This window comes from Camellia sinensis, chromosome 11 (genome assembly GCF_055761805.1).
Source record: "Camellia sinensis isolate YWXY chromosome 11, ASM5576180v1, whole genome shotgun sequence".
Taxonomy (NCBI): domain Eukaryota; kingdom Viridiplantae; phylum Streptophyta; class Magnoliopsida; order Ericales; family Theaceae; genus Camellia; species Camellia sinensis.
In genome coordinates, this window is record NC_138971.1 from 20,688,812 (window position 1) to 20,760,900 (window position 72,089).

The following is a 72,089-nucleotide window of genomic DNA, read 5'->3' on the forward strand; positions in this document are numbered from 1 at the left end:
ATATTATTTTAAAGTTTAATAATTTAGTAATAATGGTATATATTAGACTTTTCAATGAAATTGTTTTGTGCTTGTCATTAATGTATTAAAGTTTTATTATTATGAGGGGGCTTTGACCAAATCTCCCAAACAAATATGATTCAATCATTTTGATTTTTTACATAAATATTTTACTTAATGAAGTGTCGAAATGTGAACAGTTAAGATTACTAAAATTAGTCTCAAAATAGGCCTATCAAGCTAAAATGTTCGCCAAACCCTATGTATATTATAACACAACGCTTTTAATTAGCCTTTGTTCATAATATATATGGAAAAATATGTGTGCAGAATAGGAATCTGGAGTTCGTGAAAGTTGTGAAGGCAAACATGGCAGTTTGTGCTGGTTTAGGCATTATATTACCTTTGACGTCAAGATGTCGATGTTGTTGATGGTGGTGCTATGGAATTTCAATTGTGTCTAAGATGGGGTCGGCCATCCTGACGTACTAATTAGTAGGCCAAAATTAGCACCTAGCCAAGGTAAATTATGCTTATTGGTCTGATAGTTTTCTATGCATTCTCTATTGGTATTTATTTTCCATGTTGATATCGTTTTGTTTGGTTTAGTGGCATATTTGTCTTATGCTTATTTGATGATGTTTAGTAAGTATTTATAGAAGCTTTTAATTTATTTTACCGTTATTAATATTAATATTGGTTCTAAACATTTCAGTTACAAAGTTATTATTAAGTTTTATTATTATAAGTATGTAATGATTAAATGTTAGTATTAATTCTTATAAGATTTTCACTTATATTTTTATGTTTTCTAAAGATGAAGGGTACATAAGAGACAGACAAGAGTATACATGAGTATAATATATATTGAGATTTTGTTGAAGAGTATAGTTTGATCTATCTTTTGTATTTTTGGACAACTATGATTTGTGACTCGTTCATATCTTCCTGGTGAACGTGAGCATCGGATAAGGAAGTCTGTGAGCTCTTGGTTTGTATCTTGGAGCTATTGCACTATGGTTGTACCTTTACGTGGGTGTAGCTCGACCTTCCGCGCTCCTTTCGGAAGATGAATAGCCCTATAGTATCGGATTCCCACGATTCTAAATCTGATCTCACAAGTCCAATGTGAAATAGACTGACACCAAAGAGTCCAAATCCGGCAAATCTTTTGAAAAATCGATTTTGAATCAAATTGCCAAAAATGGACTACTTTGCTAGATACAGGGTCGCCACCTAAATATTTTTGAGAAATTTAGGAAACCCATGACTCGTGCCAAAGGCCACGTGTCCGTCATCAGCAAGATTGTCTCGGCTCGGGAACTTAGGTACGAGAGGAGAAAGTTATGAATTGAGCACCCCGCTCACCCGATCAAAGATTGGCTTCTACTAAACTTGAGGTGATTCTTATTTACATTATATGCTCTTGTTCCAATTTATTAGGCTAACTTACTATGTGACGCGTACACAAGTATAGACTAATTTTCAAAAATTGGAATAGTTGATTTCATGTTTGTTTTTTGAAAAGAAATTGTGAATGTACCACTTAAAAAATTGGGCTTAAAATAGACATTAATCGAAATATTCCAATTCAAGCAACTAGCCTTCATCCACAGGCATTCAAACAGTTTATCACTTAAGCCCTTAGCCTTATGGTGAACATGCTAAACATGGCAACAATCGCACGCATACGATATACTAAAGCAAGTAAAGGCTCACCTAGTACTCCAAGCCAAAAGGATAAAGAGTTAGAAAAATGCATGATCCTAACTATGTGATATGACTAATGCAACACATGCGATATGCAATTACTAAGCTCGGCTACTAAGATGGCATATGAATTGATTTGGTAGCATGCGGTCTAAGCACGTATTCAAAGAAGTATTTAAAACTAACAATGCAAGTTAGAATGATGTGCCGAGCTCAATACATGCAAAGCAATGGATACAAACATGAAGTATGCTAAACAAAACATGATGTCCTAAACTAACTATCATAAGCCAGTAAATAAAAGGGAGAGAAGACGTGGGGTTGGAAGACATACACATTATTACAACATTTACACCCTCACGCAGGAGGGTTCGAATAAACTAACTAGCTAAACTAATTAACTACCTGTTACAAAATGAATAAACTAATTATTACAAACCAAATGAAACTAACTATTCTATCTAGTTATTGCAATATCACAACTAATTAACTCTTCTAGCTAATTATTACAAATTGGAATTAATTAATTAATTAGACTAATTAATTAATTACAAAATTCTAATTAGTTAACTAATGAATTACAAGATGCATACAACATGGAATAAAGTAACTAAGCTAACTATTCTGAAGAATGCTCATGTATGCGCGCGGATTTCCATCCAAAAAAGCCACTGTTTCTGCTTCCAGATGTCTCTGTTGCACAGTAGAACACTTGCACTGTTTTCCACCTCAGAACTAACTCAATTCCACCTCAAAAGGGTACTGTTGGATTTTTGCACAGGTGGCCGACAGGCTAGAAATGGTGGCTTGCCGGCCGCTGATGATGGCCTGTCGTCCACAGATGGTGGCCTGCCGGCCATTGCTTCCTGGTTTTTCTTGCTGCAACAAAGAGCAAACAGAGTAAGAGTAGGGTATTTTCAAGGGTATGTTTGCACAACTTACCCCTCTTTATCATCAAACAGCTCAAAGGAGTAGCAAGTTTGATTCACAAACCATCAATCAATGCAATTTCATTGCATGATGACCTATGAACCAAAGTGTGCAAGTTTAATAAATGCAACAACAAGTAAAGACTCTTAAACCTCCTCCCTATCATGAATTGATCAAGGAAAGTGGTTGACATTGACTCTTGAACCGTTTACATCACTACCAAGTATGTAACGACTCAAGACTCAAAGGTTCAATTGGCGTTCGATTGAACCCAAACCAAGTTATTATCTTGCATCTCTTTTAATTCCAATTTTTAATAACTTCATTTTAATTAACCAACCATTCCTTAATCAATTAAGTCCAAAGGTGAAGATTAAGTCCTCTAATGGAAAGAAGCATCAAACCAATAATTGTTTTAGACATGAGAGAAGTTTCATGCCGTTGGTAATGAACCCCAAAGGGATTAAACCATTAAGCACAAGACCTCAATCTCATGCTTTAAACAAGCAACTAGTTTGAACTAACTTTCAAAACAAAGCAAAAGCCAAGAAAGGAGGGAGGTTGCAGAGGTGATTAAGAGTGATCACAAGTATGGAAAAGCCATAAATAAACACTATCAACTTAAATATGATGGTGGTTAAGGCCTAAACCACCAAACCTATGAGGACTATTACACTATAAGCATGCAATACAAAGCTCAAATGTAATAAAAAAGCAAAACAGTCCTAAAACAGGTCTAAAACAGTCTTAAAACATGCTGGAATTAAGCTAACAACAACTAGAAAAATAAGCTAAAACATGGAGCATGTTAAGCTAGTAAACAAAGCATAAGGAGGTGAGGCTACCCCCTCCATTTTTGGACTTCAAAACATGATTTTAGCCACTGAAATATCTTTGAAATTCAGTATTAAAAAGCTCAAAAAGAGTTGACAACAAGGCGGGAAACACAAGGGCAAAGGCCTTAGAAGCAAGGTGTGAAAAAGGGCTATCAACTCCTCTACATTTAATGGTCTTAAATTACAAGTTTTAGCCCAAAAATACAGGTAATAAAGAGTCCAAAAAATAGTAGAAAAGATGGAAAACAAGTGGTGTAGAGATGGTACAAAAGCAAGAGAAGGTATACCTCTTGAAAATAAATGAACCCTTACAAGCCACCAATTTCACACTCTCAAGTGTCTAAAGAGCTAAAATTCAAGTCCAAATTACCTCAGCAAGAAGCTCTCTAGGTTTGGTTTAGAGTGTTTGAGCAAAGGCTATGTAAGTTGCAAGAGAAAGGGAGAATTGTAGAGAGAGAATTTGCTTTTCCAAAATTATTTTCTCACTCCAAAAATTTTCCAACCTTACAACAATGAGGGAAGGTCATCTATATATAGAAACATATATGTCTACTTCGGAAATATCCATACAGAAACAGCTAGAGCAGTGTGGGAACAGATGCCAACAAATATCTGCAAAAATATAATTTTTTGCACTAGTGGCGGCAAAACACTCAAAATGGCCAAATTTTGCACAAGTGGCTAGCCACAAAAATCTGCTTTTAGATCCGATTTCAAATGGGTATATCTCCCTTATTCGGACTCGATTTTAGGTCATTCTTGAGTCTAAATTGAAGCCCCGGAAGTCTACTTTTCAATGGTGGCAACCTCACATCTAAATTCTAAGTGTGCAAAGAGATATGCTTATTTTAGTGAAGGCTACTTAGTTTCGTTCCTAACGGATCGATGCCTAACTTTTCCCCCAACTAGGTTTCTGCCCTTCCCTCTTATTTTCTTCAACTCCAAACCTCCTAATAAGATGTTTTAAAGATTTTTTCAAAGAAGTCACCTCCTTTTCATTTATTTCCACTTTGCCCTTGCTAGGTTTACCGAAAAGTGCAATATTTTAAACAAAATGCGAGCCTCGGAACATCGTAGAAACATTTGGAAAAATATTTTGAAAAAGAGGGTTTTGTGGTTTAAAATAATTTTGGTCAAAAAAGGGGTGTAACATTGGGATTTAGAAGCTTTTCTTGCTGAAGAAATCGAACGTTTGTACAGCATAACTTTCATCATCGAGTGATCAATTAGTGGCGCCCCAGTCTTAAGGGTTGTCAAACATAGAGTGCCTATAGTGGGGAGGAACAACGGCTTTAGGAAAATGACTACACACCTCTCAATCTCACAAGCCAACTCTTTCTTATGCTATGTGAATTTATTTACTTTCATATTTTATCGTAAATCTCTTAATCATTTTATTAATTAAATTATATTAGTGAATAACATTTTTCTAACAATCTAAAGTGGTTATGTTCTAAAAGGAAATTTTGTTTAAGAATTTTCAGTTTAAAAAAAAATGTATGAGTATGGTGAAAGAACTAGCTGAATTTCCACTGCAATTAGGGGTTTAAGGATAAGAAGTTTAAAATTGCTATTGTTATGAATATGTATGACTTGAGCTTAGAAAAGTTGATTCATTATCTATGTTTACCTCTCTTCCTCTCCGGTATATGATGAGATGTTAATGGGTTTACTCTTGTCAAAAACAATATCTGTTAAAAGTACTAGTTTTATAAAATGTGTTGAGCCTATTTTAAAGATTAAAATAAAACTCATTATTTGTCAAATTAAAATTCATATTCTTAATTTGTGCCTTGAAGTTTTTTGTACATGGTATTCTTTAGATTAATGGCTTACATGTGGCTCAATACTGTTTTCTTTTGTCCACTTGTATTTATTTATTTTTTTTAAAAAAAAAAAAACACCGTAATCTTTAGTTTGAATTTTTTTTCCCTATTATCTAACTATATTAAAAACATTATCTAAAGAAAACAGAGTGAATTGCATAATATAATTATTATCCTATAACATTCTAATTTGTTGCTAAGTGGTTCATGGAATTGTTGCATATGTAATTTACCATTACTTTGTGTAATTGATAGCATGTGGATGTTGAAGATTAGTATTTGGATCTTTAATGTTATTTATAAAGATTTATGAAAATAAATTTTCCAAATTAATTGGTTTTGAATTTTATTGACTAAACTTTTGGAATTTGATAATGTTAGTGCTTGTAAATTAATTTGTGTTCTAAATTTTGTTGTGTAACAGTTAAAATTAACGTGTGTCAAGATGATGGAATTTATGGAAAAAAGTGTTACCATTAAATTTTATAGTAATCTAATTTTTTATGATAATGTTTATGTAGATCCGTCATATCTTGTATATTTTAAAGGTCTTAAATTTTGTAAATTTTTACGGCTCGATAGACATCTAATTATGAATACTTACGCTGTGTTTGGTTGGGGGATTTGAGGAGGGAATTGAAAAAGGAAAGGGAAAAGTTAGGTGAAATGTGAATAAAATACACATACATTTCACCTAGTTTCACACACCTTTTCCCTTTCCCTTTCCAAATCCCTCCCCAAATCCCTCAACCAAACACAGCATTAAAGTTAGTTATGAGTATTGTTGTAGAAAGTAAGGAAAAACGTTAAAAATTCAATTATTAAAATAATTAAACCATTCTGTTTAAAAATAAAAATAATAAATAGTCATGTCCTAAAACAGAACATATTTTATGTTTAAAGGAAAATAGCTTTTACCTTAATATTAGTTTATGTTCTATTACTAGTGTTAATATTTGTTATGCTTTGAATTTTGGTATTTAGTATGATATTTATCTCTTGTCATGACAGTTTACAATGCCTATGACATGTCATTTATTTGTAAATTGATTTTTTTTTTTATTTGGAACTAAATTTGTAAATTGATTGGCCTCATATGTTTATATTCATTTCCTACATGGAGAGTTACAATTAATTGGTCATGATATATATCATTTGAATATTGATGGTTATGGGAGTTTTAAAAGTTTGAAAAATGCGGGATAAATTTAATTATGTTATTTGAGCAAGTTACATAATTATAATTGCTGTCAAAGTTCTTTTTCCCTTTAAATTATTAATTTTTTTATTTTTATTTTTTTTTTTTTAAAAAAAGATTGGAATGTGGTGAATGAAATTATTTGTATGTTTACAAATTCTTATTTTGAGATTGGTTTATTCTAAGCACTAGTATAATGTTAATCTTGCATTATTATTTAGTATAATTTATTGATTGATTTTGAAAAGGAAAAAGAGTTGTTGTTATGTAAATTAATAATTTTATTTTAAAACGAGGATTGCAATGTGGGGGGAAAAAATTATTTTGAATAGTTAGTTTGGTGCTTGATCGATGTTTGTATTTTTCACTTTGAATTCATTCTCATTAGTTGTGGTAAACTGAATTCATGAGTTACAAATATTTTAGTGTTTCTATATTTTATAAAATTACATGATTTAATATAATGTGCGATTGTGTATTCATGGGTTTTAATTCATTATAACAGTTAGCCGTTTAATATGCCTATTGCTTGAATTAATTGTCTCAGCCCTTATTGGTGGAAAATATTTTTGGTTGGAATGTAGTGGTAAAAATTATTTTGTTCAATATCCATATGAAACAATTTCTTTTAATTATGTCTTATTGAATTACATGTAACTTTCATAATGTTAAGAAGCCAATTCTGTGTATGGGAAATGGTTTTGAATTATTACACCATTAATCTTGGTTTTATAATTTTTAGTTAGAGTTTATTTAAAATAAAAGTGAGCCCACTTTTGCATGCTCATAAAAGGATTTTCATGATGTGTTTGCAAGAATCTTATATATTAGATTGGATGTTCTTGATCAATATTTTTTTAGATTTTTATTTTATTTATTTGTATTTTATGACTAATCTATGGTTGATTGATGAATTGTTGTTAAACAATTAAATGATGAATTATAAATGTTCCGTAACTTTTGGTCACTGAGTCTAGGCTTGCATCTCATTCGATGTTCACAAATTATTAGTTACAGAAAATGTTCAATATATATATTTCATGCTTACCGTCTAGCCTTGTAGTAAAAATTGTTAAAGTTGAGATGTTAAAATTCTTTTAAGTCTTTGGGAAGATTGCTAATGTGAAGTTAAATCTTTATTTGTATAGTTGATTAGTGCTTACGTTGTGAAAGTTTAACCTTTTCAAATGTTTAAAAATAATTCAAACTAAATGTTGAAAATTGGTACGAAAAATGTGAAAATATGGGGGTTCTATGTAATTATTTTCACACTTTAGTTGTTCTTATTTTATGTTACCGTCTACAAATGTTAAAAGATAAATATATTTGAAAGTCTGGATTAGTTTGAGGTTTTGGAAATTTTTTTGTTGAGGAAATGGTGTGAAGAATTTTAAAGGTAAGAAATATTCTGCAATTATTTTGCTTATATAATTGAAGTTTTTTTTTCAAAATTTATGTTCAAACTCAAAAGGAAAAGGAAAATGAGATGACTATATCCAAAAGGACCATAATACTCTTGTTGTGTGACACAAAAATTTGAAATGTGAAGTGTTTGTGAGATTACACTAATATCTGTGTTATGGAGAATTCTTATATGTGTATCATGTAAAAACTAGGACCTATATTTGAATGTTTATTTTGGTTGAAACAAATTTGATAATTGTGAAAGCCTAATGTTTATTTAGTTTGCTATGTTTTGAAAATGAATTATTTATTATTGTTTGAAGGTCCTTCACTTGAGGAGAAAGTTATAAAACTGGTTAAAGATTTTTATCACAATCAAATGGCATGAAGATTATATATATTGTCAATGTGTTGTATATGAGTATAATTGATATTTAAGAGGCTACACTAACATTGTTTATTGTAGTGTGTGTTTGAAAATTTTATAGCTATATAAAGATAAATAGAGGAATGTTGCAATGGAAAAGGCTTGGTAATTATATACTCCATGAGATGGAAAAATACATTGTTGATCAACAAAGAAAAAAAGAATTTTTGCCTTTGGACTAGCGTTGAGGCTAGATCTGTTATTTGTCGAGGGGGATGAGTGTAAGCCATTAGGATGTCACCTAGGGAGGCAACCCATCTTTTGTGATTGGAGATCCCATGAAAGAAGTTCAATGAGTAAAAGCAATTCATATAGCATGACTTGATTCTAGTATTCATTTTTTAGGAGATCCCATATTAAGGTTGATCTCTTGCTCATCCCTAAGATAGTAGTGTTGAATAAATGACTAGTTAGGAAGGGTTTTACCCTGAATGAATCCAAGGCAGGCAATCTCCTGCAAGGTGCATTCTGCCACTATACCTTTGGAGGGTTCTACTAAGTGGAAGTTGTCGTAAGGCTGTGACTTGGAGACTTGGGCTAGTCTCTAGTAATCCCATGAGAATTAAGATCTACCACATGGCCTTTAAGAGCCCTAACCCGTGAACTGATGTCCAATACCAGTGCCATGTGTGACAAATTGAACTCTGGCTCAAAGGGTCTAGGTCAAGATATATTTCATTATGATCCTTCAGAGAAAAATTGTCAACACTAAAGTGTGGTTCAAGCCTAGAAGGCTCCCACACCTATTACACAATATATAGTTGCCCTTATATATATATATATATATATTGTTTTGAATATAAAGTTTTAAAATTGTAGGGGTATTATATAAACTTTATGGTATTATTAAAAAATTTCTTTTATTTATATTAAAAGTGAGGGAAAGTTGGAATTTTAATAAAAATAAAATTAATTATTTCTATTTAATTTATTTGACTGTTATTAATATTAATATTGATTTTAAACATTTCAGTTACAAAGTTATTATTAAGTTTATTATCATAATTATAATGATTAAATGTTAATTTTAATTATTATAAGATTTTCACTTATATATATTCTAGTGTTTTCTAAAGATGAAGGGTACATAAGAGACACAAGAATATATATGAGTATAATATATATTGAGATTTTGCTAAAGAGTATAACTTGATATATCTTTTATATTTTTGGACAATTATGGTTTGCTATGAGCGCTTGGGTTGTATCTTGGAGCCGTTGCACTTCGGTTGTACCTTCACGTGAGGAGAAACAACGATTTTAGAGTAGGGACTACATTCCTCTCAATCTCATAGGCCAACTCTTTCTTACTCTATACGAATTTACTTATTTTCATGTTTTATTTATCGTAAATCTCTTAATCAATTTATTAATTAAATTATATTAGTGCATAAAATTTTTCTAACAATGAGCCCTACAAGTTCGGACAGTCCTCTCGAGTCCAAATTGAACTGAAGAGAAGCCTTACCTTGAAATAAATATTGCAGAAAACCATGACACAACTCAATTGTAGGGAAGAACGAAATTAAAAATAAAATAAAAAGAAACCAGAAGATCATTCCTACTCTGGTTAACTCAAGACTCAAAAATCAAAAAATGGAAGAAATAAAATCAATACAAGTGATATCTAAAACTGACAGTGGAAATATTAATGTATTGTTTGGTTTCTCTAATCATATTATTGCAAAGAAATTGTTTGTTAATTTTATGTGTATCAATGTGTTAATACATATCAGAAATCAAATATAACAACATGCTCAGAAAAGTACTCACAAAAATCGTAAACAGTAAAAATTAATATTATGGAAATTCAAAATCTAACAGATGGTGATTGAGTTTTGTGTTTCATATAATATGCTTAAGACGGAATTTCCCTCCCACTGCAATCCTCACGAGTTTGAATAGACATCCGTCACCCATGATACAACAATCGAGAATCTTGTAGAAGCAACATTTCAATTTGCAAGTTTGGCGAACCAATGTAGTGTGGCACTCTCTTTAGAAAACAACTTAGTGCAAAAAAGAGAAGCCGAGATGATTTCGATGCCAAATAAATGAAATGAAAGGTTGTATTTATAGACGAATCCATGGTTCTTCGAATGGCCATTGTGATTGTTTGGATGCAAGAGATACTTCTTCCATGGAAAAGCTACATAGAACAGTATCAGACATGATTGTTCTCAAAACAACATGTTCATATCTGGATTGCATCCAATTTGGTTTTGACCCAAGTAAACAAAACAATAACAATAACAAATTTATTTAAAAATATATATATTTTTAATTTAAATAAATTTTGTCTTGCAATCATGTTCAAATAATGTTTTTTAGAATCAATTTCAGATTCACCTATTAATTATTTTGTGCAAGCTAATACAATTAATTAAGGAACAATCATTGTCAAACACAAGAGTATCAACTCAATGTAGCGGGTAGCAACCCACGAGAAGTATATGGTTTAGAAGCTCTCGTCTAACTTCACTGTAACTAATGACCTTTCCCATTACTATGTGCAGATCACCAAAGATGATTCCTCATCATTTTCTACCCAGACAGTAGAATGTATACTGTATGCCTGAGTCTAGATTATGGTTCCTCTTCATTTTCTACCCAGACAGTAGAATGTATACTGTATGCCTGAGTCTAGATTATGATTCTTCTTCATTTTCTACCCCTACAATGGAAAGTATACTATATGCCTGAGTCTCAATTAGTTTTACCCAATGATTGTACCTCATTTGACATAGAAACAACCATCATGTCGAGTATGGGATCGAACAAAATTTATCCAAGTATCTCACTGAAGAGATGGTGACTCATAATTCCCATTTTGTTCACACATTTTAATTGATATAGAATAATTAAGCCTACCATTTTATGTGAAGTCATTACATATTTTGAGTATGAAATCCACATATTTGGGTCACTCATATTTTGTGTATTGTTCACACACTAAAAAAATAAGTGAACAAAGTTATTTTCATAACTTAGAGAGGGTTACATGGTTCGCAAAATCACCTGGTTAGTATGATGGGCCACCAAGACATTGGCTGTGGAATGTGATGATATGCCACAAGGCATGTAAACACAAGCAAATTCTACCCAATGGTTTGCACCATTCCAACAGATTCACTAGATCCCTCTCTTGAGCCTCCAAGTGCTCCAAACACTAAAAACCTATTCATGAGGACATATTGATGGATCAAAAACTAAACTTGGGCCTTCAAGGCGAGCCAAGATGATGGGTATCAAGAACTGTAGTAAACTGCTTGGTGGTAAGAGTGTTCACGAATCAATTTTTGACGGTTCAATTTGCCATTTAAACCCGTTTGCATATCTGCAGTTTAGAAAAAATTAAAACCGCAACCACTCGCAATTCATATTGCAATTTATGCGAATAAGATTTGCAAATATGCATGCAGTTTGCAGATTAAATTTTTCCTTCAAAAATTTATTTTTGAGTTTCTTTTCCACATTTTTAAAATATTCTTTTTGGGCCTTTTCCCTTTATTTTTTAAATATTATTTTGGACCGTAAAATCACATAATTTTTATCAAAAAATCATTATTTTCCAAATGATTTATCCCAAATAAATTACAGTCTATCTATCCAATTTACTTGAAGAAATTAGACCATAAGCACATGCCAGTGTAAGTTAATTGACTCATTCATTTTGCCAAAAGAGGTATAAACTAAACAATATATACAAATGCGGTCGGATGAGTGTGGGTGACGCGGGTAAAACTCACGACCTGTTCGCAACCCGCAAAAACAAAAAATCTTAACTCACATCCTACCCTAACAATTAAGTGAAATCGCCAATTAGGTGTGGGCGTTCCAAGTTGGGCGATTTCACAGGTAAGATAATCCTATGCCCAGTCCTACTTGGTGGTGGTATTGACTATTGAAGACAAGATAGCACTATGCACATATCAGTTACACTACCACCAACTCAGCCTAGGGTCTGATTCTCAATCAATGCACTATATCAACAAAATACACAGGAGGAATTCAGCGATTTTGTTAATGTCATTCAAGCAGAAACCCCACTTTAAATTCATGTGAAAAACAAAACACCAAACAAGTCATAGGCACAGTAAACAGACATCAATCAGTTTGACACCAGCCTTCCATCACATGAAAACATATTCTGTAGACACCTCGCACACTTTCCAATTCAACAACATGCATATCGGGCATCTCCAACGTCTAGGATGCTTTCAGCTTGCGTTCTTTTACATGTTTAAAGTAAAATACAACTTAGACATGCAATCTGCTTTAGTTGTTATGTCATACATTTCAATAATAGAACAAATCAAACGATGACATTGTTCTATAAATATTAGTTTAGATATCAGTTTAGAATATTAGTCTAGACATATACTAAATCAAGTAACATAATTGTCAATATCCACATGTACAAAGATTCTAAAATTAGATTCATTTTGTTCACAATAACCCACTTCCAGCGGCCCACTGGGACTCCATGTGCATATTACCTTCGTGAAATCTTCAACCACACCTATGAGTAACCAAAATATACGATCAGTACTCAAATAGAAGCATCTAAAGCAACCACTTGTTCACCAATGTTGATTAAAGAAAACACTTTTATGGCTGTTCAGTTTTCTATGTGATCAAAACAAACATGCCAGTACTTGCAATCTCAACTCTTATGTTGTGTTTGGATCATGGATTTGCGTAAGAATTTGGAAAGGGGAACAAAATTGTGAGGGAAATGTGAATAAAATATAAGCTAAATTTTTTATCCATTGCCCTCGTATTTTCTTTTCTTTCCAAATCCCAACCTAAATCGATGATCCAAACGCAGTGTTAGTGTTCAGTTATTGCTTCAACCTACTCTAAAGTTGCAAGTTATTAGTCTAGATTTTATTCAACATATGGTACAACATAGTGCAGTCGTTTGTTTAGACTATGGCCCTATAGGTAACCCATTATACAATTCAGACAATTTTCACATTTAGCATACAAATTGGTGTTGTCTCTCTCAGAATTTAATCATATGAAGCTGTATCAACTTTTACTCACCCATCTCAACATTTTCAGCTCTGAAACCATGTCAGAGGATGGGTGGCCAAGATAAATCTAGAATATTTTGCATCCAAGAAGGATGAGGAAAATAAGGTTACTCCACCGTCATGTGTCTAGGTAGATGGATGGAATGATTGCCTGGTGGGTTACCTTATTAATTGGAAGTTATGCTTTTGTTGTTAACTCTATTGCCAAAAACTATGGGGGAAGAGTGGACTGATTCATGTTATGTCTAATGAAAAGGGTTTCTTCTTCTTTCGATTCAGTTTTGGAAGGGAAGCCATAGCATTTTGGAGGGAAAGGAAGCTAATGGTCCTAAAGTGGGACTACAGACTTAACTTGTTGAAGGAAAGTCTAATAAAATTTCCTCGCTGGGCAAAATTCTTCAACGTCCCCTTCTAATATTGGAATGAGCAAGGGTTAAGCCACATTGCAAGCATTATGCAAATTCCAGCTGAATCACAAAAGATATTTACTTTTGCCAAAATCTGTGTTGAGATTGAAGTGGGTAGCAAACTGGTGGAAAAGTTTCACCTGGACAACAGGAATGGGAATTTTGAAGGGGTCAAAGTGTACCAATGGGTGCTCAACCAGTCTTTGGTTTATGCTGTACTCAGGAATGACTGGGGAAAGAAACCAAGAGTAGAATGGAGGCACGTACAGAAGCCACAGGGGAGGCCACAGCCAATGATGATCATAATGCCCAAAATGTGGGCAAAGATGACCTAATTCCAAGAATAAAGAGCAACCATTGGAGCAACGTCAAAACTCAACCTAGGATGTGGCCAATTCGTTAAATGAGGAACATTATCATGAGGTAGGTTTTGATCAAGACCAAGGTATCTATACCATACATGTGATACCAGGCGATTCAAACAACTGTGAAGTCTAGCAAATACTTTTGACAACCTGGAGATGTAGGAAGCTAATAACAAGACCCCAGGCCCATCTGTTCCAAATAAAAAGAAGTGGGGAAGGCTTTATCTTCAACTTATAACAATAAGAGTAAGAATGGGAAGGAAAGCTGACAGTAGCATAGCATTAGTGGATACATACACCACAAATAAACTTGAATTCCTGGTTGGTATAAATGGAACACTAACTAGAGATATTTATTAGTGAGTAATACAAACAAATGATTTTTAAGAACCAAGTAAACATTACATTATTAAAACAAGTTACACTTGAGAAATTGTGTAAATGTTCTGCGTTGAAGTTATAGTATACAATAGTTCTTCACCACAATATATATACACACATACATACATACAAGCATGCAAGAAAGAATGAAAATGAAAATTAACATACTCATAATGAACTCTTTCTAATTGCGCTTAAAGCTACACAGATCTAAAGTTTTATCTTCTGATTACATAATGACTCAGCTTATTTATTTTTGTTTTTAATACTTTCTTCCTTTGATTTCCTATTATCAGTTCAGGATATTGCTCAAGATGCAGTCCGTTTGGTAACACTTATGTTTTTAGTTTTCTGTTTATATTTACAAAAATTTAAAAAAACTCAAATAAAAACTTGTTTGGTAAATTTTTGATTTATAAATCAGTGATCTCAGTTTATAAATTTGGCCAAAAAATATAAACTCAAAAAATGTGTTTCCGTTTTAAGTTTTGAGTTTTTGAGATTTTTTTTTTTTTTTTATCACTAGCCACCACCACCCACCACCACCTGCGACCACCACTCACCACCCACCTTCCACCACCACCCACCTGCCACCCATTCGCCACCACCACCCACCCCTCCCCGCCGCCACCACCACCACCACCCACCACCCACCACCCATCCACCTGCCGCCACCACCCACCATCCGCCACTACCATCCACCGCCCGCCACATACCCGCCACCACCACTCACCACCCACCTACCACCACCATCCACGACCACCAGCCACCCACCAGCCACCACTCACCCGTCACCTACCTGCCACCACCACCCACCACCCACTCGCTACACCCATCACCCGCCACCATCACCCACCCACCCACCATCACTACCCACCGCCTACCCACCATCCGCCACCCACCCGCCACCATCACCCACTCGCTACCACCCACCACCCGCCGCCGTCACCCACCCACCTGCCACCACCACCCGCCACCACCACCCACTCGCTGCCACTGTCACCCACCCACCCACCCACCACCCCCCGCTACCCACCAGCCACCGTCACCGCTTTCCACCACCGTCTTCCGCCGTCACTTGTCATTTCTCACTTTTTTTTTATATTTTAAATTTTTTTTAAACATTTTGTCAATTACAAAACGCGTTTGTAGTTTATGTTTTTCTAAAAATAAACAAAAAATAAACAAAAACCAGTTTATAAAATTTTTCTAAATATAAACTGAAAACATAAACGTTACCAAATAGACAATGACTCAGCTTATTTATTTTTGTTTTTAATACTTTCTTCCTTTGGTTTCCTAATATCAGTTCAGGATATTGTTCAAGATGCAACGGTCATCTACTTTTCTTCTTTCTATGTGGGACGCACGATCAAGAGCAATAAAACTTCAAATACTACTCTTTCAACACTAGTAGAAATATAAAACATCCCTATTTGCTTGATCAACTATGGATAGATAAAATAAAAATAATTGTCCCGTGAGGCTGGGACTCATAAAATTTGTTCACTTAACATCTCAAAAAAACTGTTGATGTAATCATCTAAGAAGCACGGACACTTCTAAGAAGGTGACGTATCCGTGTCGGGTACGTGTCGGACACCGACACTCTTTGGACACTCTCAGGACACGTGTCCGACACTCTTCAAAACGTGTCCTATTGTTTAAAGACTTGGACACTCTTTGGACACTTGAAGGACACACGTGTCAATCGTTTAAACACACGTGTCTAACGATTAGACATACGTAAAACTAATTTTATGTTTGAACAAAATAACTTAAGATACAATAATAAAATAAAAACCATATAAATTTATAAGAATTAGTGTCATATTGCATTTTTTATTATCTTTGAATGATATATTCATATATATATAACATATAATAAATATATAAAATTATATATTTCATGCGTGTCCTCCTCGTGTCGTGTCCTGCATTTTTTGAAAATTAACGTGTTGGCGTGTCCGTGTCGTACTCGTGTCGTGTCACGTGTCCGTGTCCATGCTTCTTAGGTAATCATTTACAATTTTGCGATTCGGAAGCATATCCAAGGAGGTATAGAATTAATGATAATCTGTGTATCATGCCAAAAATAAAATTAAAAGAAAAATATTAGAAGCTTCAACTAAACTCAGCATACCGACGAAAAGAAGGAAGACAAAAAACAATTTGAAGTTGCATTGTGTAATTAAAATGCATACATGTTAAGAATCTGAAGCATAAGATCAAAAAGGCAATGCAGGGCATTGCATTAACATGAAACAATGATCCAGTTGAAACCATTTATCCCCAAAAAAAATATGATCCATTTGAAACCATAAATGATATGATGTGCCGAAGAAAAAAGACAAAAAACGTATCATTAGTGCTAGAAAACTATAAATTAATTGTCAACAAAAAATCAACATGCTCATTGTAGCACATGAATTAACCATTCACACACTTAGCTCATTCTCTCTCAAAGATGGGAAAGCTCCTGGCCTCAATGGCTATAATTCCATGTTCTTCAAGAAAGCTTTGCCTATCATTTATAAGGATGTGATTTCTTCTATTACATCTTTCTTTTCTTTTTCTCAGTTCTGGTGCTATCTTCAAAGACACGAACTCCACTCTCATCACTTGGTTCCTAAGGTCCCCAATCATACCCTCTATAAGTGTATCTTCCCTAATAGATTGGCGTCCCTCCTCCTCCCTTCTGTTATTGATCTAGCCCAATCAGACATTGTTTCTGGAAAAAGAATTGCAGCCAATATTTGAACTCGATTCATATTCTACACACATATTTCTGTCACAGAATGTACTGATATTGAATCGATCAATTACCACACTAGTCCATTAGCACCACAACCACTAGGCATAATCAGTGGCCAGCACTTTGCCATGAACCGGAAGAGATTACCCGAATATGCTGTATGCAATCATTCAATAAAATGGCCACAGTGGGTCGAAACAGCCGAAAAATCCAGTAATGTACCGCTGTTTGTGTTAGCGTTAGCCATTGTCTTTCTCTTCCAAAGCTGAAGAAGTGAAGCTTCTACAAACTCTCACTAAGTTCTCTATGCTGTGAATATTTTAGTATGTATATATACATGAACTACCTTTCTATGGTAAAGTGGTTCTCTGCATATCTCAAGAAAAGGAATGTTTTGAATTTAATAATGGAGGTAAATTCACAAAATTTTCTAAAAAATTGGTAATAACATCAATTTGGACCAGGACAACGGAAAGGGATAAAATAAAAGTGTACCAATGGGTGCCCAAAGCCAATGATGATCCTAATGCCCAAAATGTGGGCAAAGATGACCTAATTACCAGAATAAAGAGCAACCGTCGGAGCAAGGACAAAAATTACCCAGGATATGGGCAATTCGTTAAATGGGGAACATTATCATGAGGTAGGCTTTGATCAAGACCAACCTATCTGTACCATACAGGTGATACCATCCTTTATGGGGGGGCAACTCAAACAGCTGTGGAGTTCATCAAATACTTTTGACAACCTGGAGATAGAGGAAGCTAATAACAGGACCCCAAGCCCATCTAATCCAGATACAAAAATAAAAAGTGGGGAAGGATTAAAATGAAAGGGGGCTTCCTCAATTTCCCTATGCATTAGAAGGAAATCAAGGATCATATTATTCAAGGGAATAAAATGTATCTTTATTTCGGGCTCTTGGGAAATAAAGTCAGGAGTGTTAATAAGGATATGGTCTTTGAATCTAAGAATGGAAGCTGGGGAATGTTGTCCAATTACAATTGTCCACTTTGTAAAGTATATGGATCCTATGGAATCAAGATATGCTGAATGTCATGTGCATTAGTACAAATGACCAGGCTATTCATTGTCATATTAGTGCCAAAAGAAAATGGACTGCTAAGTTTCTGCCATGTATGGTGATAACACTCCCCAAAACAGACTGAACATTGAAGCTATGGCTGGTCTGTGGGGCTCTGTTAAATGGACCAGGTACATGCACGACTGCAATGACTGACAAATGGTCAGGTGCTTCGAGAGATTGATAAACCTCTCATCAATGAGGCTTGGACCATGAAATGAGGCAGAATTCCTAACTGCAGGAATATCTGACCATAGCCCTATCTTGGTTAAAGTGCTGTCTGCCCCTATTAAGCAAAAGAAACCCTTCAAATTTTTTTATTGTTGGGCTGACCACCTTGAATTCTTGAATCTTGTTGCCAGGGTTTGGAGAAATCATGTTCAGGGCACTCCCATGTTCTGTCTATGCCAGAAGTTGAAAATGCAAAGTTGAGTTGAAGAAGCTGTGCCAATCTAACTATAGTGACATCACAAAAAAGGTGGACTGGAGGAAGTAAGATCTCAATTGGAAGCAGTCAAGAAAAGTCTTGATAGTAACCCTGAAGTCTTGGGTGTCTATTACTGATGCCAAGGAAATGCTAAAATCATTACTTATTTTCAGAACTTGGTAGGCCATAAGGGAGGTGGTACTATGGTATGCATAGAAGACATGAACTTGTACTATAGTGATCAATTAAATGATGCTCAGAAACGAAACAAGGACGTTACTGTTGAAGGGATTAGAGAAACCTTGTTCTCTCAAAGATGGGAAATCTCCTGGCCCCGACGACCATAAAATGCCATGTTCTTCAAGAAAGCTTGGCCTGTCAATTTAAGGAAGTGCTTTCCTCTATTACATCTTTCTTTTCTTTTTCTTAATTCTGGTGCTATCTTGAAAGAAATGAGCTCTACTCTCACCGCTTGGTTCCTGAGGTACCTACTCTATGAAGCATGGATACTTCAACGAACATGTCGTACTGGTAATGGGTACTGATACTTTGCATGGTACTTCTGCAAACGCACAAGGTACATAAAACACGTATGCAAATTTTTTTCTTCTTAATTTTTGACTTACCCTAGACACCAAGGATATTCCCAAGCCATAAGCTGGAATAGTATTTTCTTCTACACAAAGGTAAAGTTAGGGGGTGTTTGGTGGGGCTTTTTTGGGCCAACTTATGGCTTTTGGCTTTTAAAAAATTATTTTGGGCTGTTTGGTTAAACTTATTTTAAACAACTTCTGATTCTAACAACTTATTATAAGTCAAAAAAGCTAATTCTGAGAAGCTACTCACCCCTTACTTCTGATTATCAACTTCTGCTGTGGACATGTTAATTCACGGTTATACTTTTAGATTTTTTTTTTTTTAATTTTTTTAAAAATAGAAAAAGACACAAATAGACTATAAATATTATTATTATTTTTTATGAGAAATGTAGACAAATAGTGAATAATAAAAAATAAAAGTTAATTGAAAAAGCTACTTCACAGCTTATTTAACAAGCACTACTCAGCAACTTAAATCTATAATCCAACAGTTATACCAAACAGATTAACAGCTTCTGATTAAAGTTATACTCTATAATCTGTTTTAACAGTTACACTAAACAGGACCTTAGTCTCATTGGACTTACTTTTTTATGCTAGCATGATTTTAAATTAAGCATTAGCTTATAAATTATTTAATAAATACAGTAACACTTAGTTTTGGTTTATACTTCACTTTTGGCATTAAAGATGAATTGCAGGTTGGATCTTAACAAACTACACCATTTAACTAATTGGCAGTGATCCAAACCCCCACATGGGGGTGACCCCCAACACCCCCACATACACGTGGGGGGCAGTGAGAGGAGGACCAGAAATAAATAAATAAATAAATAAATAAATAATACTAATAGACCAATCATCATTCAGTGGGGGTGGTGGGGGTCACCCCCACTGGGGGTCTCACTCTTTTCCCTAATATTTGCATTACTTCAAATTAAAAATAACTATTTTTTTTTTCGAACATACCCAAACGTACCCATACCTTACTTTTTTAAAATTTTATCATATCAACATACCCATATTATACATATACCCGTACACATGCTTCATAGTCCCTAATCCTACCCTCTGGAAGTGTATCTTCAAGATCTTCGCTAACAGATTGAAGTCCCATCTCCCTTTAGTTATTGATCCAACCCAGTCAGCCTTTGTTTTTGGAATTAGAATTGTGGACAATATTCGAGCTCAATTCATATTCTACACACATATTTTCCGTCACAGAAATGTAATGAATTGATCAATTACGACATAGTTCCATTAGCACCACAACCAATTGGCATAATCGGTGAACCCCAAGTGATTGGTCTGGTGGCAAGGCCTTGAGTCTTTGAGGTGTAGTCCCTTCAAGGTTCAGGGGTCGAAACCCTTTCGGTGCTAACCGAATATGTTGTATGCAATCATTCAATGAAATAGCAACAATGAGTCAAAAAAGCTGAATCCAGCAATGTACTACCGTTTGTGTTAGCGTTATGCGTTACCATTGTCTCTCTCTTCGAAAGCTAAAGAAGTGAAGCTTCTAAAAACTCTCTCACTCTAATATATGTTTTCTATGTTGTGAATATTTTTGTATGTATATAAAGAAACTACCTTTCTATGGTAAGGTGCCTCTCTACATACTCGAAGAAGAAGAGGAAGTTTTAAATTTAATGGAGGCAAATTCACAAAATTTTCCAAAAAATAGCAATAACATCAATTGAGGCCAAGGCTATGAATCTTGTAGACTGTAGTACTGTTTTTACTATTGGTACCATGCATGTCGCTACCATTATGTTTTCTTGATTACCATTTTTGGATTTATCACTATAACTTTTGAAATTTATTATGTAAAAACCGTATTTATTTATTTATAAATGTGGCATTTTTTCCAATGCAATTTGTATGCTGAAGAACATGTAACATTTTTACCATCTGATCATTCTTATTCTAATCATTATTTTAGAAATTCTCATAATTTTTTTTAATCTTTTGTATTGTTGAGCATGCGTACACCTGCAAGAGATGATCATGCAACAAAATTAAACCTTTTGTTTAACACATTTTAATCGGTACAACACACTTAAATAAAACAGGTCTTGATACTTCCCACTAGTTTTCCTGGTCCTAAAGTTCTTCCTAAGATGTTAAAGCAACTTCAAACCTAAATGACATTCCTTCTCTATCTATCTACATGTGTCTAAAGTATATTGAGAAGACAAACATAAAAAAACCAATTTAAGCTTTGACGACAATGGTGGGGCATGTTACAGCTTGACCTTACAATACAACTTCGCAGTCGTTGGTGATTGATAGCTACTGGCATCACCAACACTTCTCAATTCTTAGGGCTTCTTTGTAAGAACTATGAATATAACATGTATGCACCAGAAGGAACTGGTACAAAATGGCACAGCTGGATGGACTATGCTAAAAATTGCCAAGATAGCTAAAAACAATCCAATAACTTAACCGGCACTGGATCGAAGGTCTTCTATACCATTTTTTCTAGTGTAACAATACATTTCGAACAGTATAGGTTGGCACAGTACAAGATTCACAACCTTGGTTAAGGGTGATAAATCGCTAACTATAAGGGGGAGTTTTAATAATTGCTTCATAGTTTAAACTTTTAAGTAGTTGTGTGATAAAAATGGAATTGTTTAACATATTGATTTTTTTGGATAATTTGGGGAAAACAAAATTCTACACAACTTCAAATTGAGGGAAACACCAAATATTGTTCTCCCTTCAAATATTAGTATAAATAAATTAACAATGCTTATGATACAAAAGTAAAGCCATTGTCTTTATCAATAAAATTCAAAAAAAAAAAAAAATAACACCATATTTAAAATTAACATACCCTTTATGATCCTAAAGTCATATTATATCATCCTATAGTCAAATAATGCTTAGTCCAAACCCATACATATAGAAAACTAATTCTGGTGGCAAATAGATCATTTGATAATGTTGTCAATTTTCTATTTCCTATTAACATAAAATAGGAACCATTTTTTTCTTTGGTAAAAAACATAGAAAGGTGTACACAAATACTTTGAAAACAAAAGCAAAGACACATGCTTGATGAGTTATTGAAGGTGAAGGCCGCTAGTGGAGGGTGGCCAAAGGTGGTTGCAAAAGTGCCGTTGCAGATCACGGGGGGTTGTCGAAGTGGTGGATAAGAGGAGGAGGAGGAGGAGGAGGAGGAGGAGGAGGAGGGAGTGGGGGGGAGGGGAGAGAGGCTAGGAGGCACGGATACGGATACATGATAAGGCAATATGGATACGGTGATACGCCAAAATCTAAAAAAGTAGGATACAGATACAGCGGAGATATGTTCGTAAAAAAAAAAAAAAAATTCATTTTTTTATAATTTTAATAATGTAATATGCATGAAACTAAAACCTAAAGCAAATTAATAAATAGAGGGATTCATATTAAGCTAAAAGTCTTCAAACAATCACAAAACATCCAAAACTAAAAACAAAAGCAAATGCAAATTAAACATCATCTTTACATGCCAACACTAAAAAAAGAACGAGAGCAAAGAGAAGAAATATGATAGAATAAGAGAGAAGTGAGAGAGACAATAAGGATACATCAATTTGACAAATTCTATTACTTTAACTCTCACTATATTCCTCTTATCAAATAACTAAACAAAGCATTAGAAGTAATACGTGACTTCGAGTATCAGATACTTCAAAATTAAGTATCCAATACTCTCCAAAATTAATAAAAAAAATTAATTAAGAAGTATCCAATATATATCCGCAAGTATCCAAGGAGTATTGGTATTTGATAAGTATCCGATATGGATACGTCTCTCTTTTTGAAGTATCCATAGGACAGAGGAGAGAATGAAAACTCATTTTCAAGACAAATGAAAACACCCTTTTTTTCATTACAATTTTTGAAATTTTGAAATCAATTCAATTTTTTTGGAAACGAATACAGTATACCAAATAAGCATACACTATGCAGTTAATTTACCAATAAGCATCAATACTTAGGTACTAAGCATACACTATGCAGTTAATACTTAGGTACTAAGCATACACTGTGCAGTTAATTTACCTTGACTAAGTGCTAATTTTCAGCCTACTAATTAGTACGTCAGTATGGCCGATCCCATCCCAAACACAAGCTTCAAATTCCATAGTACCACCATCAACAGCATCAGCATCCTTAACATCAAAGGTAATATAATACTTAAACCCAGCACATAAACCCCTGTTTGCCTTCACAACCTTCACAAACTCCAGATTCTTAAACTGCACACATATTTTCTGACATATATTATGAATAACAAAGGCTAATTCTCAAACCAAACAAACAAACAAAAAGATGAAAAAAAAGCTTTAATTGAATAAAGAAATACACCTCTTTGTCATTGTATTGCTTAAGCGCTAATTCCGCAAAAGTTTTGAGATCGTCGGCAATCTCATCCAGGTTAAAAACCGGCGATGTTCCACCAAACCCAAACGAGCGTGGGAAGTACATGACATCAAAGCCCTGTATATGTATATATGTATTGTAAGCCCACAAATTCTAATATAAAACACACACACACATATATATATAAATAGGATTTTGAAGAAAATAGAGACAAATGAAAGAGGGTAGTATTAAGAGAAGCTAGATAAGATATACATACATCACTTTGGGTTAACTGTCTATCATACTCTTGGAATTCCTTATCAGTAAACTCATGCATTCCATCACTATCATCTTCCACATCTGAATCATCATCGTAGTTATAGAATACGATTTTAGATCTAGGGTCTTCTTTTTCTTCTTCTGCTGATGAACAAAGCGCTGATGGTGATGGTGGAGGTGGTGGGGAAGCGTAACCCTCGCACCTTTGCTTCTTCGCCGGTGAATCTCTAATCTCCCATTTGGAATCGTTCCTTTCGATGCACAGATCGGAAGCCATACCTTCCCGCAAAGACAGACAATACAACAATGAAAACCTATTTTGCAGGTCGGTAAAATGCTGTTTTTTTTTTTTAATTATTATTATTATTATTATTAGGCTAGGTTTGGCGTTCTTTAAAAAAAAATCAAAAAATACTATCTTATTTAAGTCATATTATCTTATTTAAGTCACGTTATTTCTTTACCACATCATTTCAAATCCAATTCATATTTTATAAAAAGTCAAAAAGTACTATCATCTCAAACCCCTTATTATTATTATTATTATTATTATTATTATTATTATTATAAAAGTGTGAAGAATCTACCATGTTTTTTATTTTTTTTTTAAATCTCAATTTTATTCTCTTAAATCTATTATATTTTCTCAAAATCATGAAAAGTCCTGTATAAACCAACTATCTTTTTATTTTTGGAGTTAAACACTCAAAAATGATATATCTATTTCCAAGAGTCCTATATAAATTTCTACTTTTTTTAAATCTCAATTTTACCCTCTTAAATCTATTATATTTTCTAAAAGTCATGAAAAGTCCTATATAAACCAACTATCTTTTTATTTTTAGAGTTGAACACTCAAAAATTATTATAAAAGCGTGAAGAACCTATCATGTTTTCGACTTTTTTTAAATTTCAATTTTACTCTTTTAAATCTATTATATTTTCTAAAAGTCATGAAAAGTCCTATATAAACCAACTATCTTTTTATTTATGGAGTTGAACACTCAAAAATGATATATCTGTTTCCAAAAGTCCTATATAAATTTCTACTTTTTTAAATCTCAATTTTACCCTCTTAAATCTATTAGTATATTTTTTAAAAGTCATGAAAAGTCCTATATAAACCAACTTTTTTTTTATTTTTTGAGTTGAATACTCAAAAATGATATATCTATTTCTTAGAATCCTATATAAATATAAACAAGCAATCTCCCTTTTTATCAAAAAATATAAAAAATAAAAAATTATCTCTTTATTTTTTACATTGATGATGATTGAATAACAAAAAATAATTACTCTTTCTTATTTCTTGTGTCTGTTTCTATATTAATATACATAATATTTATAATTCTCCATCAGATATACATAATATTTATAATTCTCCATCATGGATCAAATCACTGTAAATAATTTTGATTGAATCTTAAAGTTATATGCATTCATTTGAATTTAAACAGAGAAAAACGCATGCATTTTTAAAATAGAGATTTGTGTTGTATCTCAAAAATTCACACGTTATCTTTATATATTTTGTTCTTATTTAAATTATATTTTATAAACTATAATATTTTACATTGTACCTTAATAACCAATGTATGATTTCAAAATTCTAATGTTTAAATTATATTTTCTGAATTATAATATTTTACATGGTACTTTAATAGCCAAGGTATGATATCAAAATTATAAACAATAACTACTTTTGTTGGTTTTATTTTTTAAATCTATTTTTGAATTTTTTATTTTTCATATTTTCTCAATTTTGATAATTAAATATATTGAAATTTCTTCATATTTTATATTTAAATTATAGAAAGCAAAATATTAGTAAAAAAATTTATTAATTCCAACATGTACTTTTTATTATTATTATATATATATTATGTTATTATTATTATTATTCATAATTCTTTTTCCAAAAAAATACACAACTAATTATTTTCTAAGTATATTTAAATTAAGTGAATCTAAATCTAAAAGTAAAATAAAAAAATAAAAAAAATAAATTAAGTAAATCTAAAATGAAAATAAAAGGATTGTTAAAAATAAAAATAAAAAAATGTCAAAGACAAAAAATATGAAAATTCAAAAATTCAAAATAAAAGTTTGAAAAAAAAAAAACTAAACCAAACACTATAAACTTCCCTTTTTAAAATCTTTCTTTACTAATCTCTAATTTTACATAAATTATTCACAAATTCCTTTCGACTTTTACGTACATTTAATAATCTAATTAAAAAAATTGTGCATACACACAAAAATGTAACACTAAACATCTACATTGTTTACGACCAACTATTTAATTATATTTTGCAAAACACATGCATCACGACAACAATTGTATTTTTTTTCCCATCACAAAAAAAAAAAAAAATCACATTATTGAGGAAAAATGAAATTTGAAATTCATAACAATATGATATCGCCTCAAACTCTTACTCATAAAAATATTTTTATTACAATGAGCTATAATGGCGAGTAAGAAGAAAAATAAGATGGTAAAATAAAAATTACAGAAGATCTATTGCAACATGCTGTCCAAGCAAAGTTGGACGAGTTGAAGCAGGAATTGTCCTATTTATTGTCAAATTCAAGAAAAACAATGTACCTCATGCATATATTTTATGTTTATAAAATTTCTCATTTATCATTTAAATTCTTCAACCGAGTATTTATTCATTCATTTCTTACTTAGTTATATTTTGGATAAGATCAATTTATTCATACAAGTCTTTATATTTTGTATACATATTACATACTAATTTAAGAGACACGTATAATTACAGTATTAATAATTTATAAAAATCACGTGCCACGTGCAATGCACGTGCTCAACCACTAGTTACTATTATAAAAGTGTGAAGGATTTGTCATATTTTCTATTTCTTTTAAATCTCAATTTTATACTCTCAAATTTATTATATTTTTAAAAGTTATAAAGAGTCTATATAAACTATCTTTCTCTTTATTTTCAGAGTTAAACACTTAAAAACGATATATCTCATTCTGAGAGTCCTATATAAATATAAACCGCCTCCCTTCTTATCAAAAAAAATAAATAAATCGGTCTCTCTATTTTTTATATTGATGATGATTGAACAAGAAGTCGATGCCATGTTCTGCTCTTCTTTTTTTGTGTGTTTTGTAATCAAGCAAGACATTTGCCCATCTATGATGAATTATGAGTTTGTTTCTTTCCAATTGAGCTATGTCAATTGGATCCTCTTTTTTCTGAGTACTAGGCTCATTCTTGTGAAGGCGTTCCGCTTTGGATCTTTCAAGATCAATTCTCATGAGAAGTAGATTTATATACATTCTCTTACTAAAAAATAATTATTCTTTTCTATTTTCTGTATTTGTTTCTATATTGATATACATAATATTTACAATTGTCCATCATGGATCAAATCACTGTGAATAATTTTGGTTGAATCTTAAAGTTATATGCATTTATTCAAATTTAAACATAGGAAATCACATAAGTTTTTAAAATAGAGATTTGTACTGCATCTCAAAAGTTCACATGTTATTTTCATACACTTTATTTTTGTGTTAAATTATATTTTGTAACGCCCTGAAATAATTAACAATAAAACCAATCACAATATTAATAAACGGCAATACATTTCTGAATATGATATCTTTACATTCACATGACTCAATTGTACAAGAGATGACACATGCAACTATACATTCATAAGCCCTAACCCTGAATCTATAATATGTGCTATAAGCAAGAGATATGCAATAAAGATTAAACAGATATCTTTATACCCTAACGACTACAACTTTCCAAGGCAGTACTTAGTTATAACAAAAGTGGGTCTAAGCTTAGTACAGCTAAAGCCCTAAGCTTGTACAAAAGTAAATATAACAAATAACAAAAAAGAAACCTTCAGCTCTAAGTTCTTCCCAAGTTATGTTCTTGGAGGAGGCATATCATTAGTACCTGAAAATGGTTTTTCACATAAGATGAGCCAAAACCCAATAGAGATACTTTAACACAGTGTATTAATCTTAACAAAGTTATAAGGTGAATACATATGTAATACTCATGCCAAAACATTTTATATCTCTTTCCAAAAACATACAATGCCAGGTTATATCACAACTCATGAAAACATTTCCTTTATAACAGAAAACAGGATAGTCATTACAAGCTCTATGAATCTCTAGGTACGTGTTTGCAAATAGGCTATACAAGCACTACCAATGCCATTTTTACTAGTACTAACTGGAAGACTCGGCACTGGTAACGCCCAGAAATAAATACAACAACCCATCTACAGTATCAATAAGTGACAATAATGATAAAGTAATTATTTTCCATTAAGTCCAATTGAGCTTACAAAAGGGTAACATATACAGGTATACATTCACAAGCCTGACCCTGAATCTAGAGCATATGTTGTGTAACACCCTGAAATAATTATAATAAACTAACCGTAGCGATAATTAAATAATAACATAAATCAGAGTACGATATCCTTCCATTTCATTAAGATGCAGTTGTACAAGAGAGGTGACACATAGGATATACATTCATAAATAGTACATCCTGAATCTACAACATATGTTACGAAATAGTAAAAAGAATAAAAAGTTAAACAGATAATCGAGTGCCCTAAAGGCTTACATCTTTCCAAGTCAGGACTTGGGTACATCAAAAGTGAGTCTTGAGCTCAACACAAATAAAGCCATAGGCTAGTACAAAAGTAAATACAAAATAACAAAATTGATCCTTCAGCTCCACAGTCCTCCCGAGCTAAGTCCTTAGTAGAGGTATATCACTAGTACTTGAAAATGATTTTCCCCAAATAAGGTGAGCCCAAGCCCAGTAGAAATAATCCAACACAATATATGAATCTTCACAAAGATATAAGAGTAAAATGCATATGCAATACTCATGTCAAAACATTTTATCTTTCTTTCCCAAAACTAGGCTATGCTAAGTTTATATCACAAGTCCAAATTCATGTTCTTTATAGGTCAAAACAAGGAGGAAATCTCAAACTGGTACAACCTTTCATAGATATTTCGTCCGCAGGAAACTGTCAAATAGCACCAATGTAAACGTAGCCTATACAAGCCCTACTATTGCCATTTTACAGATATTTCATCCGCGGAAATCGGCATCCTTGTACATGCGTGCTTTTCGGGACTTACACCTTGGACACACAAGCCAACTTAGTTTGGTGATACACACCTCTTTCCAACATTCACATATTTTTCTCAAAATCACATACATTTGCAATGTATTAAACAAGCAACAACATTCAATGCACAGGGATGAGAAATTGATTTCAATTCACCTAATCCTTATGCAATTTCTACAATAATCATAGTTATCCTCTACCGATAGTCCAAAACAGATATTTCTAAATAGATATAAAATCTCCAATACAGATAAACTTTTCAAATTGTGAGGTGCGTGATAATACATAACAAACTCCACCATCTATATCAGTACCCATCTAATTTCATATTCCTAGCATCAAATTCTGTTATTTATACAAAATAAATATTTGAGACATTAAGGTCAAAACCATTTTTTCTTTTAACATCCAATCCAAGTATCAAAATCAACAATTTTATCCCCACCCAACCTCATCTTCACTCCCACAACCATTTTCCATTCAACCATATGAAAACCCCTCTTTTGATTTTAAACCAACACCCTAGGTTTGTTCAAAATCCTCAAAATCACAAGATTGTTTTATAAAAATGAATTGCTAAGTTAAAAATCATAAAAGAGTATAGTGAATCCCTACCTCAAAACTAGAAGACGAGATAAGCACGGATGAAACTCGGATGAAACCGAAACCCAACTCTATTCGAATGGAAACGAAGCTCTAGGTGAGCTCTAACTTTTTAACAAAGGAAGTAGGGTGGAGAAATGAGTAAATCTTGGTGTATTTGTAGAGAGAGAGCAAGTTCTAAAGAGAGGAGCTCTAGATTTAGGGTTTTGAAATGTTTTAGAGAGAGAGAGAGAGAGAGAGATGAAAAAGTGAAGTAAAAAGTGACTTTTACAAACTGATATACGTACAGTCCGCTCAAGCTCAAGAAGTGACTCTCAAACATCCAGATACAAAAATGATTACTGCTCGAGCAGAAGAAGTGACGCTCAAGCGCTAAGACACAATAAAAAAAAGCGTCACCGCTTGAGCGCAGGAAGTGACGCTCGAGTGTAGAATACACACTCCCAATAGTTTTACAAACAGAAGACCATTGCTCGAACGCAAGAATGACAACTTGAGCGCACAACCGCTTAAGCATAGGAAACACCGCTCGAGCGTAGAATACACTCTCCTAGTAGTTTTACAAGCTTGCAAAAGTACTGAGATTTCACAAAGGCCGCTCGAGCGCAAGAGTAAAATTCTGGGCAACAAGGTTTTTGAAAAACAATGTATCAACCTGTTCCAGACACAATTAACACATCCCGATAGCCAAACTCAAGGAGCGAAAAAGAGGAATAAGACAGGAACAACCATACAAAACCACGAAACCCGAATCTAGAATATCACAAGGGTCGGGTCTTAAACCAAAATCGCTATATGTTGCAAAATATAGAATAGAATGGAAGTTTGAACAAATAAGAAATGCCCTAAGGGCTTACAACTTTCCAAGTCCATAATTGGTTACAACAAAAGTGGATTTAGATCAAATACAATTAAAGCCATTAGCTTGCACAAAAATATGTATGACAAATACATAAAATGAAGCCTTTGCTCCAAGTCCCTTCAAGCTATTGCCTTGGTGAAGGCATATCACCAACACCTGAAATGTTTTTCTCACATAGAGTGAGCCAAAGCCCAGTAAAAAAACTCCAACACAATTTATGAAGTTTAACAGAGATATAAGGTGATATGCATATGCAATGCTCGTACAAAACATTTTATATTTTCTTTCAAACCATGCAATGTCAGGTTTATATCAAAATTTGTAACCACTTCCATTACTTTAAAAAACAGGACAGTGAATCACATTCTGGGAATTTCAAAACAATACAACATTTTCCAAAAATTTCGTCTAAATGAAATTGTAAAACAAGACCCATGTAAACGTAGGCTGTACAAGCACTATTATTGTTATTTCACGGAAATTTTGTCTGCGGGATCGGCACCCATGTATACGTGCGATTTTTAGGACTTTCACTATGGACACTCAGGTCAACTTATTTCAACAAGATTACATTCACTTCCCAGATTTATCCATTTTTCTCAAAACAATAACATTTTCAATCTTCAATGCAAATGAATAAGAAATTGGTTTTAGTTCACCTAAATCCTCATGCAATTTCTACAATAATCATGGTTATTTTCCATCGATAGCTCAAACTAGATATCTCTAAATAGTTAAACAATTTTCCATAAAGATAACTTTCTAAATTCCAAGATGTAAGTGGTAATATATACCCAACTCCACCATCCTCGTCAATATTCACCCAATTCCACATTTCCAGCATCAACTCCATATATTTATACAAAATCAACATTTAAAATATTTAGGGTAAAGCCCATTTTTCTTCCAAAATCAATTCCATAACCATTTTCAAGATTTCATTTGAAAACCTCTTATTTGATTTTTAAGCCTAAAACTCTAGTTTTGACCAAAAATCCCTAAATCACAAAGTTTTTTTAGAAATAGCAAATACCTAAGTTAAAAATCATAAGAAAGTGTAGAAAATCCCTACCTTAAGCTTAGAAGAGGAAGAAGGAAGAATGTGGGAGCCAAAAAATAAATATATATCAACTTATTGGGGCTAACCCAAACAAGGCCTACACTGGGTTCAACCCAAACAAATATCACACCTCCCAATCTATATAAAGGGGGGGCATCTCAGAAGAAAGGATAGGTACTCTCTCCCCTACACTACACACCAAGCACTCTATTCTTTCTAGCTTTTGATTTTGTTTATCAAGTGACTAACTTCACCATCGAAGGGCCTCCGGCCGGCAACCCCGGTTGGGTGGCGCCGATCATGCTCATCTTTGCAGACACAGGGACAAAGTTCATCTCTTCGTTGTATCTCTACTACACTCTTGTGAGAGAATATTTCATGGTCTCATAATTGGCGCCGTCTGTGGGAAACGTCTACAAGAATTCAACGAAGGAGATGACAAACACCACACTCATAATGCTCAGATCATCATTTCACATTACTAAAAACAAGACCCACGGTTGATCCTATCCTTCTCCTTTTTGTTTGAAGTTATTTTTTAAATTTCAATCTTGCTGTGCATATACATATACACAGATATATATATATATATATACATTTATGCTCATAGATTTGGTCCAATATATATTGATGCTCCTAGGTTTGGTCCAAACATTTATTTCATATCGATCTCGACATTCTCTCTAGCAGAGTAGTCGGCTCATATTTATTGTATTTATTTTTGCATTTTTGCGCTTTCATTCTCGCTCTAAAAATGGGTTTCACATTTTTGTTGGTGATAGCATCTTTTCGGCATTACTAACGGGGTTTATCGGCCAAATTCATGCATGATCTATATATTTATTTATTTATTCGTTGTTTCTCAAACTTATCTTGAAGTTGAATCTTAACATGTATACACGTGTACCTATGCTACAACAGTTAGACTTCACTTTTTCTCTCTCTAGACTAAATTGACATAAATAAAGGCCATGAGTTGTTATCACAAGTAATTTAACATTTTTTACTCCATAAATTGCGAGAGTACGAGCCAATCTATACAGCTCATGTTAACGCCAATTGTAGACACCCCATTTTTGACCGACCTTAAGACTCAGACGTCACCGATTGAGTGCTTGGTGATGTTGCATATTGTGCTCGTTCTGAGATTTCAAAGTCTCGGCCGTGAGCCTTGCCTTCGGACTTCCGGACTTTTTCATATCTTGTCTCGGTTTGCGAACCGAGCTCGGTTTTCTCTGTTTCTCTTCCAGAAGGGAGGGAGAGGTCTCGTAGACCATCTTTTAGTGGCCGTAGGCTACGTTTTGTGGTCGTAGGACATTTTGCCCGTTTGGAGTCTGGTTTCTCGGTTTTCGGAGCCGTCGGCCGTGCGCCTCGGTTCGGGACCGCTTAACCACCTCCGTTTGCTCCGGTTTTTGGCATGCATCTTATTTACTCCCTTTTGAGGGACACTGCAGTCCGAGAGACCAACTTTGTGGTCGGACACCACTTCCGGTGCCTAACAACCCACTTTCGGGGCCCCGAACTACGTGTTTTGGCTCCCGAACCTTCATTCTACATTTTTGGGCTCCGACCCAAACTTGAGATAGTCATATTTTGAGGTCCTTTTCATGTTTGATTAAGGACCTTTTGCTGTTTAAGATCTCCTCCTATCACTTGCTTCTTTAACGCTCTTTTAGGTCTATTTTTGCACGGTATTTTAGGCTTACTTGTGAGCTGTTTCGGACTTGGTCATAAACTACAAAGTGTCTTTTTTTGAGCCCCTCTTCAACTTTGTTGAAGGGCTCTTGGCCATTTGGGTCCAGCAGCTACCACTTGCCTTTATATCCCACTTTTTGGCCTTTTTGGGGGGAAATTTGAATTTCAATTTCCCCCCCCCATTTTTCTCCCTCTTTTCCACCTCTTTTGCTTATAAAACCAGCAGTTCCCAGCTGTGTTAGAGGGTTACAAAAATTTGTTTAGAGCTTTTTACATACAATCCCCTCTCTCTCTCTCTCATCCAAGCTCTAAAACCCCAAGCTTCTTGTACTATTTACCCTACAACCCCTAGCCTATCACCTCCATTACTCATTTCAGTACCTTGGAGGACATTTGAAGAGGTTGAAAGCTCAGATTTTCAGACTAAAAGCTGCTGGAAAGTTGTTCTTCAAGGGTGAGTCCCTATTTTCCTTAAACTTGCACTTTTTTGCATGATTGTTTAGCTTTACTTGCAAGTATTTTTGGACTTCGATCTAAACTGAAAAAGATCATATTTTGAGGTCATCTTCATGTTTGATTAAGAACTTTTTGCTGTTTGAAGTCTTCTTCTCCCCCTTTGTTCTTTACCTCTCTTTTAGGGCCTATTCTTGCATGATATGTTAGCCCTATTTTTAAGCATTTCTGGGCTCCAAGACAAACTGTAAAGTGGCTTATTTTGAGCCCTTCTTCAATATTGTTGAAGGGCTAATCACTGTTTGAGGCTTCCCTTTACCACTTGCCTTTATATCCCTCTTTTGGCCTTATTTTTGCATGATTTGTTAGCCCTCCGTGCTTGTATTTTTGGGCTTTGGTCAGAACTGTAAATAGCCTTATTTTGACCCCCTCTTCATGTTTTATCAAGGGTCTTTTTCTGTTTGAGGCTTCTTGTTTACACTTTGTGTTTAAACCTCTTTTTAGGCCATATTTTGCATAGCATTTTGAGCTCGTATGTACACTGTTTTGGGTCTGGCCACCAACTGAAAAATATCATGTTTTAGGCCCCTCTTCAACTTTGTTGAAGGGTACTCTTATGTTTGAGGCTTGCAGCTATGACTTGCTTCTTTATCTCACATTTAGGGCCATTTTTGCATGCTAGCTTAGCCCCATTTGTGTTCATTGTTTGGTTTTGCTTAAAACTGTAAATATGCTTGTTTTGGGACTGCCTTGGTTCTGTATTTACATTTCATATCCAAATAATGCATGCTTTGTATAGCTATAAGTTATTTCATGTGCTTAATCTTGCATTTCGGGGCTATTCCATGCATCGGGTGCCACGTTTCCATGATTCGGGGCTGTTTTGCATCATATTTCGCTACTGAAATTTGCATGTTTGCATATCATATTCCATGCCTTGCCATGTCTTGTTAGAGTGGCATTTGGTGCCTTAGGATCGGTCCTCGGTTTGCGTGCATACGTGCACGTACTTCGAGAGTCTCATTTTCATCTAATGGCCTCTTATGTGAGTGTGGCTGAGGTCCACTTGTGTTAGTGTAAGTCCATTTATGCATTGTGCATGCCATTTCAATTCATAGCATTGTGTATGCTAGGTTGTATGTTAGCGCATTGTGTATGCCATGTTACCTCGTGCATCGTGTATGCCATTTCATAGCATTGTACATGTTAGGTTGTATCTTAGTTGCATTCATGCATCCCATGCATATTGCATCGTGCTTGGGATAGGAGTTAGCCCGAGCACGGGAAACGAGGGACGTTTTGTACTCCGAGTGACGGAACGTGTCTCAATTCCCTGTCACCGACACTTCGGATTACCCATGATGGAGTTTAGGTCTCATTGTGTTTTCATTTGCATTCATTCTATATTGAGTTGTGCAATTCGACTCCTCGATCATCATGCATCGAGATGCGTGATTGGTGGCACGAGAATCGAGACATGCATACATTCGTGAAAATACATTGCTATGCCCCTTTCCTGCTCTCTGTTGCAGCAAATCAAGAATTAGCAACCTTCCGGAGCTTGGCACGCTTTCCAAGAATAATTGCAAAACAGAGGCTAATTGGGGCATCCCAGTGGATTTCCGCGCAAGGCAGCCCAAACATACATCATTCATCAGAGTCGAGGCAGTCCCTGGCTTGCATGCCAGTTTATAGCTTCCTTAGATTAATTTGTAAATTAATTAGGATTTTGTAATTATTTATCCGGACTGTATTATTTGGGACTGTATATTCTTTTATTCGGACCCTCCGAGTGAGGGCACAACTGTAATAAGTGTACGTGTGTGGGATGTATGTCTTCCAACCCCACGTCTTTCTCCCTTTTATTTATCAGCTTATGATGGTTAGATTAGGGCATATTTCAATTAGCATACAGTATGACAGCATGTTTGCATTCATTCATCAGTATTGCATGCACCGGGCTCGGCGCATCATACTAACTGCATTGTATTTTCAATTCCAAGTTGAATACATCTTAGCTGTAGCATCATCATATGCCATGTTTAGAATAGCTGAGCCTGCTATAGTTGCATTTTTGCATGTGTTGCATTAGGCATTTCTGTATAGTTAGGATCATGCATGGATTTCTAATTAGTTTCTGTTTTGGCTTGGAGTATTCGGTAAGTTTTATGCTTTAGCATCCTTGCATGCGTGTGAGTGACTGCCATGAATAGCATGCTTACCATGAGGCTATATGCTTACGTGATATAACTGCCTGAATGCCTGTGGGTGAAGGTTGAGTTATTTGAGTTAGAGCAATTCGTTAGAATGTGTGTTTTAAAGCCCACTAGATAGTGGCAAAATCATGTTTTCTAAGCCCACTCGAGGGTGGCAAATCCACGTCTTAGCCTACTTGTGGGTAGCACCATCAAACCATTTTTCAAATAAACAAACATGAAATGTTTTGCTCCAATTCAGGCGATCCAGTCTATACTTGTATGCTGTGTGCATCACATAGTAATCTAGGCTAATAACCGGAATAAGAACACATAATGTTTTCAAAAATAGATATCATGGTTAGTAGAGGCCGATCTTTGATCGGGCGAGCGGGGGTGCTCACGAAGTGACCTTCCCCAATCGTACCCAAGTTCCCGAGCCGAGGCAACTTTGGTGATGACGGACACGTGGCCTTAGGCAATGAGTCAGGGTTTCCTAAATTTCCCAAAATAAAATATTTAGGTGGCGACTCTGTATTTGGCAAAACAGTCCATGTTTGGCACTTCTTTTCTAAAAATCTGTTTTCTCAAAACGATTTGCCAGATTTGGACTCTTTGGTTCAGATTAAGAACCGTGACAATTTGAGAGTCTGAGCTGTAGTGACCCCAAATGAACAGAATGGGACTCACCCTCCCGGGGCGTTCGGGGACGTCTACACCAATATATATATATATATATATAATAATAATAATATAAGAATAAAAAATAAAGTCACACTGAGACCATCTATATGGCTCATATTGTTCAGCTAATGTGTTGGCCTATTACTTGCTTTTGTTTTTCTCGGTTCAGTACTCACCATCTCTCATGGCCGACCAAAGCTCCATAGCTACTCTGCATGTTATCAACTCGGCTTCGACAACTTATTTGGCTTCTTTAGCAACTTATTTGGCATATTCACATCTGCAGATCCATTCAATTCGCAACTTATTCGGCATATCATGTTATCGACTCGGCTTCAGAACCATTATTCAGCTTCGGTATTGCTTGTCAACTCTGAATTATACAATATTCGGCAAAACATCATACTGCATTACTTATCAACTCTGTAATTCGGCGTATCATTCGGCCTCTTATCAACTGCATATTAACAAACTGCATATTATCTTGGCTTTGGCAACATTATTCGGCTTCGGCAACTTATTCGGCAACAGTATTCGGCTAACATTGCTTACTCCGCAAGCCTACTCGGCCACACATACATCAACACAGCATTGGACATTCTCGGAACAACTACAATTGTTAATTTATCTTCCTCTTCGGCAAAAGTTTTATGATTTCTCGAAAATACAAGATTGCCCGATGATACTATCTCGGCATAGAACTAGCATCTCGGCTCGCCGAAATCAACATCTGAATATACCTGTGGATTTGTGTCAATTCAAGGAGTCTAAACCTGCCAATCCAAGGAGCCAAGAGGTAACCAAAGTTCCCTAGTTTTTGCAAACTGGATCAAATTTTCAAAAAAAACTAAAATTTTCAAAGTTGTTGAAATCAAGTTTTGATCATCCCAATGTGAAGTACTCATCGAGACGAATCCAACGCAACAAACCGTGTCAAAATCGGTGCTAAAATGAAGCCGCATGGACCCATCCAAATTTGCCCAGAAAATCCAATGTTTTGTCGAAGAAGAAGAGCTAGTAAGCATATGGGAAATCATCATGTACTTCGCAGTTACGTTGCAATTGGTTGTTATGAACCATTAATTCTATTTTAGTGAAATCTAAGCCATCTGGACTCCAATCACAACGATCCAATAGTCATTTCCAGCTATTTGACGCATTTTGAGCCCATCCGTACGGTCAGAATTTGCAAATTAAACTCCCCAAAAAAAATGCAGATTTAATTCAAAGAATTAAGTGCAATGGCTCTCACTTCGCCTATCCCCAAGCACCCTACTTTGTCTCAGCTCCATTTCAATATTGCCACGGCACCGCACAAGGGCACGGAATCTGTTTCAAATTGTTATCGACCTACTCGGCAATTTTGGCCCACGTCAATTTTATTCCTTCCGAATAACAAATCTTATTCAAAAGCAATGAGGCAAATATACGTTGTACGTTGGACAAGAAACTCAACTTCAATAAATCGGCAACAATTGCCAACCAAGTTCTTAGCATCAAACTTCGAAAGGATGCCAACACACCACGAAGCTGGACGTCGATGTTTTGACACTAGTTACTCGGCACACCACTCAAGTCCCTCGATTTTCCAGACAGTTGGGTTCACTCACAGGTTTTTTCACAAAGGTTGTTCGGCAACACACCAAGGCTGTATAGCAACCCAACATGGCTAATTCGGGAGCTTTATATTTATATCCAACGTTCGAGCCAACTCATAGCAAATTGCTCAACACTAATATCTCGGTACCTCTGATATACTCGGCCAACTTGGTACAAACATTACAACAAAATTTTCTTAAGTTACAAACTTCCGCTCCTTTTCACACCACTCCAAGCAAGCGCTAGTTTTGAGGCAATACATTACACACTTGGCAATTGGCCGTTAGCACTTGGCAGTCGGCAGTTCGCATGTGGCAGTCGGCAGTTCACATATTCTTGCGCGCCATCATTTTAGCAAAGCCGAATCTTCCCTGTAACATAGGGCAATGGGACAAGTCCAATCTGCATTCTACATTGGCCTAAATGCAAACTGAGCAATGCTAATTGGCCCAAATTTTACTCGACAATTAAATAGTTAGCCCGATATCTACTTGGCAATTCCTTACAAGCGTAGCAATATTATTTATGATTAATATGTCTGCTTCATTCGGTACAGGCCATCACTGACATATGATGCATTATTCAAAATCCTTGTATTTTAGCACTTGATCTCCACTTAAAATTAGCATAAGTCTCCAAGTATAGCATAATCTTTGTGCTCGGCATGGAGCGCCCTCAGCAAAGGCCTACACCCTTGCCCGGGGGTAATAATACCACAGGCGTACACCCTCGCCCGAGGGTAATAATACCGTGGCCCATCATTATGATTTGTTTGGAACTCGTGTGATATAATTTCATCCTATGATAGACATATGTATATTTATACATACATTCAAGACATACGTACATTTATACATGCATTCAAGACATACGTACATTTATGCATACATTCAAGCATACATGCAGTCATTCATTCATACATTTTATTCATTTATCCAGAGTGTTCTTTATCAAAAAACCTAACAGCTATTTAAACAACGTAACTCGGCAAGAAAAACTTTCGTTCCTTCTACCACAGACAATGAAAGTTTTGGGGCAATTGTGGGAGCCAGAAGACAAATATATATCAACTTATTGGGGCTAACCCAAACAAGGCCTACACTGCGTCCAGCCCAAACAAATATCACACCCCCCATCTATATAAAGGGGGGCATCCCAGAAGAAAGGATAAGTACTCTCTCCCCTACACTACACTCCAAGCACTCTATTCTTTCTAGCTTTTGATTCTGTTTATCAAGCAATTGACTTCACCATCGGAGGGCCTCCGGCCGGCAACCCCAATTGGGTGGCGCCGATCATGCTCATCTTTGCAGACATAGGGACAAAGTTCATCTCTTCGTTGGATCTCTACTACACTCTTGTGAGAGGATATTTCATGGTCTTACAAAGAAAAATCCAAAAAACGACGGAGATGAAACGAAAATTTGCTCTAATCAAAACGAAGCCTCGACAAGCTCTACACTTAATCCCAAAGGAGCAAGGTAAGGTGATGTTTCTAAATGAGTAGATCTCAAGATCTAGTATGAGAAAAGTGAGTTTAGAGAGAAAGAGAGATTCATGGTTTACAGAAGAAAAGAGAGAAGGTAAAGTGAAGAAAAGAGTAAGTGAGCGCCCTATTTATAGTACTAGGTTAAAGTGAAATAAAGTCCTAAAGTCAACCCAAAAGAATAAGTCAAAACCTCCAAAAAGTAGGGCTCAAAATCGAACTAAAATCTGGAAAAAAAAAAAAAAAAAACAAAGATCGACCCTCGGACTAGAGGTGTTGACCCTTAGGAAGAAATGGTAAAAACGCTAATGTTGGCAGCAGACAGGGTGTCTACCCTCGAACCAGAGGTGTTGACACCAAATTTCAGTAGCTAATTCTAGTTTCAGTAGCAGGCAAGGGTTGACACCTCTCAAACTAGTGTCGACCTCAGAGGCCAACAACAAAAGACAAGTGTCGTGTAACGTCCCCAAAAAAATATACACAATGAAAGTGCATCAACCTCTACACCTTATGATAACGGAAGTAATTTTCCCTCAACACTCAAATACAAAATCATAAAGTGTTTAAAAAAATAATTCCACATGCAGATATACATTCAATGACCTCAGTACATAAATCTATAGCATGTAAAACACCTAATCAAAATAAATAAACACCCTCAAGGGCAACAAAGTCCAAGGCTTAAGCCCGATTATACAAAATGGTCGCTCGAACCTATACAAGTATATCCCTTGGCTTACAAAAATACAATCACAACCAAAACAAGAGCCTTGTGCTCTCATATGTACATCCACGCCCTTATTTAGACAGTATCACCACATCTTTTCCTGCATAAAATCCCATTGGGTGAGCTAAAGCCTAGTAGAAAATTCTTAACAAAGTATATACATTTTATACAAGTCTCATGGGATGAAATGCAAATGCCATCCCATGCTTTTGAAAGAAAATCACTTCCTCATCTTTTGGAAATCATCATGCTCAATGAAAATTTGAAGCTTTAATAATCCAATAATTATCAAATTAGTTCAAGGGGTAGTAAATACGACTCAGGTAATCCCTAGGTTGGTGTCTGCAAGTAGGCATAGCTAGCACTACCAAATCCCCCACTTTACCGGTAGTTAACTAAAAGGCACGTGGTACCTCCTCCGCGCATGTTTTCAGTCTTTCACACTAGACACTCAAGCCAACTTAATAAATTTCATCTACACTCCCTATTGGACTTACCAATGTATTTACCCCATAACATTTCGATGAGAACTTGTTCCACAACATTACTTTCTCAATGCAAAAGTTATATAACTCTATTTAAATTTTATAATAAGCAAAAGTATTGAACGCCAATTGTAGACACCCCATTTTTGACCAACCTCAAGACTTAGACGTCATCGTTTGTGCACTCGATGATTGTGCTTGTTTGTGCTCGTTTTGAGTGCCCTAAGTTCTCGGCGGAACGCCTTGTCTTTAAGCCTCTAAACCCTCTTTGTTTTGTGCTTGTTTTTGGGCCAAACCTGGGTGCCTCTTGCCTGGAGTCGACAACTTTTCCCCCTTGTCGGCCACTTGAAGTGGTCGGTCGGCTAGGTGAGGGACCTAAAGCGGCCGACGGCCATTTTTCTCCTTTTTTAGATATTTTCTTAGCCAGCTGTGCCAGCTGTTGTTCACTGAATGCCATCTCCATACACATGTATGGAGGGATGAATGCAAGCCTTTGGCTTGATTTTCTATATAATGGGAGGTCTCTCCCCCATTTGGGGAGGTTAGATAATTTGTGAGCAAATTTCCCCTCTCTCTCTCTCTCTCCCTATTTTATGCTTGATGATTAGAATTCTCTACACTTTTGCACTAAGACCCTTAACCAAACATCTTCATCTTGGAGCTGAGGTTCTTTGAGGCTTAGTTTGAGCTCCTAAGGGTGGTTTAAGCTCAAAATTGTGACTGATTTTGTGCTGTGCTTCAAGAGGTAAAGACTTACCTTGTTGGCTTTATTTTAATCAATTGAATTGCCAACTTTTTACACTATTTTTGGCCTGGTTTTCAACTACAAAAAACTCTAGTTTTTATGCCTTAACATGTTGGTTTGAGGTCATTTTGTGCAAAGGGGTAGTCCACCCTTCTTGTTGCCTAATTGTGAAGCTTCTTGCATCATCTTTTAGCATATTCAAACCAAACCTTTTGGCCCTTTAAACCACTAAAATTCAGAGTTATTTAGTGGTAAAAAGCATATTTTGAAGTCCAAAAATGGAGGGGGTAGCTTCCCTTCCTTGTGTCTCACTTTCATGCCTAGTTAGCATCCTATGGTAGCATGTTTTTATGGCTTAACCTAGCTTAATTCAGGCATGTTTTAGGCTCTGATTTGGCATGATTTAGCTCTGTTTTGGGCTACTTTGATCATATGAACCATGTTTTGCATAGTTGTAGTGCAAATGCCTTAGTTCAATGTTTTAGGCCTCTAAACATGTTTTGCTTGAGATGATTGCATGTTGTAGTGCCATTTAACATGTAAGTTCAGTGTAAATAGCTTTGTCACATGCTCATTTGTTTCATTCTTTCATTGCTTTTGAGAGTTATGTTTTGAGTCTTGTTTGCAAGCTAACATATGAGCATGTTTTTCTAGCATGTTGTACTTCAATCTCAGCAAGTTTTAGCCACTATTTTGGCATGTTTTAACTTAGTTTTGAGTTGGTTTGATCATATGAGACTTGCTTTGTATGCTTGTAGTGCAATTGTGCTTGATAGTCTAGTTTGTGCTATGTGTTAGCCTTTCGTTCTAGCTATTCTTGGCTTGCTTCAAGCATGTTTTAGGACTCATTTTAGGCTATCTTAGGACTGTTTTAAAGTGTTTGCACCTTTTGAGCTTTGTATTACATGGCTATAGAGTAATTGGCATCACTAGTTTGGTGATGTAAGGCCTTAGAACTACTTGCATATGTTGGTTGCATGATTTAGTGTCATTTTGCATGTCATTTCAGCACTGAAACATCTGTAACCTCCCTCTATTCTTCACTCTTTACTTTGTTTTGAAAGTGACTGTGGACCCCTTGTTAGCTTGAGTGTGGAATTAAGACCCTCATGCCTAATGGTTTAATTCTTTCGGGAGTTCATTACCAATAACATGAGGCCTCTTTCACGCTCAAGGTACTTGTGGATTGAGCCTACTTTCAATTAGAGGACATTCACCTTTTGGACTAATCAATTAAAGAATGGATTGGTAAGTTAAAATGTGTAAACCAAACGAACAAAGTCAAACTTGAGTAAGATAAGCATCGTTGTGTTGCATTGCATGTGTTCGGATCGGACGTTAACCCAAACACAAGAAATGTGGGATGTTTTATACTCAAAGTGATGAAACGTACCATTTTTCTTAGTCACCGTCACCCTTGATCATGCAAGATAGGGTGGTGGTCCTTTGAGTCTTATTTGTGCATTCATTAAGCTTGTACAAACTTGACTATTTGGCCATCATGCATTGAAAATGCTTGATTGGTGGCTTGAGAGCCAAGTGCTACACTCCTTTGAGCTTGAGAAATGATAAAGAGGGTGGCAGTACGCACATTTATTGAAAAATGCATTGCTTTTCCTCTGTTGCAGCAAAAATAGAAGTCTGGAAAAGAGGTGGTCGATCGGCCACTTAAGCTAGTCGACCGGCCAGTTAAGGCGGCCGGCAGCCACTTTTTGTAGCCGACCGGCCACCAGTCAATTTTTGTGCAAATGAGTTCCTGTGTTGGAGCAGAGGCAATCTGGAAGTTGGTATAATGTTCAGAGATCAAAACAAGTGCAAACAGAGGCAACCGATAAGAAGGCGATGGATTTTGGGGAGGAAGCTAATTGAGCATGCATGTGTCCCTCGCCCGCGAGGCCACTTAATTGCTTTATTAGTTAGTTATAACCAATTAATACAGGTGTTGTAATTAATTAGTTTAATCCATTTTGTAATAATTAGCTTAGCTTAGTGTAGCTTAGCTTATTCATTCGGACCCTCCTTCGAGAGGGCATAATGTTGTAATACGTGTGCGTGCGTGTGTGCATGTCTTCCAACCCCCGTATTTCTCTCTTTTATTTATCCACTTTTGAAGGTTAGATTGGGGATCATGTTTCAATTAGCATACCTTATGCTTGCATGTTTGCATCCATTCATTTGTTTTGCATGCACCGAGGCTCGGCACATCATTCAAACTGCATTGCAATTTAAATACTTCTTTAAATACGTGTTTCAAAGCATGCTATCAAAGTGTTGCAAATCATATGCCATATTAGTAGCCGATCCTATTAATTTCATATTGCATGTGTTGCATTAGGCATCTTACATAGTTAGGATCATGCACCTTTCTAACTAACTTTTGTTTTGGCTTGGAGTACTTGGTGAGTTTTACACTTTAGCATGCTTGCATGAGTGCGATTGCCATATTGCCATGTTTCGCATGCTTGCTATGAGGCTATTTGCTTATTTGATTAACTGCATGAATGTCTGTGGATGAAGGTTTTGTTGCTTGAATTGGATCAATTCAACAAATATGAGTTTTAAGCCCACTTTGCGAAGTGGCAAATCATGTTTTATGCCCACTTGAGGGTGGCAAATTCAAACCATTTTCGAAAGCAAACACGAGTCTTACGATTTTAGTCTATATTTACTTGTGTGTGCATCACATAGTAAAGTTAGCTAATAACCGGAATAAGAACACATGAGGTTTATAAAATAACTTATTATGAGTAGTAGAGGCCGATCTTTTGATCGAGTGAGCGGGGGTGCTCATTTCAAGACCTTCCCCTCTCGTATCCAAGTTCCCGAGCTGAGGCAACTTTGGTGATGACGGACACGTGGCCTTTGGGATGAGTAAAGGTTTCCTAAATTTTTCCAAAATAAAATATTTAGGTGGCGACTCTGTAATCTGGAAAAGTAGTCCAGTTTTGTCATTATTTGATTCAAAATCAATTTTCCAAAATGATTTGCCAGATTGGACTCTTTTGGTGTTTATCAATTTCACATTGCACTTTGTGAGATTAGATTCAGAACCGTGACAGGAGTCTGAACTGTAGGACCAATTCGAGCTCTTCGAAAGGGGGCACAAAGAAAGTCGAGCTACAGTTTCTGGCAACTTTGCTGGGGATTTAGAGAACTTGACTCAGACTCATGATATGTTGTTTTTATCTACATTTATGTGTTCCTTCACATTGCATTTGCATAGGTGCGTCTAAGTCACAGTGTTTGCCATCTACTGTTCCTGAGCGGTTTGCCGGAGGCTTGCTTGGAAAAGTATGCCATAAGGCTGACCGGTTATAAGCTCTACCACGATGGGAGCACAAACCTTGGATTTGGACTACCGCTGTACCATTTGATCCTCCTTTCACTTCTTGGTATTAGGAGCGAGAGGTATATTAAGTGGTTTTGCTGAGGCACCCTTTTTGACCAATCGGCCTGGTTACATATCAGAAGCCTTACAGACTGTTTCAAACTAGGACAGGTTGCTCACCTGAATGCAGGATTGTATGAAGCCGCATGTGTGTGTAGCGAACCCCTAGTTCCTGACGAAATTAGGACAGGGTAACCCTACCCCATCATAGGGGTGTTTTGGCTCTCACTTACTTGATATGTACTGTTAGGGTGTGTCTCGGCAGGAATGTATGTATCAGCTGCAAGCTTAGGTATCAGTTTGAGGGTATCAGTTTTGAGGCAGAAAATTTAGGAGCAGAAATCAGTGTTTGAGTACAGATTGTCCAGCTTATGGTTTCAACTGTATGTTGTCCTTGTCTAAGCTGAGGTGCTGTGTGTTTGCTGATTGTTGGTTTCTTTTTGCTTTATTTTTCTTTTTGCAAGGTAGTATTTCACAATTGCTTCCGACGAGGCAGATACCCCCCGAGCACTCTGGACTCGAGTCAGGAGGATTTACCGATCTAAGGATCTTATTGGAGGACAACCAGTGTTTGCTTCGCTACCCCCGGTTACGAGACGAAGGACAGCCAGGCACAGATCATCAGTTCAGCAGTCAACAATTTAGCAGTCACTATCTATATCACCTGTGCGCAGTTGGACCCAGTTTCCTACTTCCACCTCAGAAAGAGAGTATACACCGATTCTGATAGATCAGCACCCCTCAGTCAATATGGAGGATATAATGCGTCAACTTCAACAAACCATCGAGGCCATGCAGCTGGATGCTGCTCACCAAGCAGAAGTTACCGCTCGCCAAACAGAGATTGCGGCCCAACAGGCTGAGTTAATTGCCAGGCTTCAACAGCAACAACAACCACAACAAGCAGCAGCTTCTGCTTTGCATCCATCCCCAGTCAGGGTTTCGATACTCGGGGATACAACTAATGTCCAGGAGAATGCGGACATTCCAGTAGGGCCAGTCTCACCTCAGACTTCCAAAGCACGGGCCTACCCAACGAACGCACCGTTTGAGTTCGAGGTCGATCCTACTGCTCTGAAAGTGAGCAAGCTTGAGAAGCTTTTCAAATGAGCTCAGGGTGTCAATTCGATCCCAGATATAGAGGATGGCTATACAGATTCGGTGGTGACATTGCCAGATAGGTTTAAAATGCCACAAATAGACCGCTTCGACGGTTCGGGTGATCCTATGGTCCACTTGTGGCTATTTTCAGATATTCTACGGCCGATGGGCCTGACTAGGCAACATAAATTATCCCTTTTCGGTCGGACCCTTTCAGGTATCGCGGCCATCTGGTATGCTAAGCTGAAAGATTCTGTGAAAATGAGTTGGGAAGAGATGGCCGAGGCCTTTATTGCCCAATATTCTTACAACACTTAAATTGAGGTCATAACTCGTGATCTTGAGGCAACTCGACAAGAGCCGAATGAGGGCTTCTCCGACTTCATTACTCAGTAGAGGGCTAAGGCCTCCATGAAGACAACCTGTCCAGTTGAAAAGGACCAGATAAGGATGGTCATTCGTAATCTGCAACCGAGGCTGCTGCAAAAGATGATAGTCCTACCTCTACCTACATTTGCTGACCTTCATGAGATAGGGGTGTAGATAGAGGATACGATGAAACAAGGTCTGATTGACTAGGAGAAGGAGCAGTCCAAGAGGGCTTTTATACGCAGTTCAAATGCGGCTACGAGTAGCACTGCAGCTGCAAGGACTTCTGATGTTGGTATGGTCACCACCACACCGAAAACAACCACCCCTTTTATCGATGCATCCGGAACCACCTCACAACCTGCAAAGTACCCACCTCGGGGCCAGAGGGTTTTCACCCCACTCTACATGTCTCTATCTGCGGCCTTGAGGGTCTTGATCAGAAAGGGGCATCCAAAGCCCCTGGAGCCACGCCCATTGCCTAATCCCCTCATTCCCACACACAACCCAGCCAAAGTATTGCGCTTTCCACCAGTAGCATGCTCATGATACCGACCTATGCTTTAGACTCCGTCATGATATTCAGGATCTCATTAACAACAAAGTGATAGCGCCTCCTGAGAAGCCTAACGTCACTACAAACCCTCTCCTACCACATAACCAACCCCCACCACCCAGGCAAGTAAACCTTATCCAAACAATGGTTGTCCCATACGACCCCAGCATATACATCACCCTCTCCCACCTACCTAAGCCGGCGTTGTTCATTCCAGAAAGCACAAACTTGTGCATGATGAGCGCGTCTATATCCCAACCCGAACCAGTGGTGGTGGCTGTGGTAGAAGAAGGCATGCTTGAGGGCCCTGTGAGCTTAATTAAGGAAGCATACAACCCCTGTCATTACATTGTGCCAACAAGCCAGGCCAGGCCAGGGGTGAAATTGCCGAAGGGAATGGAGGTTAATGTAGTCCGGGAAGACGGGCCAAGCCAGGGGTTGGATGACTTAGTTGAGCTTGAGGAGGACATCAATAACCTACAGTTCTTCGATGAACAGGATCTGGGGAATGTACAGATTGGTTGGTTTGATATGAACAGATCAACAGATAATGCAGGTGGCTTAGTGATGAGCCGAATGTTGATGAGGTGTCTCAACCAAAGCAGGGACAGCGGGAAACAGGAACTTCTGCAACGGCCAGAACGGTCGACGACAAGAGAGAGTTGCCAGAGAGCACCGGTACTAAGAATTTTGCTCAAGAATTGGGTAGTGTTTGTACAGTTGATACAAAACAGGAGGCCGCACTAAAGTGATTCGAGAATGAAAGAATTGAGAGTGATCAGAAGGCTAGAAAAGCCAAGGGCCCTGCGGGGACTGACTGTGTTGTGGATACAGGAAAGCTTACAACGGAACCAGACAGTTGTTTGTCGGTTGCCGGAGGAATTTGGTAGAAAGATGACTAGTTGCGTCTTGCCCACACGGATGAAGATTGGGAACGAAATCTGCCAGACGATATATGGTATGCCGAGGAAGTTGATCACATGACTCGGAGTGGGCGGTATTTTAAAACCCCACACCTGGACCAACCAGAAGCATCAGGGAAAGATAAAGAAGTAGAGAAACATAAAGATAAACTATTAGAGGAGGAAGCTGTACTGAAACAGCTGAAAAAGATTCAAGCAGACATCTCTATTTGGGGATTGCTCATGGCGTCACGGGTGCATAGACAAGCCGTCCTATTAGCAATGGATAAGGCTAAGCTCTCTATTGACACAACCGTTGAGCAGTTAGTGGGTCTGGTTTTCCCAAGAAGCGCCTCACCGACTTTGACCTTTACAGATAAAGAATTGTCGCCTGAGGGCTCTGAGCATAATAAGCCACTGTACATCTCTGTTGAATGCAAAGAGAAGTAGATACTAGTCGTCTTGATCGATACAGGGTCTGCGATTAATGTGTGTCCGTCACGCACGGCTTATGCAATTAGCTTGAAGCTAGCAGATTTCGTACCGACAGCCCAGGTGATTCAGGCTTATGACAATACAAGTCGAGAAGTGATGGGGACAGTTCGGGTTAGAACTCAGGTTGGCCCTGCACAACAGGACATCGAGTTCCATGTCTTAGATGTTCCGACCACCTTTAATTTACTCCTTGGATGGCCGTGGCTGCACCAAGTGAGAGCTGTCTCTTCCACTCTGCATTAGATGCTGAAGTACCCCCATAGGAAGGGAGTAGCTATTGTTTTTGGGAACTCTTCCATACATCCTCAGCCGGAAGTCACTACACCGGTACTAGAAATTGTACACGGCGAGGAGGATGTCTTTTTGTCGGGGTTCACCTTGGCCGAGGCCCGGGTAGTGCAAGATATTCTGGCTGTTGATGAGGGATTGTACGTTAGTGCTCAATTCGTCTACCTCATGAATAAGCTACAACATATACCCGGAATAGGATTAGGAAGCAGTGGCCAGAAGGGCGTTGCTGCATTGGTCAAAGTGCCACACAACCCTCATACCTTTAGTTTAGGGTACACGCCTACCAAAGAGGATTGGGTAAGAAAGGGGAAGGAAATGGCAGGAAGAACCAAGGCTAAGCAAAGCGGGAAGCACTATGAGCTAGTGCATAGACCCATTAAAGAAACCCTGAACGGCCGCTTTGTCCGGGAGGGGGGAAGATTTCTCGTTTTGCGGCTTTCCGGAGCCATGGCTGAATTATGAGAAGCGGTGTTTGCCCGGTTTTGAGATCTTTTTTGACCTACAGTTGCAAAGGGATAAAGTTGCCGAAGAGCAGACTGACCTACCAGTTGAGGTTGAACAGTGTATGGAGGATGAGTCCAATGGCATAGAACTTGAGATAGGAGCAACGCTGGCTTGTCTCCATTTGGATCCTCAGATCACACCAGAGAGCTTGGGGGGTGACTTCTCTGTTTCCATGATTGGAGATCAATCGGCTGTGGGCCCTTCTTTTGACATTTTGGACGCATCTATCACACCCTCCATCATTCGGCAGTTCGAGGAGGGCTTTTTGTCTAGTAGTTCTAGATCAGGTTGTGAACCGGGATCTGATTCCACAGGGTCTGTGGAGTCGGAATCAGATTCTGGTTCTTCTAAGTCAGAGTCCGGTATTCTTGGGGTTGATAACCCGGATGCCGTTGTTTTGTCCAGGTCATTTTTTCCTTTTCTTTTGAGTCAGTTGCAACCGAAGAATTAGACGAACTGGAAGTTGTGAATGAGAATGGTACCATTGCTGTTTCAGAGTACTTTTCTATGCCACTTATATATTGCGTGGATCTTGACTTTCAAAATTTTAATGAAAATGACGAGGAAGGAATTTCTCTGGTTTTAAAACATTTGATTGATCGAGAGGAGGAGAGGTTTGTAAAACCTTTGGTTGATGAAATCATTTCAATTAATATGGGTACTGAGAAGGATCCGCGGTTGGTCCAGATCGGGACCACGTTGTCTTTACAGGAACGCGAGCGTTTAGTCGCTTTATTAAAAGATTTCAAAGATGTTTTCGTGTGGTCCTACGAAGACATGCCTGGAATCGATCCTGAGATTGTACAGCACCGGATCCCTCTTGACCTTGAGGCTCGACCCGTCAAGTAGAAGCTTCGGAGAATACCCCCGGATTGGGCTTTGAAGATCAAGGAAGAGGTCACCAAGCAGATAGATGCAAGGTTCTTGCTAGTATCTGAGTGTCCTACTTGGTTGGCCAACATTGTTTCGGTGTTGAAGAAAGATGGCAGAATTCGTGTGTGTGTAGATTTTAGAGATCTGAACAAAGCCAGTCTGAAGGACGACTTTCCTTTACCACACATCAACGAATTGGTAGACTTCACCGCGGGCCATGTGTTGCTCTCCTTTATGGATGGATTTTTTGGGTACAACCAGATTTTGATGGCACCTGAAGATAAGGAGAAGATTGCCTTCACCATGTCGTGGGGAACCTACTGCTACAGGGTGATGCCGTTCGGTCTGAAAAATTCTGGGGCTACTTATCAACGGGCTGCAACTACAATCTTGCATGATATGATCCACAAAGAGGTTGAGGTGTATGTGGATGACATGATTGTCAAGTCCAAGGAAAGAGAGGGCCACTACATCGCCTTGAAGAAATTTTTTCAACGGATCAAAGAGTACTAGTTGCGACTGAATCCTTAGAAATGCACTTTTGGTGTCACAGCAGGGAAAATGCTGGGGTTTTTGATCACACAAAGGGGCATCGAAGTCGATCCTTCTAAAATCAAGGCCATACTAGAAATGCCACCACCAAGGACTGAAAAGGAGGTGCGAGGCTTTTTGGGAAAAGTGCAATTCATAAAACGGTTTATTACAAAATTAACCTTGACTTGTGAACCACTATTTGGTCTCTTGAAGAAAGGAAAGAAATTCTAATGGGGTGACTGATGCCAGGTTGCTTTTGAGCAGATCAAGCAGTATCTACAGAACCCACCAGTGTTGTCACCGCCAGAGCCGGGGAAACCGTTGACTTTGTATCTGTCAGTAACTGACACGACAATGGGCTGCATGCTTACGTAGGAATCCGAGGATAGAGTGGAGAAGGCCATCTATTACCTGAGCAAGAAGATGCTGAAATATGAGACCCGTTATAGTCCGCTAGAGAAGGCTTGTTTGGCCTTGGTATGGGCTACCAGGAAGTTGAGTTACTACCCGTTAGCTCACTCCGTAATTCTAGTTTTGAGATTTGATCCTATCAAATATCTCTTCGAGAAATAGGCACTTACGGGTAGGCTAGCCCGTTGGTTGCTTCTTCTCTCCGAATTCGACTTGAGGTATGTGACTCGCAAGTCTGTCAAAGGGAGAGCGGTAGTGGAGTTCCTAGCCGATCACCTAGTGAAGGGAGACGAAACAATAGAGTATCTATTCTCAGATGAGGCCATTCTGCAGGTCGAAGAAGAGATTTGGACCATGTACTTTGACGGAGCGTCTAACCAGTACGGTTATGGGATAGAGGTGTTTCTGATAGCACCCGACAATTCCCATATATCTTTAGCTTTCAAACTCTGACTTAAGGTATCAAACAATGAAACAGAATACGAAGCATGTACCGCTGGCTTAGAAGCCGCCCCGGAACTAGGGGTAAAGCAGTTGGACGTCATTGGGGACTCGAACCTTATTGTGTCTTAAGCGAAAGGAGACTAGAAGGTTAAGGAAGAAAGGATGAAAGTCTATCACCAAACCTTGGACGTTCTGATTCCTAGGTTTGAGAAGCTAACCTCCACGCATCTGTTAAGAGAGAACAACAGGTTCGCTGACGCTTTATCAACTCTATCTTCCATGATAGATAACCCTTTGGGAGTCCGGATGCGTCTGATTATTATTAAACAGAGGTATGTGCCGGCTTATAAGTTAATCGCCGCAATACATGAAGTACAAGATCAGAACCCCTGGTATCATGACATCTGGAACTTCTTAGAAAATGAGGCTTATCCACTAGGGGCAAATACTAAAGATAAAAGGGCAATACGGTGAATGGCTGATCAATTTATCATCTGTGGGGGTAAATTGTACAAATGGGGCCATTTGGGAATGCATAAACTGTGCGTTGATGAAAAAGAGTCAAAGCTCCTAATGGAGGCCATCCACAGAGGAGAGTGCGGATCGCACATGAGCGCAGTAATGTTAGCTCAAAAAATTCTCAGACAGGGTTACTACTGGTCAACCATAGAGGAAGATGGTATCGATTTTGTTCGGCGATGCCACAAATGCCAAATTCATACAAATCGCATGAATATTCCACCGTCAAAGCTGTACAACATGACTTCACCGTGGCCGTTTTCAGTCTGGGGAATTGATGTTATTGGGGCAGTTACTGCGAAGGGGTCAAACGGGCATGAGTACATCCTGGTGGTAATAGACTACTTTACAAAGTGGGTCGAGGCCCAATCCTACGCAGTGCTGAAAGCGTCACCTGTAGCCAAGTTCATCAGGAATAATATCATCTGTCGCTATGGGGTCCCGAATGAGATCATCTCGGACAATGGTTCCCACTTCAAGAAAGAAGTGATTGACTTGTTGGAGAAATACAACGTGGCTTTTCATAAGTCATCCACATATCGGCCGCAAACTAGCGGAGCTGTTGAGGCCACCAACAAGAACGTCAAACATATTCTACAGAAAATTGTGGAAACCTACAGGGACTGGCCAGATAAGCTTATGTTTTCTCTTTGGGGCTACAGAACATCAATTCAAACTTCTACTGGGGCAACTCCGTATTCTCTAGTTTATGGGATGGAGGCTGTTCTGCCGATTGAAGTTGAAGTTCCGTCGCTGCGGGTTATGGTTGAGTGCCAGATAGTAGAAGCGGATTGGCAGCAGAGCAGGTTTGAGGAACTAATGCTGTTCAACGAGAGAAGGCTGAAAGCACTGTACCACGTTCAAGGTTATTAACGCAGAATCGCCAGGGCTTTTAACAAGAAAGTTAAGTTCAGGAATTTGAAAGAAGGGGATTTGGTACTCAAAGACAACCGAGCTCCCATCCACGACCCTAGGGGTAAGTTCAGACCTAATTGGACTAGTCCTTACATCATCAAGTCAATCTGGTCGGGTGGAGTTGTTATTCTTATGGACTTAGATGGCCTCGAATTCTCCTAGCTAATCAACATAGACAAGTTGAAGAAATACTACCCTTGAGTAGCTCGCTAGGCCGAAAACCCAAAAAGGTGACCTAGGCAATAGTTAGAGCACAAAAAATTTGAAATAAGAAAAAATGAGCTCGCAATGTTGAAAACCCAAAAAGGGCGGCCTTGGCAAAAGTTAGAGCGTAAAAGGAGAGTGTTAATACCCGAGTGAACCCGAACCGAACTACGTAAGGCTTGATTCCCATCTTCGGGATACGTAGGCAACTTCATTCTGAAGTCCAGCCATAAACACTTCCAAATCAACTGTGTCCATGTGATTATTTTGGTCATCTTTGTCTTTTCTACATTCAAGAGTTCGGTTATGATCTCCAATGCAGTGTAGTGCTATTCAGACAAGGGACAACTTTTAAATTATTGGATTCGGGGTTGTGCGTCTCAAGGATAGATTCTGGGTGTGTCTAGTTGTGATCTTTATCGAAAATGGTTTTGAAAAGTTTTAATAAAAGTTAATTTTATTCAAACTAATCTTTTTACAACTTAGACCATTTTTGGACCAAACAGAAAATTTTCAGTGCCCACAACCTTCAATTTCATTGATTTCAATACAGAGTTCTCTACCTCTTGATACAAATCAAAGTTACTTTTTATTACATTCAAAAAGAAAACTTGAAAGTACAGGTCAAAGCAATAAACTTGAGGCATAGCTAAGTCAGGTGTTCTTGCGCCCCCTCCTAGAGCTTGTGGAAGCTTCAGCTGCTAAAGTAGGCCCGATTTGTGCCTCATCTTCAAGCCAAGCTATGCATTCGCCGGAAAGGGCGCAACTAAAATTAGGAGCGGGGGCCAGAAGTTCTCTTGTCCTCCATGCAGTAGGAGATCGAGCTAGTTGTGAGCCTCGGATTGGAAATGAAGCCGGGTACTCTACCCCATCTTCTGGGCAAGTCTGGTCGTGTCCGAACTGACGCTTGAACTGAAAGGAAAAATAGAAGACACAGTGTGTCAAGCCAATCAGCTGGATGCCAAGTTGTCGAGACATGCTGTAGCTCATCTCGGGCAAGTCAAACCAGGGACAATGCCAAGCAATGTCAACAGCAGACCTGTTGCATATCTACTGGCACCACCACCTCTCGTTTGGGAAATTAACTAGCCGTTGACGGAAGAAATAGCCACGCGCTAAATATACGGGACAAGAGTCCACTACTTTCAACCTATCCATGAGTCATATCTGGGGAGGGATGAAAAATAACAGAGATTAAAGAATAGAGAGGTGTACGTGGAGAGAAAAAGTGAGAAAAGGGTTTTGAGAGAAAAACAGAGCTCGAGGGCTGAGTGATGTGAGAAACACATGTGAGATAGGGAGGGAAACATTACCTGTAAGAGTAGTGGACTTCCTGTGAACTTAGTTGTCTTCCGGCGATGGGAAGCGTCCAAGCCCATCAAAGTCTCAGCTAGTGTCAAGCCAATGCAGCTCTTGCCCTCTTTCAAGCCTTGGGCAACTTCGATCAAGCGAATGCTAGACCCTTCGAAGCCAGGGGCAAGTAGAAAATGAGCCAATATGCACAAACATAGGGCATGTTGCCGAAAACTTTGCCAAAGACGGTCAACGCGGTCGCCGGCATCAAAAAACCAATGAATCAAGTTGGGAATATCCAACTCCCCGTTGTGAACTAGGGATAGAGCATCATGTAAAGTAAGCTCACATAGCCTTCCTAAAGCTTGGATGTGGCCAAAATGAGACTAGGGCAGGATTTCCTCGTCACGCTGCGATTCCATCAAAGCTTGGAGTTCTTCGACTATGGGGCATATCTCTTGTCCTCTAAAGCTAAAAACATGTGTAACCGGGTTCCAACATCTAGCCACGACGTGCAGGAACGGAAAACACAGTGGAGTACGACTTAGCAGGAATAGTACGTTTATCCCGAAACCTCAGAAATTCAATTTTTTTGAGCCATCTAAGGTCGTAATCCAAGATGAGAGTTTTTTGTTGAGGAATGGCTTCATTTGTGGCAAAAGCAGAGCTGGAATGATGAAACTATGAAGTCCTAACTTTTGTAGAAGATAAGGCACTGAGTGGAAGACAAGTGGCAGCAATCTAAAGATTTCCTGCATTACTAGCCGACCGGCCAGTTAAGGTAGCCGATCGGCCACTTTAGTGGCCGACAGCCACTGTTTGTGTCTAGCAGAAGGCCTTTGGTCCTCCCGTGTCTTGAGAATGCTGAGAACCTACGTTTTGTTCTACTCCGGATGCATTCTGCTATTTTGTTTTAGTAGTTTTGTTGAGTCGCTCTCAAGTATGTTTCAATTTGTTTGTCGAGGTGTTGCAATTTACGTATCGAGTTGTATTTGTTTCATTTATCGAGTTGTTGTTTGTCGAGTTGTTGCATTATCCGTTGAATTGTCTTATCTTGTTTGTTATATATTGGTTGGTTTATTACCTGACTAAGAAATTGTCAAGACAATGTACAAATATTCAATTTTCATCAATCCCATTTTTGTGTAAAATGGTGCAATGCGATGCTTAGAATATGAAATGCAACATGTTTTCATCAAAAAGGCTGTTTTCATTCCCATCATGGTTTCTTTTTATAAAGAGTACAAGTTTTTAAGAAAATAAAACTGCCTAAGGCTGTACAATGTGCTAACACCACTAGCAAAAAAAAGAGAAACAAAGCAAAAAGCATCTAAATCGGTGCCACCCATCTCAAGATTGAGAGGCCCTCTTCGTCCTCTTCCTGGGCATAGACTCAGAGCTATCGCCGTCGGCGCCACTATCCAAATCTGAGCCAGAGTCTGAACCAGAGTTGCCTCCGCTCCCATCCTCGGAGCCCTCCTCAGCACAGTCACCACCCTCAGAACCCGAGCCGATGCCATCGTCTCCACCCTCAGATGACTCTGACTGGGGACTCGCTGGCTCCTCGTCCTCACTGGACTCATCATCGTAATTGCGCATGTCAGGCTCCCGGCGTCTCCCTCGACTGCGCGTCGGAATCTCTCTCTCTCTCCCTGCTGCTGGAGAAGGCTCTAATGGTCCTGTCTGTAGAGGTGTGACTTGAAAAGGCAGTTTGAATATATCAGCCATAGTATATGTATCAGATACAAGTATGGTGTGCAGAGTGAGTACATGCAGAAGTCAGATACGGTATGTGAATGCAATGTGTCAGATGTGATCTATACATGTAGTGTATCAGTGCAATGTGGGGAAATGTTCAGTTGAGATATCAGTTTCAGTATATCAGCAGAAATATGATAACCGAAATGCAAGAAAACTGAAAATTACCTGAATGTTGTGGAAGGTAAGTATTGACTCCTTCCTCAAGATCATGCCCTCAAATGAGGCTAACATTTTGAGTAACCTCTCGACGTACCCTATGAAGGGCTGCAAATGCAAGTTGAAATAATCAGTGAATGAATGAATGTCTGAGTATTTGAGCGAAAATAAAAAATGAAAGCTGTAATACATACCGGTGGTGAGTCAGGTGTCCTGACATATCAGTGATCAGGCAACGGGGGCTCAATCGGGATCTGATAAGGTACTCCAAAGTACCGCCAACCTGTCAGCTCGGTCGGAAGATCTGGCCATCCAACACTCTGCCTAGTAGGAGGCATCCCTCTAGCCCCGTCCCTCGGTGCCCGGGCCTTGCTCGTCGAAGGGGCATTAGCTGCTCGGGCCCTACTCGATGAAGGGATATTAGCTGCCCTCCCCGTGTGAGCATAAACACCTGTCAGAGGAGGCATGAGGTATGTCTGGGTGTAAGTCGTATAGTCCCCCTCCCCAATGAAGAAGTCTGCATCTCCACCCCGCATAAAGTCAATGATCTCCTGATGAGAGACTCTCTGTGGCTCGCATAGAAAGCGGAGGTGGTAAGGGAACCGACTGTAATGGCAGACCCAGTGTCTGGCGCATGAAGCGCTCGTCTAGAAACCAGGCTCGGCCTACTGGCCCCTCAAGCAGGAGCCGATATCGGGAAGCGCCCCAAGCTCCGGCAAACTGAAATCTGGCACCCTTTGGCATCGTCGCCTAGGGTTGCTATGTGATCTGCAGACAGTAAGTGCATAGATTGATTAGTTGTCATTAGATATGTAAAATGAATTGATGCTGCAAACAGAAAGAACTGTGAGTTTCAAATTACATCTACTGCCCTCACTGTGTCGAAATACTAGCAAAGGAATGAAAGGGTCTCCCGGGTCCTCGGTTGGCACCGGCTGTCGTATCGATGAGAATATGGCACCTCAAGAGGCGTCTCGACCTCCGGCTCTAGAGCAAGTGCCGGGAAATAGGCGTACACCCATAGCTGTAAAAAGCAAAAGGGCGGCAGTGAGAACATAGATAAACACAAATAATGTGGAAAGCAGAGTATGTGTGCAATGTCCAAAAAATACAGAATGCAAAGAATACAGAATACAGAAAATGCGGAAAGCGAAATGTGTAGTGCAATGTATAGAAAGTACCAATGCAAAGATTAGACTATGTGTGTGAAGTGTACAGTGTGCGGTGTGTGCAATGTATAGAAAGTGCAAAGCAGAAAGCATGGTAGAAAATGTAAAGCTGAAAAGTAAAACATACCTCCCAAGCTCTCCAATAGCCGCCAACTTTGTTCCCACTCCTGCGGGAGGTCGAGCTCATGTAGCAGTATAGGGTAGCGAGACCGGCACTGCCCCAATCATAATGACGATAAATCCACTAAGGCGCTCAAAAGATATAGCCTGACTATGTTCGCCCTGTCGACAAACAAGGTAGTGCCGAAGAGGAACATCAGGAAGCCTCGGGTATACTGCTCGGTCCTCTCTATAGTTACCGGGTCTGTCCCTCTGAAGTGGTCTGCGAACCAGGTGTATCGGACCATCCCTGATCGGAAGATAGGCGGGTATGCTCCCAGCAAATAGGTCCAAGTGGCCTCCCACTCACCTATATTAGAGTCATATGCGATCGGCCAGCCCCCTACCTTGAGGCCGTCAACATGGCGAAATCATATGGGGTTATCATCATATCCCTGGTGGTAGAGAAATGGAAGGAGTTGGTGGTATCCCACCATCTCTCTACCAGTGCGCCCAATAGGGTCCTGCTCGCCATGAGGTGTGACAGCCCCATGCAAAACAAACCGAACCCCGTCTTATCGATGATCTGGTGAACGCCGTCGGGGAGGTCCATGTACCACTCCCTCGCTACGGTGGACCCATATCCGCGGGTAAAACGGGAGTCTACTCGTGTTCAGAATGAGCAAAAGAAATACAGTGTGTGAATGTGTTCAGAATAAGCAGATGAAGTACAATGCAAAAGTGCCAGCTATGCAAGAAATGTAAAGTACATCGCAGAAAATGTAAGAATGCAGTGCATACCTCGGAGGCACCGTGAGACATGTGAGACTTTGGCTCTCGCAGCAGGAGATCTGCTGGTACGCGTCGTGCAAACCCATTGAAGTGACGGACTGTACTGGGCGGTAGTGCATGCGCCTCGGGCCGGTACCTCTCTGGATCGAAAAGTCAGACTCTAGGCGGCAATGGTATGTAGTCGGGATCCCTCTCCATCCCTGGAGAACCCCCATCATGTGGAGCGTCATCTGCCATCTAGAAAAAAGGTGAGAAAGTAGGCAAAAATGAGCAAAATAGGCGGAAACTGCTGAAAGTCAACAAAAGTAAACTCTCGGAGAGAGAAAATGAGAGAAATAATTAAAGCCTGGGAAAAGGCGCCAAACTCAAGATAAATTTGAGGGAAACAAACCTCGAGTGGTGAAAATGGAAAAAAAAGCTCCGAAAACAAATTTTAATCGGTTCAAAACGAAGGAAATCGAAAGGTTTTAGCGATTCAACTTCGTGAGGGGCGTTGGAAAACGTGCGTAAAGCACGGATCTATGAGGAAAAAGTGTCTAAGGATGAAGAGGAGTCAATTTTGGCACTGTAGGTGTGAGGAAATGTGATATGGGAATGTGTTTTTAAAGATCTCCATGCAAAAAGATCAAAATAGCCCAGAATTACCATAATTGCCCGACCGGCCAGTTTTTGTGGCCAACCGGCCACTTAGGTGGCCGACAGAATTTTCAGGTGGCTGACATGGCTTCAAGATGGCTGGCAGGTGTTCAGTGTTCTCCGTGTGTGTTTTTATGCTGTTTTGTGTCCTTAGATCTCGAGAAAGTGCAAGAAAAGTTCACTTTTCAACTCAAAGTGTCTCTGCGGAAGTTTCAACTCATGTCTTCGATTCATGACTCATCGTCAGTCGGCATGAACGAGGTGTATCCTTTTGAAGTATATTGTAATTTCTCCAACAGGTAAATCGGAGGTTGCAACTGAATCAGTCTTGTTAAGGCGCACATTTCTTTATTCGGTGTTTTGCATCGAACATGCTATTGATGTTGCATTGAACATGCATTGTTATTATTGAGCATAGAATATGCACTTCTCAGGTTTGCATAGAATATGTACTTCTCACGCTAGCATAGAATATGCGCTTCTTACATGCGCATAGAACATGCATTCGGTATTAAGCATAGAACATGCTGTTAATCTTGCATAGAGCATACATTCTTATTAGATCGTATCTGTCAAGTTTCTTTCTTATGCAGGCACGATATTGTATGTACAGTCCATTCAGAGGAACTCTAGGTAAGATCATTCCTGTCCTTTGACTTTTTGTTTTGGTTAAAAGCATTGGGTTGTGTGCTTGATGTTTATTCTCTGTTTTAGTTAGAAGCATTGGGTTGTGTGCCTGATGTTTATACATCTCTTGCTTTGGTTAGAAACACTTGGGTTGTGTGCCTAATGTTTATACCACTCCTTGTTTTGGTTAGAAACATTGGGTTGTGTGCCTGATGTTTATACCTCTCTTGCTTTGACTAGAAGCATTGGGTTGTGTGCCTGATGTTTATTCTCTATTTTGGTTAGAAGCATTGGAACGTGTGCTCGATGTTTATACCACCCTTCCGATTAGAAGCGTTTGGAACGTGTTTCGACACTTATGCCACTCTGTTTTGGTTAGAAACATTGGAACGTGCTCTAATGTTTATACCACCCTCCGGTGTTTGCACTGCTCTCTTTTCCCTTTCGCGCATGACGCGTTAGGACATTTTGGTTAAATGCATTTGGACGGATTCCAATGCTTAAATCGCTCTTTGTTTTGGTTGTATAATAGTTGGGTGTGTTTCACTTGTTATTGTTGTTCTCAGTGGTTCGGAACCTTAGGGTGTATCCCTAGGTTCACGCTATCTCACTCCTCGCGTGTGCCATGCGTTTGGATCTTGTTTCACGCCTCGGGTGTGCCCGAGAGATGTGTTGTTCTTTATCTTTCCTGCGTAAGGTGCAGTTAAGATTGCATATTTTTCTTACATCCTTTCTGTATGAAATGTGGTTTGGTTCATGTTTACTGGCTTATGTACGAGTTTGCTGTAGTGTTTCTTTGCATAACATTTGCATCTAGATGTTTCGTTATAGCCCTCATTGCATGATCATAAGTTATGTTTTGCATCGTGCATATCATTTGCATCTTGCCCCAGAACTACACTGATTTGATTCCTTGCAAAGGGATACGTAGGCAGCTTACGGGCGCAATCGTTCTTTGTTTTGTTTGCTTGTTTGTCTGAGTCTTCGGCCTTGTCAAAAATGGGTCGTCTCTAGGCTTTGACATTCACTCCCGTCATTTCATGACTTCTGAGTTTTGTCAAAGAGGGGCAACTGTAGACATCCCATTTTTGACCGACCTCAAGACTTAGACGTCATCGTTTGTGGGCTCGATGATTGTGCTTGTTTGTGCTCGTTTTGAGTGCCTGAAGTTCTCGGCGGAACGCCTTGTTTTTGAGCCTCTAAACCCTCTTTGTTTTGTGCTTGTTTTTGGGCCAAATCTGGGTGCCTCTTGCCTGGAGGGGGGAGGGGCCTTGTCGGCCACTTTTTCCCCTTGTCGGCCACTTGAAGTGGTCATTCGGCTAGGTGAGGTGGCCGGCCGGCCACCTAAAGCAGCCGACGGCCATTTTTCTCTTTTTTTAGATATTTTCTTAGCCAGCTGTGCCAGCTGTTGTTCACTGAATGCCATCTCTATACACGTGTATGGAGGGATGAATGCAAGCCTTTGGCTTGATTTTGTATATAATGGGGGGTCTCTCCCCCATTTGGGGGGGTTATATAATTTGTGAGCAAATTTCCTCTCTCTCTCTCTCTCTCCCTCCCTATTTTGCGCTTGATGATTAGAATTCTCTACACTTTTGCACTATGACCCTTAACCAAACATCTTCATCTTGGAGTTGAGGTTCTTTGAGGCTTAGTTTGAGCTCCTAAGGGTGGTTTAAGCTTAGAATTGTGACTGATTTTGTGTTGTGCTTCAAGAGGTAAAGACTTACCTTGTAGGCTTTCTTTTAATCAATTGAATTGCCATCCTTTTACACTATTTTTAGCCCGGTTTTCAACTACAAAAAACTCTGATTTTTGTGCCTTAACATGTTGGTTTGAGGTTATTTTGTGCAAAGGGGTAGTCCACCCTTCTTGTTGCCTAATTGTGAAGCTTCTTACATCATCTTTTAGCATATTCAAACCAAACCTTTTGGCCCTTTAAACCACTGAAATTCAGAGTTATTTCAGTGGTAAAAAGCATATTTTGAAGTCCAAAAATGGAGGGGGTAGCTTCCCCTTTTTGTGTCTCACTTCCATGCCTAGTTAGCATCCTATGGTAGCATGTGTTTATGGCTTAACCTAACTTAATTCAAGCATGTTTTAGGCTCTAATTTGACATGATTTAGCTCTATTTTGGGTTGCTTTGATCATATAAACCATGTTTTGCATAGTTGTAGTGCAAATGCCTTCACTAGTTCAGTGTTTTAGGCCTCTAAACATGTTTTGCTTGAGATGATTGCATATTGTAGTGTCATTTAACATGTAAGTTTAGTGTATATAGCTCTGTCACATGCTCATTTGTTTCATTCTTTCATTGCTTTTGAGAGTTGTGTTTTGAGTCTTGTTTGCAAGCTAACATATGAGCATGTTTTTCTAGAATGTTGTACCTCAATCTCAGCAAGTTTTAGCCACTGTTTTGGCATGTTTTAACTCTGTTTTAAGCTGGTTTGATCGTATGAGACTTTCTTTGTATGCTTGTAGAGCAATTGTGCTTGATAGCCTAGTTTGTGCTATGTGTTAGCCTTTCGTTCTAGCTATTCTTGGGTTGCTTCAAGCATGTTTTAGGACTCATTTTAGGCTGTCTTAGGATTGTTTTAAAGTGTTTGCACCTTTTGGGCTTTGTATTGCATGGCTATAGAGTAATTGGCTTCACTAGTTTGGTGATGTAAGGCCTTGGGTACTACTTGCATATGTTGGTTACATGATTTAGTGTCATTTTGCATATCATTTCAGCACTGAAACATCTGTAACCTCCCTCTATTCTTCACTCTTTACTTTGTTTTGAAAGTGACTTCGGACCCCTTGTTAGCTTGAGTGTGGAATTGAGACCCTTATGCTTAATGGTTTAATTCCTTCGGGAGTTCATTACCAATAGCATGAGACCTCTTTCATGCTCAAGGCACTTGTGGATTAAGCCTACTTCAATTAGAGGACATTCACCTTTTGGACTAATCAATTAAAGAATGGATTGGTAAGTTAAAATATGTAAACCGAATGAACAAAGTAAAACTTGAGCAAGAAAAGCATCGTTGTGTTGCATTGCATGTGTTTGGATCGGACGTTAATCTGAACACAAGAAATGTGGGACGTTTCATACTCAAAATGTGGGACGTTTCATACTCAAAATGATGAAACATGCCATTTTTCTTAGTCATAGTCACCGTCACCCTTGATCATGCATGATAGGGTGGTCGTCCTTTGAGTTTTATTTGTGCATTCATTAAACTTGTACAAACTTGACTCTTTGGCCATCATGCATTGAAAATGCTTGATTGGTGGCTTGAGAGCCAAGTACTACACTCCTTTGAGCTTGAGAAATGATAAGGAGGGTGGCAGTACGCACATTTCTTGAAAAATGCATTATTTTGCCTCTGTTGCTCTCTGTTGCAGCAAAAATAGAAGTCTGGAAAAGGGGTGGCCGACCGGCCACTTAAACTTGCCGACCGGCCAGTTAAGGTGGTTGACAGCCACTTTTTGTAGCCAACCGGCCACCAGTCAATTTTTGTGCAAATGAGTTCCTGTGTTGGAGCAGAGGCAATCTGGAAGTTGGTATAATGTTCAGAGATCAAAACAAGTGCAAACAGAGGCAATCGATGGCAAGGCGATGGATTTTCGGGAGGAAGCCAACCAAGCATGCATGTCTCCCTCGCCCGCGAGGCCACTTAATTGCTTTATTAGTTAGTTGTAGCTAATTAATACAAGTGTTGTAATTAATTAGTTTAATCCATTTTGTAATAATTAGCTTAGCTTAGTGTAGCTTAGCTTATTCATTCAGACCCTCCTTCGAGAGGGCATAATGTTGTAATAAGTGTGCATGCGTGTGTGCATGTCTTCCTACCCCCCGTCTTTCTCTCTTTTATTTATCCGCTTTTGATGGTTAGATTAGGGATCATGTTTCAATTAGCATACCTTATGCTTGCATGTTTGCATCCATTCATTTGTCTTGCATGCACCGAGGCTCGGCGCATCATTCAAACTGCATTGCAATTTCAATACTTCTTTGAATACGTGTTTCAAAGCATGCTATCAAAGTGTTGCAAATCATATACCATATTAGTATCTGAGCCTATTAATTTCATATTGCATGTGTTACATTAGGCATCTTACATAGTTAGGATCATGCATATTTCTAACTAGCTTTTGTTTTGGCTTGGTATACTCGTGAGTTTTACGCTTTAGCATGCTTGCATGAGTGCGATTGCCATATTGCCATGTTTTCCATGCTTACCATGAGGCTATGTGCTTATTTGATTAACTGCATGAATACTTGTGGATGAAGGCTTTGTTGCTTGAATTGGAACAATTTAACAAATGTGATTTTTAAGCCCACTTTGCGAAGTGGCAAATCATGTTTTAAGCCCACTTGAGGGGGCAAATCCGCATTTTAGCCCACTTGAGGGTGACAAATTCAAACCATTTTCGAAAGCAAACATGAGTTGAATTCGTTACAATTCTTGCGATTTAGCCTATATTTACTTGTGTGTGCGTCACGTAGTAAAGTTAGCTAATAACCGGAATAAGAACACATGAGGTTTATAAAACAACATATCATGATTAGTAGAGGCTGATCTTTTGATCGGTCGAGCGGGGGTGCTCATTTCAGGACCTTCCCCTCTCGTACCCAAGTTCCCGAGCCGAGGCAACTTTGGTGATGACGGACACGCGGCTTTTGGCACGAGTCAGGGTTTCTTAAATTTTTTCAAAATAAAATATTTAGGTGGCGACTCTGTAATCTGGAAAAGTAGTCCAGTTTTGGCATTATTTGATTCAAAATCGATTTTCCAAAATGATTTGCCGGATTGGACTCTTTGGTGTTTATCAATTTCACATTGCACTTTGTGAGATTAGATTCAGAACCGGGACAGGAGTCCGAACTGTAGGACCAATTCGAGCTCTCCGAAAGGGGGCGCGAAGAAAGTCGAGCTACACCAATACAACAATTATAGATGTAATGCAAATGTTCTTCCATTTTTTATTCTTCTACACAACTTGTTACCATTGTGATTACAATCCCCATTTCCCTTTTCAATGCAATTTCACGAGATAAATATGTATTCATTTGAACCCATCAAGAGTAACAACATTTCCACACTTTAAGCATTCTCAACAAATTAGTCCCTTCATGATTATATCAACATTGCTAAACAACAACTTCCAAAACCACCAATGCTCATATATTCTAAATTGTCTTATGTCAACATTTGTCATAGTATTAGTCAAATATCAATTTCACAACATTACCACATTTTTCTCAAATTTCCCAAATTTTTAGGGTTTCCATAAAATAGGATTTTCTCTTCATTTCAAAATAAATATGTTCAAACTAATGCTCTTCTACAACATAATGAACCAAAATCTCAAGACATTTTGGAAACATTTAGGAAATCCACTTTTAAAATCATTCATACTCTTGAGCCAAAAGTCAAATCTCAATGTCACCCAAAGGAGTTCCATAATCAATAAAAGCTTGCAAATATATATATATATATATATATAACTCTAAGAACTTCCCTACCTCAAGTTTTGGAGTAAAATAGATGAGAAACCCTCAAATTTGATGGTGTTGAAATCCAATCTCCACTGCACAAGGCGAATCCCTCGGTTAGCTCTTCAAAATTAATGAAAGATGTTGGGTCAAAAATCTAATGGATCTAAAGAAATCAAGGTTTTAATCTTGTTTAGTGTAGATAAATGTAGAGAGAAGGTAGAGAAATGGGTTTTTAGAGAGGGAGAGTGGTACACAAAAAGTGATATACACAGCCCAAGAAGAGAGAAAAAAGCAAAATTTTAAGACACAAACCCGTCCCGCAAGTGCGGCAACTCCCTTCGCACATACGGTAACTCCCGTACGTGCGACACTTGTTCCCCGCACTACTCTCCGCACGTGCATATAATGCAGTAGCCAAACCCAAGCTTCTCTCTCTCACCGCATGTGAGGCCACCTTTCTCGCACATGCGGCCCCTCTTCCGCACATGCGACACTCACCCCAGCACGTGCCGTCTTGCTCCCAGTCAGAAAAATTTAGCAACTCCACCCGAGACACCTCGGATCCAACCTTGCACCTTTCGAAGCAAGTGAAACTCGGAATCGAAATAAATAAGAACGAAAATTTTGAGAGCAAGTTTTCAAAAACAACGAACTTGACGGTTGACAAAACCTCACATTAAAACTTACACTATAACAAGAGTAGACCCAATCATAACTCAAAGAGAACGAGACAAAAAACGTACCCAATCATCACATGTTGACACCACCAAAGGTTGGTGTCGACCCTAAATTTCGGTAGCTATCCAAGAACCTAGCGGTAAGATGGTGTCGACACTACCAAGGCTGGTGTCGACCCTAGGAGCTGAACAAGACAAGGGAAAGGAGGTAGTGTCAACACTAACCCGAATGGTATCGACCCCTAAAGCCAAAACCAACTATGAAGGGAAGAGAACGACCGCCACGGATATGGTTTCCTGGATTCAAAAGCAATAAATGGGTCGAGTCTAAGCCTGAATCGCTATAACCTCCAATCCTTAAGGAATTTCGTCCCCAAAATTTTAAATTAATAACAATATCATATTTAAACCAATTACAACAATGACAGTAATTCATTTTCGTCTTTATGACCCATCCACTGGTCATTCATTCTCACTACCGTGATAAACATGTTCATAGTATTGATTACACAGTTCACATTTCTAAAACATACACAATGTATATATTACATTAACATGATAAGATTTTCAATACAAATTCAAACATCGACAAATAGGTCCGAATATTTTTCACGAACTTCCACCTCACATTCCCAAGTTTCTTCCTCAACCCTGTGGTGTCTCCATAACACCTTGACCAAAGGAATTATCTTGCTACACAAGACTTGGTCTCGAGTGTCTAAAACTGTAACTGGTCTCTTCTTATACGAGACATCCTCATCTACTTCTAGCTTGGTCCAGTCCAACACGTGTGATGGATCTGGCTCATACTTCTGAAGCATGCAAATGTGAAACACGTCATCGACCCCGGAAAGCTGTGGCGGCAAGGCCAAACGGTAAGCTACCTCTCCAATCTACTCTAGGATCTCAAAAGGTCCAATAAACCTAAGAGACAATTTCCCATTCTTCCCAAACCTCATCAAACCTCACCTAGGTGATATTTTCAAGAAGACGTGACCTCCTACCTCAAAAGGTAACAGTCTCCTCCTACGGTCAGCATAGCCCTTCTAACGACTCTCAGCCGTGACCAACCTCTTACGAATAAGGGCAACCTTTTCTATTGTTTGCCAGACTAACGCATGACCTAACATAGGTGCATCACCCACCTTGGCTCAACACACGGGAGATTTACATGGTTGGCCGTACAAGGCCTCAAACAGTGTTATGCCAGGACTTAACTGGAAGCTATTATTAAACTTCATGAAAGGCAAGTGTTTCTCCCATGACCCCTTAAAGTTAATAACACAACCCCGAAGCATATCCTTAAGGATCTGAAGGGTACGCTCTGACTGCCCGTCAGTTTGAGGATAATAAGTAGTTCTAAAAGTTAACTTAGTGCCCAAGGCATTTTGTAGGCTCTGCCACAACCGAGCCGTGAAAAGTAGATCTCTATCCAAAACAATAGTAACTGGGACCCCATGAAGTTGAACAATGTCTCTAATATAAAGTTCGGCAAGATAATCTATCGAGTCACTCGTGCGCATAGGTACAAAGTGCGCTGACTTAGTTAATCGATCAACTATCACCCAAATGGCATCATTACCCCGTTGAGTCCTCGAAAGATCCACAACAAAATCCATCGTAACATGTTCCCACTTTCACTCAGCTATAGGCAAGGGTGGCAACAAACCTACTGGCCTCTGATGCTCGGCCTTCACTTGTTGACAAGTAAGGCATCTTGATACGAACAAGGATACATCTTTCTTCATTCCTCTCTACTAGAACTGGCGGCTAAGGTCAAGGTACATTTTTGTGCCTCCCAAATGTACCATAAGGCGTGAATGGTGGAACTCTCAGAGTACCTCCTCTCAACACAATTCTGGCACGAAAAGATGGTCAACGTATCTAACACTCGAGTCAGAATACACGTTCAAGCCTTTCTCTACCTTCCCACTAGATGTCTTCTCCTGGAGGGTTTCCATGTTAAGGTCACCCCTCTGTGCTTCTATAACTCGGCTCACAAGTGTAGGTTGTGCAACTATCGAAAACAAAGTTGCCGATTTAACGAACTCGCCAAGATACAAGTCAAACTTGCCAATCACACCCAACATCTCCCATTCCCGGATGGCAATACTCGCTACACTGCTAAAGGATTTTCTACTCAAGGCATTGGCCACTAAATTGGCCTTTCCCAGATGATAATGCAACTCAAAGTCATAATTCTTCATAAACTCTATCCACCTTCTCTATTTCAGATTCAGATCTTTTTGTGAAAACAGATACTTCAAACTCTTGTGATTGGAGAATACCTCAAATCTCTCGCCATAAAAGTAATGCCTTCAAATCTTCAAGGCAAAGATCACATTTGCTAACTCTAGGTAATGAGTAGGGTAATTTCTCTCGTGTGTTTTCAACTGCCGTGAACCATAAGCTACTACCTTCCTCTCCTGCATCAAGACACAACCCAAACCTTCCTGAGATACATCACAATATATCAAATAACCTAAACCCCTCTCTGGAATAATCAATACTGGAGTAGTAGTAAGTCTAACCTTAAGCTCCTGGAACGACTTCTCGTAAGTCTCACTCCACACAAATTGATTCTCTTCCCTGTCAGCCTAGTCAAAGGTGAGGCTAATCTAGAGAAACCTTTCACAAAACGGTGATAATACCCGGCCAACCCCAAGAAACTACGAATCTTAAAGGCGTTCTTAAGTTGTTTCCAATCTTGTACTGCTTCTATCTTGGAGGAATCTATAGTCACCCCTTCTTTGGACACTACATAGCCTAAGAACTTGACTTCTTTCAACCAGAATTTACACTTTCCAAACTTAGCATACAATTTGTGGACTCTAAGAAACTTGAGCACAACTCGCAAGTGTTCCTTGTGTTCTTCCTCAGAAGGTGAGTAAATCAAAAAATCGTCAACAAAGACGACCACAAAACGGTCCAGGAACTCTCGAAAGATCCTATTCATTAAATGCATAAACATAGTAGGTGCGTTGGTTAACCCAAAACGCATCACTAGGAATTCGTAATGGTCATATCACGTACAAAATGTCGTTTTTTGGATATCCTCCTCCTTCACTCAGCTAATGGTAACCCGATCTCAAATCTATTTTAGAAAAGCAACAAAACCCCTTCAACTAGTCAAACAAATCATCTATACGAGGCATTGGGTACTTGCTTTTGACAGTTACCTAGTTCAACTTTTGGTAGTCAATACAAAGTCGCAGTGTACCATCATTCTTCTTGGCAAAGAGAGCCAGTCCTCCCCAAGGCGATGTATTAGGGTAGATATAGCCTTTGTCTAACAATTCCTGGAGTTGAATCTTCAACTCACTCAACTCAGTGGGTGCAAATCTATACGGTACCATACAAATCGGTGTCGTGCCAGATACTAAGTCAATAGAGAACTCAATCTCACGATGAAGTGGTAAACTACTGAGATCCTCGGAAAAGACATCCGGGTATTCACAAACTACCCTTGGCCATTCAACTCGGACTTCATCACACTCACTACCCAAGAAGTTTGCAAGGAGACAACTAAGCTCACTCCGACCTTGTGGATCACATACCGGTAATGAAGCTCTATTGTAGACACCCTATTTGACCGCCCTTAAGACTTGGGCGCCTCTTGCTGAACATACGATGATGAAATGTTACGTTGTGCAATCGTTCAATTCTTTAGCAAAATGATTCAGTTTCAAACTTTAAAACCTAAACCTTGCACCCCTTTTGGACCAAAACCTTATTTTTTTCTAGCCTAACCACGTAGAGAAGAGCTGGCCAACAAGTGGCCGGCAGGCCATTTTCAGGTCGCCGGCCGCCTCTTCATGGCCGACCGGCTATGTTTGCCGACAACAGATATTTTATAGTAGCCAGCTATCCCTATGTGCATGCTTTGCACCAGCTGTCTCTTTACAGACGTGAGATGTTGTTTTTCTACAAATACATGACCTCCCCTTATGGTTTGGGGTTAGAAAATTTTACCAAGAGCCATAACTTGTCTGACACACTTCCCTCATCTCTTGCATTATACATACACTATACATACACCTTCTAAGCTAAAACTTGAGGCTTTTGCTGAAGTTCTTGAAGATAGTTTCAGATCCTAGAGAGTGTTAAGCTTGTGGTTTGTTAATTAAGAAGAATACCTTCTCTTTAAAGGGGTAATCTTTGAACTCTTTAACCATATTTTCTTCCTCTTTTTCTTGTATTTTCATACTGATTTCAGAGTTTTTTTTTAAGCTTAAAATATGATTTAAAGTCACAAAAAGATAAGGGGTTAGCCACTCTTCCTTAGGCCTTGTTCCATAGCTTGTTGCTTTGCCTTTTTGCACTTTATTTCTTTTGGTCTTGGCCACTGTTTTTTTTTTTTCAAGTTTAGGGGCAGTTTAATGTGTTTATTTAATTTATGCTCTGAATATTACACTTGTGTTGTTGTGAGTCCTCATGGATTTGGTGTATAGGCCATAGATTCCAATCCATTTGAGTTGATAGCCCTTTTCCTTTATTTATTTATTTATTTATTTATTTTATAGCTTTCATATATATTCATGTTATTGTAACCATCCACCTTTTCATTAGCACTCTACAATCTCCCTCCTTTATTTATTTCTTTTGATTAAGAGTTGTATCAAATAAAAGATTGCCGCTCAAGGTATAAGAAAGAACCCATCATGCTAAATGACTTAATCTCTTCGGAGGTTCATTACCAATGTATTACATCTCCCTGATGCTAAGCATGATCTTTTGTCTGACACTTCCTTTTATCGCCGGTGCATATTTCTAAGGGACTAATTTTTTAGTTAGACCCTTGGAAATCATAAAAGAAAGAGTCATTATAGTTCATTATCGGGTTTGGATTTGGAGTCATTATCGCTCATTTCCGGTTTGATTCCGAACTCATTATCGCTTGTAAATGAGTTTGATTCTTCTTTTGTAATTTTCCCTGTAGAAAAGGGCTTGAAAAGCTCATTTCTCGAGTCAAGTCATGCTTGTTATTCTTTATTGCTTTGGACATAGTGGACATAATCATCACCTTTGGACAAAAAGGAAGAAAAGATAAGAAAATGGAAAGGTAAAATAAAAAGACTAATAAACACTATAAGAAATTGCGGGCTTGTTTGGTTTGTTTTTCAGAAAAATTTTTGGGAAAAATTCTCTACAAACAAATTTTCAAGAGTAATCAAACCAAACAAATTTTTTCAAAAAAAATCTCAAAATTTTGTTTGGTTACCTACTTTCCAAAATCTCTCTCTCTCTCTCTCTCTCATACACATCAAATCAATCATTTTTTAAAAAACTCCCTCCCTAAAACAATTTTCCAAAACCATTTCTGAAAAAAAGCAAACCAAACAAGTTTTCGTACTTTTTATCTCAAAAACTACTCTACAAACACAAACCAAACAAGCCCTGAATTTTTCGCAACGCAACAAAATATGTTGCTAAAAGGAAAAATTCATCGGCAAAAAGTTTCGCCGACACATAGAGCTACGTTGGCAGCTCGTAAGTAAAAGTGAGTCGGCAAAAGTTTTTGCCAACGAAATTATCATTGCATTAGTAAAACTGTAACAACCTCGCCCTGTGATTAACTGGTAAATCATGATTAAAGAAGCCTAATAAGTAATGAAGGTGAAATTTTGCATTAATTGCATATGTTATATGTTGTATGAGTTTCTATCTGTTTTGTCTAGGAATATCTGTCTATGATTTGTTCTATTCTGCGAATTGAAGGCCTTATCGACATCCGAACGAGAAATTGACTTGGTTTCTGTGATATTTAGAATTTTTATCATTTAATGGTAGGTTTAATTAAAATTTGATTCGGAGCAATTAAATTAGAATAATTAATGTCCATTGAATTAGCTTAATTAAGTTTAATCAATTCCACTAATGGCATCTATATAAGGTCCTTATACACTCTAAAGTTCCCACACACTTACACTTCTTCATCTTTTGAGGCTAAAAACGTGAGAGAGGGAGAATTAGAGTGTGAGAGTTGAATTCAAGAAGGAAATGAAGGAATTGCTAGAAATTTAAGGGAATTAGCTTGGAACCTTGGTGACTTCACCATCTAGAGCTTATTTGAGAAGTTGAGGTAAGGATTCAACACCTAGATTCT

The 72,089-nt window shown here is 38.2% G+C and overlaps 1 protein-coding gene and 1 long non-coding RNA gene across 3 annotated transcripts; one reads left to right on the forward strand and one right to left on the reverse strand.

Annotated features, from left to right (window-relative positions):
• Positions 1 to 12,500: 12,500 nt before the first annotated feature.
• LOC114274280 (uncharacterized) lies at positions 12,501 to 24,367 on the reverse strand. 2 transcript variants are annotated; one of them, XM_082893653.1, is made up of 4 exons: positions 24,028 to 24,367; positions 23,754 to 23,885; positions 23,448 to 23,644; positions 12,501 to 12,853 (listed from the first exon to the last, which is right to left on the reverse strand). In XM_082893653.1, the coding sequence occupies exons 1-3, from the start codon at positions 24,304 to 24,306 to the stop codon at positions 23,453 to 23,455; spliced, it is 603 nt and encodes a 200-aa protein (XP_082749779.1). In that variant the 5' UTR covers positions 24,307 to 24,367; the 3' UTR covers positions 12,501 to 12,853; positions 23,448 to 23,452. The 2 variants fall into 2 exon arrangements, with proteins under 2 accessions (XP_082749779.1, XP_082749778.1); XM_082893652.1 differs by having other exon boundaries at positions 23,448 to 23,659; positions 24,028 to 24,362.
• On the forward strand, positions 15,616 to 18,130 carry LOC145801872 (uncharacterized). The gene is made up of 2 exons (XR_014343643.1): positions 15,616 to 16,058; positions 16,539 to 18,130. It is a non-coding gene; the product is annotated as an uncharacterized LOC145801872 (long non-coding RNA).
• Positions 24,368 to 72,089: the final 47,722 nt, after the last annotated feature.

Coding starts and splice junctions, on each gene's coding strand:
- LOC114274280 (XM_082893652.1), bottom strand. CDS start 24,306: ATGGCTTCCGATCTGTGCATCGAAAGGAACGATTCCAAATGGGAGATT. Junction 23,886..24,027: donor GACAGTTAACCCAAAGTGAT/GTATGTATATCT, acceptor ATACATATACAG/GGCTTTGATGTCATGTACTT. Junction 23,660..23,753: donor AGCAATACAATGACAAAGAG/GTGTATTTCTTT, acceptor AATATATGTCAG/AAAATATGTGTGCAGTTTAA.